The sequence below is a fragment of the Ursus americanus genome, chromosome X (assembly GCF_024610735.1).
Source record: "Ursus americanus isolate L20-20 chromosome X, mUrsAme1.1.p, whole genome shotgun sequence".
In the NCBI taxonomy this organism is placed as follows: domain Eukaryota; kingdom Metazoa; phylum Chordata; class Mammalia; order Carnivora; family Ursidae; genus Ursus; species Ursus americanus.
The window spans coordinates 44,658,189-44,729,150 of NC_142164.1; the positions used below are offsets into that span (position 1 = coordinate 44,658,189).

General features: G+C 44.3%; 3 protein-coding genes and 2 pseudogenes across 18 annotated transcripts; 3 read left to right on the forward strand and 2 right to left on the reverse strand.

Moving 5' to 3' along the window:
- The first annotated feature begins 6,283 nt into the window (after positions 1–6,283).
- ARMCX2 (armadillo repeat containing X-linked 2) lies at positions 6,284–10,814 on the forward strand. Of its 6 annotated transcripts, none has more exons than XM_045800290.2 (5): positions 6,284–6,363; positions 6,617–7,037; positions 7,582–7,645; positions 7,969–8,041; positions 8,408–10,814. In XM_045800290.2, exon 5 carries the CDS (start codon positions 8,537–8,539, stop codon positions 10,382–10,384), a length of 1,848 nt encoding a protein of 615 aa, XP_045656246.1. In that variant the 5' UTR covers positions 6,284–6,363; positions 6,617–7,037; positions 7,582–7,645; positions 7,969–8,041; positions 8,408–8,536; the 3' UTR covers positions 10,385–10,814. The 6 variants fall into 6 exon arrangements, with proteins under 6 accessions (XP_045656246.1, XP_045656247.1, XP_045656249.1 ...); XM_045800291.2 differs by having other exon boundaries at positions 6,780–7,037; XM_045800293.2 differs by having other exon boundaries at positions 6,978–7,037.
- Positions 10,815–31,938: 21,124 nt separating this feature from the next.
- On the reverse strand, positions 31,939–36,698 carry ARMCX3 (armadillo repeat containing X-linked 3). Of its 4 annotated transcripts, XM_045800296.2 has the most exons (6): positions 36,540–36,690; positions 36,388–36,437; positions 35,930–36,037; positions 35,574–35,634; positions 35,243–35,313; positions 31,939–34,965 (listed from the first exon to the last, which is right to left on the reverse strand). In XM_045800296.2, the coding sequence occupies exon 6, from the start codon at positions 34,817–34,819 to the stop codon at positions 33,680–33,682; it is 1,140 nt and encodes a 379-aa protein (XP_045656252.1). In that variant the 5' UTR covers positions 34,820–34,965; positions 35,243–35,313; positions 35,574–35,634; positions 35,930–36,037; positions 36,388–36,437; positions 36,540–36,690; the 3' UTR covers positions 31,939–33,679. The 4 variants fall into 4 exon arrangements, with proteins under 4 accessions (XP_045656252.1, XP_045656250.1, XP_045656251.1 ...); XM_045800294.2 differs by lacking the exon at positions 36,388–36,437 and having other exon boundaries at positions 36,540–36,698; XM_045800295.2 differs by lacking the exon at positions 36,388–36,437 and having other exon boundaries at positions 35,930–36,009; positions 36,540–36,696.
- Positions 36,699–41,646: 4,948 nt separating this feature from the next.
- On the forward strand, positions 41,647–44,545 carry ARMCX6 (armadillo repeat containing X-linked 6). Of its 8 annotated transcripts, XR_015723275.1 has the most exons (5): positions 41,658–41,768; positions 42,073–42,162; positions 42,483–42,598; positions 42,910–43,000; positions 43,912–44,545. XR_015723275.1 is itself a non-coding variant. In XM_045800299.2 (4 exons), exon 4 carries the CDS (start codon positions 43,052–43,054, stop codon positions 43,952–43,954), a length of 903 nt encoding a protein of 300 aa, XP_045656255.2. In that variant the 5' UTR covers positions 41,652–41,768; positions 41,908–42,162; positions 42,483–42,598; positions 42,910–43,051; the 3' UTR covers positions 43,955–44,545. The 8 variants fall into 8 exon arrangements, 7 of the variants coding, with proteins under 7 accessions (XP_045656260.2, XP_045656255.2, XP_045656258.2 ...); XM_045800299.2 differs by having other exon boundaries at positions 41,652–41,768; positions 41,908–42,162; positions 42,910–44,545; XM_045800302.2 differs by having other exon boundaries at positions 41,652–41,768; positions 41,908–42,150; positions 42,910–44,545.
- Positions 44,546–46,682: 2,137 nt separating this feature from the next.
- LOC123794080 (delayed-rectifier potassium channel regulatory subunit KCNS3-like) lies at positions 46,683–59,047 on the forward strand (annotated as a pseudogene).
- A 4,426-nt stretch (positions 59,048–63,473) lies between these two features.
- On the reverse strand, positions 63,474–64,604 carry LOC148106903 (protein ARMCX6 pseudogene; annotated as a pseudogene).
- Between the last annotated feature and the right edge of the window lie 6,358 nt (positions 64,605–70,962).

Genomic DNA, 70,962 nt, shown 5'->3' on the forward strand with positions numbered 1-70,962 from the left:
AATGCTCCGGTGGATGGGCTAACACCCGAATGTGGGTCCGAACCCCGACATTTCCCTGTTCCAGAGCCAGGCTGTCAGACCTGTCTCCCACCTCCCAGTTCCCCCATCTCTTTGCTCCCTGATAACCGCTTCCTCCCCTCTGCCTCTCCAGTCACCTAAGCCAACCATTTCTGCTGCTGGTACGGTCCTGCCTTTTACAAGGCACGAAAAAGAGGCTCGGTTCGGGTGTTCCCATGGGGAAACACAGAAGCAGTTGTGATTGCTACCCTCCACCCTCACTCCAGGAGTCTTCAATCAACACCCACCCGCACACCGACAGACAGGAATCAGGACCGGTTTCCTCCTCATCCCCCTTGTCCTCCGTCCTTGCCCACAATCACGCCACCTCCAAGGAAATAGGGAGCTGGTTACCTGAGCCGAACCTCTGTCTAGACCAAGACTTCAGTACATAGGCTCCTGGTCACGTGAGGCTACGTCACTGGTGAGTTCGGGTCCCAAATTTCCCCTCCTATTATAAGCAAAGAGGAGGACGACCCGCCCCTTCCCCACCACCACCGCGCCGCCCGGCCACTGTCGCTTTTTTTAAGTCTCTGCACAGCCAACAAATGTGTTGTCTTTCTGATTACTGGAAGGGGCAGCATCTTCTCCTGTAGCCCTGGCCGAGTGTATTGCTTCTCTGGAGGAATGGTCCCATCCTTTTCTCTGCTCCCTCCACCTTGTTTCTTTGGAATCCTTAAGGTTCCCGTCTGTAGTCCCGAAAATACCTGGAAATGGGGTTGGGGGAAGGGGTATCTGGAAAGGGAGCGGAAAGAAAAAATGAATTTTATTATTTTCTTGTTAGCCTTATTCTGTTTCTTATTTTAAACTCTAAGTATGCGTCCTTTTTATTATCAGAAAAAATGATAGAACTATGTTCATTAAAGGAAAAAAAGATTCACTTAAAAAATGACATGTATCATAAACAATCATACTGCATAATGAGTTTTGCACATGCCATTCAAATCAAACTTAATTTCTTCTACAACTTGTCACATGACAAGATCCTGATTTAGTGAATCAGTTATCTGAGGGTTTACAAATATACTAATATGGTAGAGCCAAGTAAGCTTTATTTCTGGAATGCAAGAGAGTTGTTCAGTGTTGGAAGGCCATTCATTCATTTATTCAACACATTTACTGAGCACTTACTACATGCCATGCATTGTTCTTGATGTTGTAGTTACAGCAGTGAATAAAAGAGACCTCGATCTCTAATCTCATGGCCCTTACATTGTAGTCAGAGAGACAAACAACAAACAAGATAAATAAAATATATAGCACATTGTTAGTGATACCTACTAAAAAGAAAAAAAAATAAAGGCAAGAAAGGAAGATATGAAAAGTTGAGATGGGTTGAACATTTAGATAGTGTAACCCGAGAAGGAATCACTAGGAAGGTAACCTTTGAGTAAAGACTTGAATTCAATGAGGAATCTAAGTATGGTGATATTTTGGATAAGAATGTCGTAGGGAGGAGAACAAGGAAATGAAAAGGCTCTGTGAAGCAACAAGCCCAGTATATTCCAAGAACATCAAGGAAACCAGTATGGCTTGAGCTAGAGAGAGAATAATAGAAGATGAAGCAGAGAGAGAATAAGATTGAAGAGAGTAGGGTCTTGTAAGTTATAGTAAGGACATTTGCATTTACTCTAAACATCAGGGGAAGTGTGGGGGGGAGGGCAGAGTTTGAACTTGAGGGATGTGTTGAGAATAGAGTATAGGGAGACTAGAGTGGCAGGGAACCTAGTCTATCTAAATCATTCATTGCAACAGCAAACCAAAAGAGAAAGGAAACCTTTCAATCAAAGTATTTGATAAACTTAGCCATTTCTGAATATTTAAAAATGTTAGTAAAATAGGAATAGGAGGAAACTTAGTTTATGCAGTAAAGAATTATACATAATTTAACAAATCATACTTGGTTATATTAAATCAGATATAAAACAAAATGTCCTTCTCCTGATAAAGAATATATCAGAAGATCTTCTTTTTTTATATAATAATATTTTTGATTATATTATGTTAGTCACCATACAGTACAACCCTGGTTTTTGATGTAAAGTTCGATGATTCATTAGTTGCGTATAACACCCAGTGCACCATGCAATACGTGCCCTCCTTACTACCCCATCACTGGTCTATCCCAGTCCCCCAGCCCCCTCCCCTCTGAAGCCTTCAGTTTGTTTCTCAGAGTCCATAGTCTCTCATGCTTCATTCCCCCTTCTGATTACCCCCCCCTTTCTTTATCCCTTTCTTCTCCTACCGATCTTCCTGCTTCTTATGTTCCATGGATGAGTGAAACCATATAATAATTGTCTTTCTCTGCTTGACTTATTTCACTTAGCATTATCTCCTCCAGTGCCGTCCATGTTGCAGCAAATGTTGAGAAATCGTTCTTCTTGGTAGCTGAGTAATATTCCATTGCATATATCAACCACATCTTCTTAATCTAGTCATCTGTTGAAGGGCATCTCGGCTCCTTCCACGATTTAGCTATTGTGGACAATGCTGCTATGAACATTAGGGTGCATATGGCCCTTCTCTTCACTACGTCTGTATCTTTGGGGTAAATACCCAGTAGTGCAATTGCTGGATCATAGGGTAGCTCTATTTTTAACTTTTTAAGGGACCTCCACACTGTTTTCCAGAGTGGCTGTAACAACTTGCATTCCCACCAACAACGTAGGAGGGATCCCCTTTCTCCACATCCTCTCCAACAATTGTTATTTCTTGCCTTGTCAATTTTTGCCATTCTAACTGGCGTAAGGTGGTATCTCAGTGTGGTTTTGATTTGAATTTCCCTGATGGCTAATGATTTTGAACATTTTTTCATGTGATCAGAAGATCTTCTGACGTGGCAGATTCCTCACTCCTTGTGGGCTACCAAGACCACAGAACTTATGACTTGGCTCCACTCACTGACATTATTTCTTTTCATTGTTTTGTTGTTGTTGTTGTTGTTGTTTCAGTACTGGTAAACGTAAGTGAAAATAACCTTGAAAAAAGGAGAGAATAACCCTGGTAAACACAACTCCTTATTGACAATGTATCCTATTTCCAGGCTTTCTAGTTATGTCCTTCTCTCCCTAGCCAGTATCACTTTTTGGGTATTGCCATTGAGAACCTTGTTGGGGGCACTTCAGGTAGTAAGGCCATAAGTAATTTGTCTTTACTAATCTATCTTTTTCTGCATTTTTACAGTGAGCAAGTATTTTCATAATCAGAAACTATCTGAAAATTGGAACTCAATGATGCAATTATTTAATGCGTGGAGAAAAAGGTTGGATATGAAGACATCAAAATGTGGCAATCTCTATATGGAAGTGTTATGGGGAATATTAATTTGTGTCTCTATTTTTTTGTATTTTTCAAATGTTCTATGAGGCTTTAGTAATTTAGTTTTATGGCAAAATTGTCAACCCGAAAAATTTTGTAAGACCTCTCGCCACTCATTAAAACATTTCTTCATACATGTTAAAAAAAGAAAAAGAAAAAAGGAGACAATATGTCAGAAAGAACAAAATTTACACTAAATAATAAAACAAAAGAGGCCTGCCCATTTTCTTCAAGAATAAGATCAGGAGGCTGTTAGCCACCACTATTACTCAACATAGTTCCTGAGGCTCTGACCAACATAGCACATGCAGAAAAGAAAAGAAAAAAGGTATAAATATTGGAAAGGAAGAAATGAAAAAAATCATCGTTTGCAGATGATCATGTATAAATACCTGGAAAAACCAAAGTATCACCTGAAAACTATTGGAATTAATAAGATAGATCACAAAAATTGGCAGATATAAAATAAATACACAATAGTAGAACATGTTCCTTAAGCAGAAAGTTCCCTATCAGAAATTATAACTGGAGAAAGAAGAGTATTTCAGCAACAAAGGCTACTAAATACCTAGGAAAAACCTAACAAGTAATAGGAATTATTTAGCTGAAGAAACTTATGGAATTTGATTAACAAACACAAAAATAGATCTGAACAAAATGGAGACATACCATATTCCTGGAGGGGAAGTCTCAATTTTAAGATGTTAGTGTTTTTCAATTTAATTTGCAGACTTACTACAATTACAATACAAATTCCAAATGCTTATTATGTGTTTACTGTTGCTTAATCTGGAACTTGATTAATAACCACAAATGCACCTACTAATATGTGCATAAAAAAGACAATGGGAATTTTTAGCAGTGGCTGAGAGTGGAAAAGATATCGCACGCAGAGCTCTTTCTCTGTATACTTTATATATTTCTTTATTATTCTGAATATTTTAACCATTAATATATGTTACTTTTTATCACCAGAAAAGAAAAAAAACAAGAGTTTCCTAATCTGGATTATTATATATAGCACTCTCTAGGCCATTGTATCAGTTCTTAATATTTAGGGGAGCAGTCACAGAGCCTTTCAGAAACTGATGAGGTCAGTGACCTCTATCCCCCTCCCCCCAAAAATGCACTTAACCACGCATCCACTCACAAACAAAACCTTGTGCACAGGTTCAGGTACCGCACAGAGGCGGCAGGTTGAGAAAGCCTACTCTAGGTTCATCAGTATGGTCAGTGGGGAGACTCCCTGGGCCCCTGGCATACATTTGGCTTAGGGGGCAGCAAAGCGGGTGTGGGCTGCAGGCAGCGACCCTGCAGCAAGGCTAGGTTCTCCCTGGGTGCCCCGTGGCAAGGAGGCCAGAGGTAAGAGGCCCAGCTGGCTGCACCGCCCAGGTCAGGTGGTAGCAGCAGCAGACAGCGTTGAGCAAGGTTAACTCAGGCGCCATGAATGAGGAATGAGGGCAGAGCGGGCCGACCTGGGCGCTTCCCCCGCCAGCAATCACTTTTTCTTCGCGGAAACCCACAGCTGCAGGGCTCTGTGGCAACAGCAGTCCCTTCTATGTATCCCTGAGTTACATCTGTGCGAATTCGGGGGAGGGAGGGAGAAAGCGAAGAAGCCAAAGACAGTTACTCAAGTTGGTCCCCTGAGTAAAGGTGGCATTTACCATCTTGCTCACCTGTCCTTGTGTACTTCTAGAGCGAGCGACAGAGTCAAGTGGCTGACTGCAGGGAGTAGCAGGCTCTGGAATCTGGGAGGAGGGAGAGGGTCAGCATCTACCCCACCCTTGACAAAACGGGGGAATTTGGCCACCTCTGCATCCCTCACTTTTGTCCTTTCCTCCTCCTAACAGCTCTTCCTTTTGCCCAGAGCTGAATCACGAAACTGGAACCTAATCCAGGGACAGGTGTTCAAAACTGTCATGGTTACAGCCATCAAATTACAGGAGGTTCACACAGCAGTCAGCAATGGTTTGGGAACATTAAATAAATGTGTTTCTCTAACAGAACAAGACAGGATCATTTATTTATCCAACTTAAAAGCTGTCCCAGAAGGAGAAAAAGTAGGATATTATTTGTCCAAAATAAATAAGATTGGACAACTGAACATCTCTCCATGGATCAATTTACAGATCACATGAAAACATGCTTATCTTGTTGAGGAAAATTCCATTTTTAGACGTTCAAATACCTTAGCATGTTTTGAAAACTATTTCCTATGGGGCCAATAGAATTCATTTTCTGTGTGGTAAAAATTAACCAAAATTAATGGTGCCTTCCAATATCAGTGGGAAATCTTCTCTATAAATCAGGCAGCTCTTTTTTGTTGCTGCTTCCCACACTGGTATTTTCTTACTGTAAAAATCAAGGATGGTGATCGCTTTAAAAACAAATCAGAGAAGTGTTACAAAAATACAGACCCCATTCCCACTCCTTGCCTCCTTTCTGACACTCTGCCTCTTACCTATACTGGAACGCAGGCCCAACTGCAAGGGAAACGGTGGGTACTAGGGAATGGGGGATTGAAGGTGGAGTGAGGAGAGAGTGTCCAGTTGCTCAGGAAAGAATGAAACAATTCCCCAACACACACACAAAAGTAAAACTTGCCAATAGCCCTCCAAGAAGATGCATCCCATCCCGGTATCTCGAAAAAGGCAAATCTAACACAGGGAGAAGGGGCTACTTCTGCCCTCTGGGACTACAAAGACAAAAAAAAAAAAAAATGAGTGACAGGACCTGATGTGGTGGGGTGAGGTGGTAGTGGGGCTAAAGGAGGGGGCTCGTGCTCTCGGTGGGAGTGGAAATTGGGGACCCACGCTTACTGGAGATGCAGCCCTCACGTGACCAGGAGCTGACGTGGGCAAAGGTACTTAAAGCCCTGACTGCCGTCCTCCGTCCTCCTCTGGGTACCAACTCTCTTGCGCTGCGCACTGCCGTGCGTTTAACCCAGGCGAGGAGGAGGAGGAGAAAATTCCCCCCAGATCCGGGCAGGTGGGTGTGAGGGTGGGCATAGCCTGGCACTCCTGAAAGGGGTAGCTCAGAGAAGCGGGAGTCTGAGGCCGCGGGTGCCTCTGCCTCGCCCGCCCCAGGCCGGCTTTCCAGATCCCCGCGCTCAGTCGCAGCTCATTTTGGTGGGCGGCAGGGAGAGGGGGAGGGGGGAGCCTAAAGACTCTGATATACTTGCGGAGAATCCGTTCACTTCCTCTCGCCGTCAGTGTTTTCTGGTTTTGTTTTTGACACTCAGGCCCCGCACCCCACATCCCGTCCTGTTTTGAGAGGAGGAGGGAAGAGAAATAAACGTGGCAGAGCATATAAGGCCAGCGGGGCGGTTGGGCAAGGGTGACCGGAGGGGACGCAGTTTGGAAACAAGCCGGCCCGGCCCGTTCACTCTCACCCTCTCTTTGCAGATACCTCCTCCGACCACCCGTCCACTTTCCTCTCCCTCCCCGGCCGGCCCCCTGTCCTTTGGGGGTGCTGGAAAATGGGTGTGCCAGCCTCTGTAGGGGAGATGGCGGGTTTGGCGCTGTCTGGGCTTCACAGGAGGGGGGGGACCCTGAGAGAATTTGGTATTAAACCGCTGTGCTAACTCCCAGACTGCTTTCCAGACACCTCCAACCCACACAGCCCTTCATCCCCGTTTATTCAGTCCTGGAAAAGGAGTTCTGGTACGCCGGAGGGAAGTCATGGCGGTTATTAGGGGATTTGGGTGGGGGGTGGGAGGCGGAGCCCAGAACGGAGAAACAGTGGAAAATCACGACCCTCAAACCGAAAGGTCAGACATCGGGGCCCCTGTTCTGCAGGCTTATGCTAGGTCTGGGGCCTGGGGGCTGAAGGACGGGTGGTCCTGGGAGGAAGACACTAGATTGTTTGGCAGTAATCCCTCATCCCGCGTCCCATCCAGTTTTTGCTGCACCCTCGCCCCGCCCCCTCCCGCTTCGGTGCAGGAGAAGGGGTGTGGCTGTGTGTCCCGGAGAAATGGCGGACGGGCGGGGCGGGGCAAAAGGAAGGAGGGGTTGAGCGCCTGGGGAGCCTGCGCAGCAGGGGGGGAGATTGGTGTGGGATGGGAGGGGTGAGAAGAGTAGAGGGAATTGAGAGGTTGTCATGCTGGTACGCAAATGCTAGAAGGCAGGTATGGGGACTTATGTACTGGGTCTCCATCCATCGGGCTCTCAGTCTCCAACGTCTGGTGTCTGTATTTCTACCCTTCAGTCTGTCCTTAGGATGAAGCTTTCACTGAGCTGAAGGAAGAGGAAACGGCCCCGAATCCTTGGAGGTCAGTGTGGGGGATGGAAACTGTCTGGGAACCCCCGGTGTGGGTATGGCAGAAACCAGAGCAGAGTCTGAGACCAGAGGCTCCTCTTCCCCCATCTTCTCCCTCTTCACAAGACTCCCTTGCCTTGGGCCTGTCCTTTTTGGTGCAGAGAAAGGGGTGTGGCATCCGCCTTCTTGATTAATGGTTTGAGGAGGAAGGGTTAAGGAGGGAAAGAGGATCCCTGAGAGGGGAAAACTTGGCCCGTAAGGATTCAAATCAGGAAAGGAAATGGAATCCATCTACCACAGACCCCCAACACAGCCCTTTCTGGACTCTCTCTTTAGGTCTGTCTGAATTGGGGGCCCTGCACAAGTACAAGCCTGGTGGAAAAAAGTAAACTGCTCCTGCTCCCAGCAGGTTGGTATGTGCATGACCACCATCTGGGAACTCTTGGGGGTGACTCTGGGGGGATCAGAGCAGCATCTGGGGGATCTCTACTGTTTTTCCTGTTCTCCACCAGCTTTCCTAAGGTCCATACTGCCTCTCATCCCCCATGTAGGTGCTGGGAAATTGTGTATTGGCATTGGGTAGGGCCAGCTAGGGATGAAGCTGTAGAAAACCTTCAATAACCTGGGTCCTGTATCCACAAACGCAGGCCTTGACACCTGTGCCTGGGTACTCCCCCACTCACCAAGCCTTTTGTTTCCAAGCTCTCCTCTCCATAGGCCTGGTTACCACAAAGTGAGCCGGAGCCTTAAGTTTCGTTTCTGTCTTTTCTCCCAGGTCCTGCTCGGCTTGCAGCCTGGGGGAAACCTGTGAGCCTGAGTGGAAGTGCCTCGCCCAGACGTGCACACATCCCGTTTAGGCAAGCCAGCTACACGCCCTGGATCAGAGAATTACTCCAGCCGCACCATGAGCCGAGTTCGAGATGCTGGCTGCGTCGCCGCCGGGATAGTGATTGGGGCTAGTGCCTGGTACTGTGTCTACAAATATGCCAGGGGAAGAAACCAGACAAAGAAGAGAATGGCCAAGCCCAAGACCAGGGCTGTGGCTGGGACTGGAGCCAGGGCTAGAGCCGGACTAAGGGCTGGATTCACAATCGACCTTGGGCCAGGATTCGGTCCTCCAACCCCAGTCCGTACTCGGGCAGAGGACAGGGCCCAGGATGAAGCCTCTGCTCTGGACGCAGCTGGAGCTGAGGCAGCGGCCCCCGCTGTATCCAGTGCTGAGGCTCAGAGTGGGGCAGGAAATCAGGTCCAGGAGGCCGAAGGGGCGGGGGTTGGGCCTCAGGCTGAACCAGCAGTTGGGGCCACAACAGCTTCCTCAGTGGCACCACCCCCCAGGGAGGCAGAGGCTTCGGTGGCTGCAGAAGCCCCCACAGTGGCAAGGGCTCCCAAATTGCCAGAGGCTCCTGGCACAGCAGAGGCTCCGGGGGCGCCAGCGGTGCTTCCCAGGGCACCAGCACCTACCGAGGCGGCAGCTCCTACAGAGGTTGCGGAGGCTCCTGTACCCGCAACGCCGCCTGCCGCGCCAGTGCCTTCTGGGGCTGCAATGCCTTCTGGGGCAACAGTGCCTACTGGGGCTGCAGAAGCTCCTGGGACTTCAGGATCCCCCAGAACAGCAGCTCCTTCCAAGAAAGCGACCCCTGGGGCTCATACCGGCGCTATACCTAAGACCGGGTCAGCGACTGGAGCTGTACCCAAAGGCGGAGCCAAGGGAACCAGGTCTCGAACTGGGGGCAAGGGCAAGGGCAAGAAAAACAAGGTGGAAGTAGATGAATTGGGGCTGGGCTTCCGCCCCGGGGATGGGGCTGCAGCAGCTGCTGCAGCCTCGGCGAATGGGGGCCAGGCTTTCCTGGCAGAGGTCCCCGATTCTGAAGAAGGGGAGTCCGGGTGGACTGACACGGAGTCGGAGTCAGACTCTGAGCCTGAAACCCAGCAGAGAGGGAGAGGGAGGAGACCTGTTCCCATGCAGAAGCGCCCCTTTCCTTATGAAATAGATGAGATTCTCGGTGTCCGAGACCTCAGGAAAGTCCTTGCTTTGCTTCAGAAATCGGATGATCCTTTCATCCAACAGGTAGCTTTGCTCACTCTGAGCAACAATGCCAATTATTCATGCAACCAAGACACAATTCGCAAGTTGGGAGGCCTCCCAATTATTGCAAACATGATCAACAAAACCGATCCCCACATTAAGGAAAAAGCCTTAATGGCCATGAATAACCTGAGTGAGAACTATGAAAATCAGGGCCGACTTCAGGTATACATGAATAAAGTGATGGATGATATCATGGCCTCTAACTTGAACTCAGCAGTACAGGTAGTTGGACTAAAATTTTTAACAAACATGACTATTACCAATGACTACCAGCACCTGCTTGTCAACTCCATTGCAAACTTTTTCCGTTTGTTATCTCAGGGAGGTGGAAAAATCAAAGTTGAGATTTTGAAAATACTTTCGAATTTTGCTGAAAATCCAGATATGTTAAAAAAACTGCTCAGCACCCAAGTGCCATCATCCTTTAGTTCCCTTTATAATTCTTACGTGGAATCAGAAATTCTTATTAATGCCCTTACTCTGTTTGAGATCATCTATGACAATCTCAGAGCAGAAGTATTCAACTACAGAGAATTCAATAAAGGTTCCCTTTTTTACTTATGCACTACATCTGGAGTGTGCGTTAAGAAAATTCGAGCCTTAGCCGATCACCATGACCTCTTGGTGAAAGTGAAAGTTATAAAACTAGTGGACAAATTCTGATTGGCTATGTGCTCTCAAAAGACTTGAAGAAATTTCTTGATTTTCCAGTCCGGAAGCAATGAAAATTGAAAGTTACTGCTTTTCCACTTGTTCATGTAGTAAAGGGACCCTTTCAGCTGCCAGTTTTGAATAATGTATCATCCAGAATGATGTTATCTGTGAGTCTCCAGCTTTAAGCTGAACCATTTTATGAATACCAAATAAATAGTCCTCTTGTACTGAAAATACATTTGTGACTTTAATCGTGCTGCTTGAATGGAAATATTTTTACTGGTTCCTGTATGTGAATTGACAGTGTACCTGTCCATCATAAATAGTCTACACTTCTGTCATTTGTTTTGACTTGAATTTATCCACCAAAGACTTCATTTGTGTATCATCAATAAAGTTGTATGTTTTGACTGACAAAAAAAAAGCATTCTCATGTTTTTAAATCTAGCTGGTGAGATAAGGTACATAAATACAAAAGGATTACTAATAGCACCTGGGCACATGTTCATTGTCAAATAAATGCTGTCTGGTTAAACAAAGAAGTTGCTAGAAAACTTTAAGCTGGGCTCTGAAGGGACAGCATGAGAAAACACAGAAGAGATTTCAGGTGGGGAAAATGGTTTGAAGATAGTCATGAGGTGGGAAATCTGTTCCTGTGATAAAAAGGTAACCAATTTGCCTGAAATGGAAGCTGTGGGAAGAGAAGTGATGAGACAAAAAGGTGGAAATCAAGGGTGAGGAAATTTGGGAGGAGATCCCGACTCTCCAGCTGAGATTGAAATACCCTGTCATATCCTGGGAGTTACTGGACATTTGTGACAAAAGGAAAAATAATCTGGTGGCCATGTGCAAAATGGATTGGAGCTGGGATGGGGTTAGGCATCAAGACTGAAAATGAGGGGCACCTGGGTGGCTCAGTCAGTTAAGCGTCTGCCTTTGGCTCGGGTCATGTTCCCAGGGTCCTGGAATCCAGTCCCCTCTCCTCCCTCACCCCATCCCCCCCACCCCCTCCCCTGCTCATGCTCGCTCTCTCTCTCTCTCATAAATAAATCACATCTTTTTAAAAAATACTGGAAATGAGAACTGTTATTAGGAAGTTAGGATAAACCAAAACAGACGGTAAAGGGTGAAATAAGGTGGTGACTATAAGAATTGTTAAGGAATGGTGGAAACAACAGATGCTTACCAAAAAAAAAAAAAAAAAAAGACCAAGATCTGCTGCCTGACTTGACTGTAGATTGACAAAGATGGAGAATTGTATGATCTGGTGCAGGTCCTGATAAAGAAAGCCCTCTTTCTTGGGCAGTTCTGGTGACCACGAAATGCCAAAATGAGTTATTTCTAATGAGACAAAGTATTGTGACAGAAAGAATGATTCAGTGTAAAGAGTGGTTTTTTTCCCTAGGGTTAGAGATCTAGGTCTGTCTTCTCTTAGAAGAGGGGGAGTGGTGAGGCCTTTATGGGAACCCCATCCCCACCCTTAAATTCATTTAAGAGCAGATGCATCTTCTTTGTTCTCCTCCTTGACCCACTGAAACGATGAAAGTAGAAAATGGGGAGGGTCCTAGAGATTTTTCAAACCCATCCTGCTTTCCTGACGCCTCTCACTGAACACTCATTTTTATGCAAGTGTATGGTAACATGAGACAAGGATAGAGATGGGCACTCCTGGGAGGGGGTCACATAGAAAAGGAACAGATGGGTATTATATATTGGTACAATTTATCTGGACGGCAATTTGGTAATCTGCATAAGAAGCTATAAAGATATTAGAGAGGAGAACACAGGCAGCAACCTCTCTGACCTTGGCCACAGCAACTTCTTACTAGACACATCTCGGGAGCCAAGGGAAACAAAAAAAAAATGAACTACAGGGACTTCGTCAAGATAAAAACTTCTGCACAGGGAAGGAAACAATCAACAAAACTAAAAGACAACCTACAGAATGAGAGAAGATATTTGCAAACGACATATCTGATAAAGGGTTAGTAAAGCTCCTATCAAACTTAACACCTCCAAAATAAATAATCCAGTTAAGAAATGGACAGAAGATATGAATAGACATTTTGTCAAAGAAGACATCCGGATGGCCGACAGATACATGAAAAGATGCTCAACATCATTTATCATGAGGGAAATACAAATCAAAAACCTCACACCTGTCAGAATGGTTAAAATTAACAACACAAGAAACAACAGATGTTGGCGAGGATGGGGAGAAAGGGGAACCCTCTTACACTGTTGGTGGAAAAGCAACCCGGTGCAGCCACTCTGGAAAACAGTATGGAGGTTCTTCACAAAGCTAAAAATAAAACTACCCTATGACCCAGCAATTGCACTACTAGGTACTTACCCAAAGAATACAAAAATACTGATTTGAAGGGTCACATGCACCCTGATGTTTGTAGCAGCATTATCTACAATAGAATAACTATGGAAAGAGCCCAAATGTCCATCAACTGATGAATAGATAAAGAAGTGGTATATACATATAGTGGAATATTACTCAGCCATCAAAAAGAATGAAATCTTGCCATTTGCAACAATGTGGATGGAGCTAGAGCATATTATGCAAAGCAAAATAAGTCTGTCAGAGAAAGACAAATACCATATGATTTCACTCATATGTGGAAGTTAACAAACAAAACAGATGAACACAGGGGATAAAAAGAGAGGCAAACCAGAAAACAGACTCTTAATAACAAACTGAAGGTTGATGGAGGAAGGTGGCAGGGGATGGGCTAAACAGGTGACACGTATGAAGGAGAGCACTTGTTGTGTTGAGCACTGGGTGTTACATGTAAGTGAGGAATCACTAAATCCTACACCTGAAACCAATTTTACCATATATGTTAACTAACTAGAATCTAAATAAAAACTTGAAATCAAACAGAAAAAGGAAAAAGAAGCTATAAAGATGTACCTACTTTCAGAAAACCATTCCACTTGTAGGATTTTTTCCCTAAGGAAATAATCAAATAATTTCACACAGAGAAATACATAAGGGATGTTCATTTCAGCACTGTTTCTAAGGGAGAAAAATTAAAAGCAACTTAAATGTCTAATGCTATGGAACTGGCTAAACAATAGGTGCTATGTCCACCCAGTAAAATATTATGCAACTATTAAAATCTGTGATGTGCTTCTATCTTATTGGCATGAAAAGACATTCACCATATATAAGAGTCTGCGGCATCAGTCTAAAAAGGCTCCTGCAACTGAACGGTAAATTCTTTCAGATGTTCCTGTAATCTCTGTGTATTTTTTACACAGAATCAATCATATTATACATCAGCGGTTCTCAGTGTATCCACAAACCATTGCAGATGCCTGGAACAGTAAGGTCAAAATTATTTCCAAAACAATTGAACATGGTACTTGTTATTTTTCACTAGGTTGACATTTACATTAATGCTGCAAAATCAATGGTGGGTAAAATTGCCAGAGCTTTAGCATAGCCAAACTATACTGGTAGTGATTGACTTTTTTTACAGCCGCACAGACAAAAAAATTTATAAATCTCGCTTCATTTTAAAATGTTATGAAGGGGCGCCTGGGCAGCTCAGTCGGGTGAGCGTCTGCCTTCGGCTCGGGTCATGATCCTGGGGTCCTGGGATCGAGTCCTGCATTGGGCTCCCTGCTCAGTGGGGAGCCTGCTTCTCCCTCTACCTGCTGCTCCCGCTGCTTGTGCTCTCTCTCTTTCTCTCTCTCAAATAAATAAAAAAAAAATTAAAAAAATAAAAAAATGTGAAAAGAGCACTTATTTATAATGAAAGTATTAATTTTATTAAATCTCCATTCTTGAGAGCATGCTTTTTCTAATATTCTGTGTGATAAAATGGGAAGTGTGCACAAAGCACTTCTGCTGTGTAGCTTGAAACAATGGTTGTCTCAAAAAATATATTTGCATGCTCGTTGGAGTTATGCCCTGAATGAGCTGCTTTTTTATATGGAGCACCATTTTTACTTCAAAGAATGACTAGCAGAAAATCTCCGTTTTTGGGGGCGCCTGGGTAGCGCAGTCGTTAAAGCGTCTGCCTTCGGCTCAGGGCGTGATCCCGGCGTTCCGGGATCGAGTCCCACATCGGGCTCCTCCTCTGGGAGCCTGCTTCTTCCTCTCACTCGCCTGCTGTGTTCCCTCTCTCGCTGGCTGTCTCTCTGTTACATAAATAAATAAAATTTAAAAAAAAAAAAAAAAAAAAGAAAATCTCCGTTTTTTTTCAGACTTGGATATGGGGCAGACATTTTCTTGAAAATGAATGTGTGAGGGGCACCTGGCATCTGACTCTTGATTTCGGCTCAGGTGATGATCTCAGGGTTGTGGGATCAAGGCCCACATGGGGTTCTGCATTCAGCAAGGAGTCTGCTTGAGATTCTCTCTCTCCCTCTCCCTCTTCTCCTGCCCCTGTTATCTCTCTGTCTCTCTCTCAGATAAATAAATAAATATTTTTTTTAAAAAAATGAACGTGCGAAACTTTAAGGAAAACAACTGACTGTTTTGTCACCAACAATAAATCTTGGGCCTTCAAGCAAAATCTGAATTTTCAAGGATTTTCTGAAGAAATCACTGGCTTTTTTTCTCCTTTTAGGAGAGAGATGATGGAGGACTCCAGGTTTTACTTGGTTGATCTTCCTTGGTTTTACTATGACCAGTGTAAAACATATGACATCACACCCATGGCCGTTTAATAAAGAATATCATTGCTGTACTAACAAGGTGACCCTAGGTGAGGTTAGACCCAAGATTGTTTGAACCCTTAGTAGGGAGAATCTGAAAAGATGTCAATCCTGGAACAGTCACGTCTTCTTCTTGGTGAAGCAGAGGTGGTGTCTGAGCTCATACACTGAAGATGGATGGATCAGCATCTCTTGGCTCGATCCCAGCTATTAGGGTAATCCACCCAGCTTCCTTTGCTCTGATTAACAGTGGAAACTTCCATCCACTTCAGATGAAACCTATTCCTGCCCAGAGACATGTAAATCTGGCCTTATGAATGAGCTAAGAATCACACAATAGGCAAATATTTCATTTCCTGAAGTCTGAGGTTTTGCATCTTAAATCACATTCCATGTGAGGGATCAACAGCACAGTCCAGGTGTGGCTGAGTCTGAAGAGTAGCTATTTGAAAAGATTTAACTTATAATAACATATAGTCACAAAATAATTATGGGTACCAGGAATTAAGCACCAGCTATATACTGTTCTATTATTCCTAAATGTGACTGGTGAAACATTCATTAGACATTCTGTACTGTAGTTTTTTGCTTTTTACATTGTGTGTCCAAGGCATGTGTGAAGTGGGACAATCCTCACAACCATGTTGGCACTGAATAGTCCTGTCTTCCTTGCTCTAATTAATTGGTCTGGGTAAACAATTGGATCATGAAGTGATCATGTTCTTTTTCTTTAATAATATGAACTGGCAAATTCAAGGACTGAGAATACATTGCTATTATTTTAGTGGTAAAGCACAAGGATGAAATGATACAAACTGCTGCTTTTGGAATCCCTAGAGCTGCACTTGTTTCCACCTTTTATCAGGTCAGGTTATTCAATTTTTCTACCACTTGTAAGATATATCACAGTATCTTTCCTTATATTCCTTTTGTGTGCTTAAGCAAGTGGCTACAGACTAAAAGTAAGCCAGAAATAGGGTAGTAAACAACAGAGTCTCAAGAAAACATGGGATACGTGGATTAAGATGGGAATAGTACAAATGAGACCTCCTTCCACAATCTGGGGTTGAAAACTAATAGCCTACAATTAACTGAGTGCTTTCCCTCTTACAATAGGTTCTTATATGACAAGGTAGTTGTTCCTATAGAATGACTTCATAGAGAGAAAGAATTAGTTGGGATCAGATATTTATTTCTAAGGATGCTGAGCAACTTCCAGTGAAAACAATGAGTAGACTACATTATGGAATACCTGATTCAATGTAAAAGACAAAATAGAGCCATTACAGAATTCTATTACAAGAATCTCCTTCCACTTAAAGCTGTCAGACCAAAACAACTTGAAGAATGAGTTTAGAAATTGGTCTATTACTTAAATGTAATTATCAGTTGAATTCACCACTTTACTACATTTCCTCAGTGAAACTGGGAACACCGGTAACCAAAATAGATGATCTGGAAAATCCTGAGCCTTCCTAGGCCTTTAAAATATAATTCCCACTAAGTCCTCCTTATAAGAAAATAAATGACAATATGTCTCATGTTTCTTATTGAGCCTCACACTTTGAAATATGAAAACACTTTAGGTCTGATGGTGACACTGCAATATCAGAACAAAGAGATAATTATAGATTTTGAGGGTGCCTAAGAACATAAGTTTATATCAGTCCATATTAATTGCAATTGGGGCAGTCGCCTATTATTTATATACTGATTAGCTCTAGACTTAAGTTAGATATGAATGATAAAATTTCAGAAGGGATCACTAAAATAATAGAGTATATAATGTCTAAGGCAGTAAAGAAAAAATGCACTAACAAAAAAATCCAAAAGAAGGTAAGAAATGAGAAAAATGGACTCTCAAAAAAGCAAGACAAATAGAAAGCGCAATAATTCACATGTATTAGTAATCATAATAAGTGAAAACGAGCTAAAGTCAGTAGTTAAAAGATACTGTCAGATTTTTTAAATCCAGCCACATGCTAAAGTATAAGTATACAGAAACTCATAAAGTAAAAGGATACAAAAATATACAATACGAGTACTAACCAAAAGGAAGTTGGCATAGCCAAATTAATATGAGACAAAATAGATTTTAAGACAAAGAACATTGTTAAAGATAAAAATAGGTGAATGGTTAAATAAACTGTACATCTATATCATGAAATACTATTTGGCAATAAAAAGGAATGAACTATTGATACACACAACAACTTGAATGAATCTCAAGGGCATTATACTGAGTGGGGAAAAAAAGCCAATCTCAAAAGGTCACATACCATATGGTTCCATTTATATAGCATTCTTGAAATGAAAAAATTATAGAGATGGAGAATAGGTTAGTGGTTGCTAGGCATTAAGGTCTGGTGGAGTGAAGAGTGTGTGCGACTAGAAAGAGGTAGCACAAAGAAAATCTTTGTGGTGATGGAATAATTCTATATCTTGATTGCAGTAGTGTGATAAAAATAGTGTAGAACTACACACACACATTGTACTAATGTCAGTTTCCTAATTTTGTTATCACACTACAGTTATGTAAGGTATAACCATTGAGACAAACTGTGTGAAAGGTATGGAAGACCTCTCTGTACTATCTTTACAACTCCCTGTAAATCTATTATTATTTCAAGATAAAAGATTTTTGAATGATGGTAAAAGGTTCATTTCACCAAAAAAAAATAATTCTAAATGTATGGGCATTTAATAAAGTAACCTCAAAATATATAAAGAAAAATCTTACAGAACTATAAAAAGAAATGAACAAACCAACAATCACATGAGAAAATTCAACGTACTTCTCTAAAGTTCTCAAAGGACAAGGAGAAAAAAATTGTAAAGATATAGAATAGTGAACAATGCAATCAACAAGCTGATTTAATGGACATACAGAATCCTGCACCCAATAATAGGAGAATACACTTTCTTTTTAAGCTACATAGAACATTTATAATAATTAATCATGTACTTGGCCATAAAGCAAGTCTCAACAAATTTCTAAGAATCTGTATCATAAAGACCATCTTATCTGACCAAACGCAATTAGGATAGAAATCAATAAGAACAAGATAACATTTAAAAAACCCATGTGTTTTGAAATTTTAAAACATGCTTCTAAATAATTCATGAGTTAAAAAAGGAAACATAATGGAAATGTTTAAATACTGAGAACTGAATAATAATTAAAATACCAGAGATCAGATTTGTGGAATTCAGTAAAAACAGTATAACAAGGGAAATTTATGGTCTTAAATTTTTATGTTCTATGATATGTTTAGCATAGGCAAATCTATAGAGACAGAAAGTAGAATTGTGGTTGATGAGGGCTGGAGGGGCAGTGGAGGAGAAATAGAGAGTGACAGCTAACAGGTACAGGGTTTTCTGGGGAGATGATAAAAACATTTTAAAATTTATCATGGTGACGGTTGCACAGCCCTGTGAAAACACCAAAAAATGTTGAATCATACATATTAGTGAATTGTTTTGTATATTAATTGTCTCTCAAAAGAGCTGTTATTATTTTAAAATCTTATGTTAGACACAAAAAAAGATTAAACATCAATAAGCTAAGTATCCAAACTAAGTTAGAAAAAGACTAAGAGAATTAGCCTAAAAACAGAAGAGTGAAAAAGACAAGAGCAACCGATAGATAAAATAGAAAGCAAAAATACATTAGGCAGTATTAACAGAGACAAAGGTTGTTCCTTTGTATGGTATAATAAAAAAGGCAAACCTTTGGTGAAACTAATCAAGAAAAAAGTATAAATAAGCGAAAATAATGCATAAGCAGAGATTTTGAAAGATAATACTATGACTAACTTTATGATAATAAATTTGAAAACATGGATGAAATCGATGCATTCCTTGAAAAAATAGAACTTATCAAAACTTACTCAAAAAGAAAAACCCAAGGTGTCCTATAACCACTGAGGAAATAAATAAGTAGTTTAAAAGTCCCTCTACCCCACAAAAAAAGCCCAGATGGAATAGATAATTCAAATTTTATACAAACTCTTCCAGAGAATAGAAAGAAGTGTTACTATCCAATGCATTTTACAAGACTAGTACTAACCTGTATATCAAAACCAGAAAAAGTCAGTTTGAAAAAGGAAAATTATAGGTGTCTCACTTATAAACATATGTGGAAATTTAGAACAAAATACCAGCAAGTAGAATTCAGCAATGTAGTAAAATATGTCACAATCAATATCGGAAAGCAAAATTGGCTTAGCATTCAAAAAAAATCTCCGGCCTAGCACCAAATATAAATCTGGACACCAGAGGATGAAAGACCTAAATATGAAAGTTAAAATTATGAAGTTGATAGAACATAATAGAGAATATCTTTGTGGCCTACAATTGAATAACAATGGCTTAAGCAAAACCTCAGAACTACAGACGATAAGGCAAAAAAGATTAATAGATTTGATTACATAAAAAACGAGAATTTCTATTCAATAAAGGACACCAGGAACAAAGTTAATGGATAACAGATAGAAAAACTGTATTTGCAATATGCTAAACTAACAAAGAATTAATATCTGGCATACATAAAGTAGTCCTGCAAATCCAAAAGGACAGGAACACACCACCCTAAATTTGCAAAATATATAGAAAGTATACTCAGAGAAGAGGAAAACCAAACTGCTTAGAATGCATGATGTTCAAACTTATTATTAGTCAGATAATTGCTAATTAAAATACAATACAAATATATTTACACCTATTTGGCCGGCAATTAGAAAGCTGGGACAAGCCAATTGTTAGTAAGGGTCCAGAGATAATAGGAACTACAGCGACCCGGGAGGGCTTGGGGCCCCCTCCCAGCCTGAGGGGGTCTGGTGGAAGCCCACCATAGGGTCTGGCTGGGCTCCCACCTTCTCCCTCCTTGGTCCCTGTCAAACCCCCGGCTGGGGTTGCTGTCCAGAATGAACCACGGGTGGGGTCGGCGCATCCTAGCAGGCAGCCCTTGGCGCCTGCAGCCTCAGGGATGTTCCAACCACCCTCGTTCTCCCCGCAGCGGCCCTGGCTCCCTGCCTCCCCTCAGCGTGCCGTGGGGCCCCATCAGCCTGCCCCCCCCCCCGCCCCGTGACGAACCCAAAGTCTTACTGTATATAACTCCAGGCGACGTTTCTGTATTTATAGCAGTGTTGAAACCCCACGTGTTTTGCACAGAGAAGCACCCTCTCCAACCCCCGACTTTTTCCCACCCCCAACAAAAGGTTTTCAGATTCCTCAAAGTTTCCGGGGCAGGTGGAAACAGGCTCAGGGATTGTGCCTCGGCTGCAGCAATGATTCCAAGGAGCAGCTATGGGGGTGGGGAGGGGAGGGAACCACAATATTTTTTTAAAGTCATCAAAAAAAAGATTTAAAAAATAATTATTTAGGATGTTTGTGATTTGCCGACCTTGCTATAGATGCCATCATGTTACCGATGATTTCCTGTGGTGGGGGCTTTCATTGTGTACTCATTTATTTACCAACTCCTGGCCTGGGTCAGACAGTGGGCACCAGCCCCCAGCCCCCAGCTCTGGATGGGCCCAGCATCTGTGTTCTGTGATGTGATTTGGAGGTGGGGGAGGGTCTGTTCCTTGCACATTTTACAGTTACCTCATTTTTCCCATGTATGTATTTGAGAAAATGCTAATATAAAGAGAAAAAATGGTTCTTAAAGCTTAGATGTGTAATTCTTTTCCATTCCATTGGATTCACATTGGCATGTAGCATTTAACATAACTAGTATGTTGTATTATATATATGTATACTGATTGAAATTTATAACAGATTTGTACTTTTTAATTTTTTTTTATTTTTTTTAAAGATTTTATTTATTTATTTGACAGAGAGAGACAGCCAGTGAGAGAGGGAACACAAGCAGGGGGAGTGGGAGAGGAAGAAGCAGGCTCCCAGTGGAAGAGCCTGACATGGGGCTCGATCCTAGAACGCCAGGATCACGCCCTGAGCCGAAGGCAGCCGCTTAACGACTGAGCCACCCAGGCGTCCCAGATTTGTACTTTTTTAGAAATGAAAGTTGCTAGTTCTGCTTGACCAAGTAGTGCAATGATTTTTTTAATATTGTTGCTGATTTTAGAGGGATATTTACTAATAAATGTATGGTGTATATCAAGTATTGCCCCCCAAAAAAATACACACAAATTCATGCATACAAAATATCATAAGTTTAAAAAGAACTCAAACAAAAATATATACATCAAATATATTAGAACAGTAGCCTCTGGGGAGGAGGATAGAAGTGAGGAATAGAGATGAGAAGAAACAAAGTAGTAAATGAATGAATAAAGAAAAGAGGGAAAGTTTTGATTAGACCAATGCAGATGGTATGAAATGAAGAAAGGAATATGGTTATAATCCTCATCATCTGAAGTCCAAAAAAAAAGGGGGGGAGGAAAGAAATCTATTGATGTTGTAGTAGCATAAAAAGCTAAGACTGTTGTAACAAAAGACTCAAAAATATTATGACTTTTTAAAAAATTATTTCCCACTCACAAAAGAGTCTCAGGTTAATGTTCCAGGTCAGCAGAGAAGTTCTGCTGCACATGGCCATTCAGGGCCCCATGCTCATTCCATGTTATTATACTCCACTCTCCACTAGGTGCTCAGAGTTCTCTGCATTCAACTGGTAGATAAGGAAAAAAAAGCACAGACCAGGCATGGAGTTTTATGAGGGAAAATCTGGAAATGATGTACATCACTCTTGCAATTCACTGGACTAAACTCAGTCTCATGGCCACACTCATTCATAAGGGACACTGATCATTGTCGACTAGCTGGGTGCCCAGGAGAACGCAGACAGCATGGATATTGGAGAGCACTAACAGCCTTTGCCACATTGTGCAAGAACTTTGTGAAAGGAATTATAAAATGTTATTAATCATTCAGGATGCTGGTCACAGTGCTTGCTTTTCCTGACTCTGGGTAACTGTTTTCAAATGTCTTCAGACTCACTGGTACCTTTCTCTGGGCTGGCCTGATCCCCAGGCCCCAGGCCCCTCCCTCCACCTTCAATCCCACAGGCAGTACTATCTTCCATTTCCCTAGCAACCATGTCCATCCACCAAAATGGGGGTGTGGGTGTGCAGGGATTGGGGATAGAGAGTGGGCAGGAGGTCAGCAATAGAGGCAGGGAGTGAACATGAGATTTTTACTTACTTCCTCATATTTTCCAGCAATATTTCAGTCTTTAAAAATAAGCATCAGCATGCAATCATTTTCACCATCAGAAAAAAGGCAATGAAATTATTTTCACTGAAAAATTAACAAGGAATCAATATGAGGAAAAATCTGTCACAAAAAATTTTTCCAACCTAAGATGGAGGCATCATTTCAAGTGCCTTAGTCCAATCAAGTTTTACAATTGTTTCATTTTTCTAGGGAAGAAGTGTTAATAAACATGCTAAGATATTTAATATGTTTTTAGACGGAATCCTTCTGAACAATGAGATTCAACTCTGGGCAAAGGGAAGAGCTGTGAGGCTGAGGCAGACTAGCGTGTGGAATGTGAGGGATGCAGAGATGGTGTGATCCTCCCTGTTCTGTCAAGAGTGAGGGAAGGTGCTGTCTCCTGACCCCCTTCCCATATTCCAGAGCCTCTCATTATTTGCATTCAGGCACCTGACTCTTTTGCTCACTCCAAGGATGTACATGGACAGGTGACCAAGGTGGTGACCTGAGTAAATGCATTTGGCCCAGTTTCCCACAGAGATAATTCAGTCCCAGCATAGATGGGAGCATTGTTCCTACCAACCGAAACCGGAATGAGATACATCCTAGACCTCTGCAGCTGAGGGTTTCCATGAAGCCCAGAGAAGTGATTGCTGTGGGGAGAGTCCCGCAGACCCATTTGTTCTATGTACTTACTCATGATGCCTGAGTAGAAGCTGCCCTGAATCATCTTTGCTGCCTCCCACCTGGCCTGAGGAGTGCAGCCTGGTGAGTCTCTCATCCCCAAACTCCAGAGAACCCAGGAGGAACCTAGCCTTGCTGCAAGGCAACCTTGTTGCCTGCCTGTCCACTGCCTCCCTCGTAGCCCCTCATCCAGGCTTAGGCCAATATCCAAGGAATTCTCACCCACTGACCATACTGATTAACCTAGACCAAGTGTTCTCCGGTTAAGTAAAAAATACATGGAAAATATATGCAAAGTTGTGTGTTGGGAGTGAAGGGAGGGTGTATGTGGATTTTTCAGGAGAGAGAGGATATAATTACCAACATATTCTTGATGGTAAGTATGACCCTCAAAGATATTAGGAATCAGACTAAATAGAAGGTCTGTTTATATATTTTTTCTAAATAGGATGACTTTTGTTTTCTTTTAATAATGAAATTTTACAGTCATTGTAAAAATATTCAAACAATGCAGAAATGTATTCAGCCATTCATTTAATAAGTCTTTATCAAGTGCCTATGCAAGTTACTGAGAATACAATGGTGAGAAAAACAGACTAGGTCTTTGCACTCATGAAGCTCACAGACTAGTGGAGGATATACATTCACCAAGAAATCACACAAGTGTATGTATAATTATAATTTCATATAAGTACAGAAAAGGACTAAAACACAGACATAGAAGAGTATATACCAGAAGATCAAGACACACTCTGAGGCAGTAGATAGGGGACAGGAAAATTTCCCTAAGGAAGTGAAATTTGAGCTGAAATAAGGAAAAGTATAGTTAGCTAGGCAAAAAAGACAATATAAATATCTTGTAATCTCACTGCTACAGAATGCCATAGCTAATGCACTGTGGCATATCCGGTTATTTTACTATCCATACACAAATCGGTATGTACATATATGTGTATATATTTTTAGGTAATTGGAATAAATATCAGTCCACAAATTCAAGTGTTTAAGACATCCAACTTTTATTTTCTATAGCAATACTCATAATTTCCATTTTGTAGTCTTACTACATGACGGTGACCAAAATGGTATGAGCTCAAGATCTACTATTTTCTCCTTGGTTGTGTCTAACTTCGAGGATGTGTATAGAGTGCCTCAGAGTGTTGGAAGGAAGGAGTCCATATGGTTCTGGTGTCATCTACAAAATTCACCATTCTCATTCCTTCCTTGTGGCCCTTTTAGACATGGTGGCTCTCTATTTGCTTCTGTGTCATCCTTGATTGATCAAGACTTTCTCCGCTGCTTCCTGCCATTGCTATGCTGGGACATAGAGAGTTTGATAAGACCCAACACTATCCTGGCTAGAAGTAATATAAAGCAGCCATCCCCCACCCCCAAATGTCTCTTAAGAGACATGACCATAAGTCACATACACAATCCAATCCAACAAACCTATCTGAGGAGCTCCCAGTCAGTGGCAGACTGAACTGACTTGGAAAGCTTTCCTCTTCTCACCTGAAACTCTCACAAAAATGATAGACTATGCACCCCCTCTAAAAGAAGTAATATAGTCAAGTTCATAATCATGAAATGGAAATCCCCAAAAACCAAAGAAGGAACTAACAACACTGAGCAGGAGATAAAGACAGATGGATATTGGTTTTAAGCGCTGGGGACCAGGGTTTTAATCCCACCTAGTGATAGAAGGCAATGCTTCTAGGCAGTGGAAGATGGGAAGCTGGTACTGAGCTCCTCTCTAAACCCAGACCCCACAGAAGCACAACCAGGACATAAAATGATGACTAGAAAACCTTTCCTCACAGCAAAAATACTGTTTTATCTTTTATGTAAGGATGTGGGTAAAGAGCCCTCTGGGAGCAATCAGAACCCAGGCCAACTCCACCCACAGATGCGCGGTTGAATTCACACTTCCTACATGTTTGATAACCCAAAGGATATGAATTAACATAAAAATAATCTGGAACTGGTGAAATGTGTATGGCCCTAGAGGAAGTAAACTCAAAAGCAAGGAGATAATTAAGACATTCAAATACAGGGGCGCCTGGGTGGCATAGCCCTTAAGCATCTGCCTTCGGCTCAGGGCGTGATCCCGGCGTTCTGGGATCGAGCCCCACATCAGGCTTCTCTGCTAGGAGCCTGCTTCTTCCTCTCCCACTCCCCCTGCTTGTGTTCCCTCTCTCGCTGGCTGTCTCTCTCTGTCAAATAAATAAAATAAAAATCTTAAAAAAAAAAGACATTCAAACATAGATCTCAAAAATTACCTAGAACGGAGCCCAAAAAGATGAAGTGGTGCAAAACGTAAATGAGAAGTTAGACTACATGGCAGAAAGAATGGAAAATATTAAAATATGCCTGGAAGCATTTCCATAAAGAGACTAGAGCAGATGAGGAAAAGGCAATACTTGAAGAGATTGCGGCACAACTGAAGGAAGACATGAATACTCATATTGAAACACGCTGAGTCTTCAGCAGGCTGAATACAAATAAAACTGTAACCAGATCCATCTTAGTGCAGAGCACCAACCAAGCCTAGTATGATATTTTCATATGTTTGGGGTGCCAAATCCCTTCCATAAGCCTTTCCTGAAGAAAGGAATGAGGAATATGGAAAAGTAAGAAATACTGTGGAAGAGAAAAACAAGGTCATAAATTTATATCTAAAACATAATATTCTATCATATATGCATACACGTCAATATGTATATATTTATAATCATCAGTACAATATTAAATCTCTACTTTGAGAACAAATAAGAAACAATCTTCAAGGGAAGGAGGAAATGGCACTGTCTTTCCAGGATTCCAGTAGGAAAGTACTTGGAAATGTTCAATTGTTTTCAATGTCTACCACCCCATCCCTTACTAAATAATTGTATGTTTTCTTCTTTCTCACTCTTCAGAGGTTTCCCTTGGAGATATCAGCAGGGTGAGCCCATCGGGAAATGCTATCAGCTGTTGGTCAAGCCACAGTCTCTACACAATTTATTTGCTTGCACTCTGCTTTCACCTAGACACTAAATTCTGAGCACAGCTCTTTTACTCTACAACTAAAGTAGTCAACACACGATACAATAGCTGGAACACTGTGCTAATTTGATACATAACAGATCTTCAAGGGGTTGGGGAGACAGAGTAAGAGAACAGATAAATTATGGGTAACAGTCTCAAGACACTTTCTGAAAAATCGTTAATGTAGGGGCACCTGGGTGGCTTGGTTGGGCATCTGTCTTCTGCTCAGGTCATGATCCCAGGGTCCCGGGATAGAGCCCCACATCAGTGGAGAGCCTGCTTCTCCTTCTCCCTCTGCCTGCCACTCTGCCTACTTGAGCTCTCTCTCTCTCAGTCAAATAAATAAATAAAATATTTTTAAAAAATCTTTAATGTAGTATTAGATAGGCATCACTAGGTACATCTAAGGAGCAGTGTTTGAAGAAAATGTGGATATGGTGAAGAATAAACACAGAAGCATAAAATTGATTTTGATCAAATTTCAGTCAAAGCCGAGTCCTGCCTCCAAGGGATAGCTCCCAGAAGACCTTCCTTGGGAGTTTGCTATTCTCCAAATTTCTCTAGTCCCTTGTATCACTTCCATAAGTGACTATTCATATCCATTGCCTGTGCAGTGCAAAATTTATATTATCTCCCACCGAAATAGAACTATTGAAGGAGTCAGATATAATCTTTAGCAAAATAAATAATGATAGCACTGAAAGGACTATAATTAAAGCAAGAAAAATAATTTTGGGGATTGAAAAACACAATTTTCAAATTTAAAAACTCAGATAAAATGAAGAAGGAAATATATTTTTAAAATTAGAGAATTTATAGGCACACCCTCTTATCTTAACAAAATTAGAAATAGAGAATAAAAGATCACCATAAAATGTAACTGCCTGATAATATAGTATTGTTCTCTAAAATAACCACTGGGTCAAAGAGAAAATTACAACTAAAGTTGCAAGCAATCTGGAAAGCAAAGAAAAAGAGAACACATCATATCAAAGCCTATGGGGCATGATTAAAGCTGTTCTCAGAGAAAAATAAGGTCTTAATTACCATTATTATTCAAGAAGACCATAAATAAAGGAAATAAGCACTCTTCTTGAAGAATTAGATAAAGATAAATACAACAGAACATATCCAAAAATAGAAGAAATTAGGAAAATTAAAGATAAAAATAATGACCAAGATAAACAATTGTAAAAGTGATAAATTAAAAGCTGCTTCTTTGAAAAGACCAATAAAACACTCTTCATGAGTACAACTAAGTGAAAACAGAGGAAAAGCAAAAGTATACAAATTATGAATAATAAAGGGTTTAACTACATAAATAGATGTGATTAAAAGAATTATAATTTTACATTCAAATCTATGACATCAAATTAAAAACTCTAGAGGTAATGGATGATTTCCTAATAGAAGCTACCAACATTAACTCAAGAAATAGAGGATTTGAGTAGACAAATTACTAGAGAAAGGATTGGAAATGTGATTATAGACCTATCACTAAAAAAGGAACCAGGATCAAATGATTTTGTAGGTCAGTTCTATCTAACCTTTAAATAAGCGATAACACTCATGTTACTCAAGCTCTACCAGAAAAGAATTGAAAAATTGGAAGTTCACTAATGAATTTTATAAAGCTAGCAATCCTAAAACCAAAACCTGTTAAAGATAATACATAAAAGAGAATTAGAGCAAATACTAACAATAAATGTGAAATCAAAATACTAACAAATTATAAAACATATAAACAAGTAGAACCCAGAAGCTGGCCAAGAAAAAGCTGGACCGTAACCTAATATTGCCTCAGTGTCAATGTCCCACTGATATTTATTTCATTTTTTTATTGCATTTTTTCTTATTTTGTACTCATGTATGTTTTATAAGTTTAAATCTCTATCTCTTCCAGTTTTTTTATAAGAATATTTATCTTGTTAGTGCCCACCAAAATGTCTTAATTCATAGTGCTCAAGTGCTTTAGATCTGACAGTTCATTCCATTTCAAAAAGATCAGTGTCTTATCTTTGGTTCCAAGGCACATATAACAATGTATAATAACTCTCCTGCTTGGAAGATTGAATTAGCTAGCAGATTTTCAAATTCTCAAATACACTGATTAGTTCATTCACCGTCATGCGTGCCAGGACAATGTTAAGATTGCTTAGAGTGAAGTGTTGTCATACTCATGAAGTCATCTGCTAGAGTGCCTTTTACAAATTGTGGCATTCTCATAGCCCAAAGTGTATTGTGTTTATACTTCTGGTGTTTTAAATGTCTTCGTAGACTCATAGCACAGTGAATTACTAATATCACAACCCAGTACCATTAATTTCACCCTTGATAAAAATGTTTCTGTGATAGAAGACTTCACCAAAAGTCCTCAGTGTACCATACCTCAAAGATAGCAAAAAGAGCAATAATGTTTCCATTTACAGAGAACAACATTTTGTAAATAACCTATGACTAATAATGTATGAAAAGTTCTGCCAAAAAGTGGAGGAAAGCATGGCATATTCAATGTATGGGGCTGGGAAAAAGAAGTAAAATTACTTCTCTACTTCATACCACTCACAAAAGTATATACCAGAAGGATTAAACACACACACACACACACACACACACACACATTTTTAAAAGCTTGAAGAAAATATTAAAAATTATTTTAAAATCCCAGGGTGGGAAAAGTCTGCCTCAGCATGAGCCCAATCCTAGAAGCCCTAAAGGGAAAGGTGAAGTGATATGACTACCTAAAAATGTAGATCATCTACAGAGAAAGACAACATGAACAAAGTTAAATGAGGTAAGAGATGCACAGAAAGATACACGTGATATATTTTAAGTGAAACAAAAGTTGCAAACAGAATAATGGACTGTGAGTTCATTTTCTGATAAAAATGTGAATACGTATATCATTTGTTTGTATACACATAGAACACATTAGACTGGTAATAGTACGTAACTGTAAAGATGGGTAAGAAGGGGGAAGTTTTGGGGCGCCTGGGTGGCTTAGACAATTAAGCATCTGCCTTTGGCTCAGGTCATGATCCCTATTGAATACAAGTATTTAATTTCAGCAACAAGTCAATCCCCAGAGCAGACATGGATGCACCAGGTTCTCCTGCTTTGACAGCACCAACATCTAGCTAAGTCAGCTTGCCCTGATTCCCTGAGCACTAAATAAATAATCTTCTGATGATAATTTGGTTTCTGATATAGATTGATGTTAGGGAGAGAACGTTCTGAGCAGCAAACACTAAGAATCTGGTCTACTCGGCAATTATTTTTCTCATAGTAACAGAAATTATCACTCTTTTTTTATCTTCAAGAAGAAATTCTGCCCCACTTGATAATATGTTCTCCCCCCCCCCCCGCAAACTTAGAATGTTCAATAAACAGGGGACTCTACGCCCAAACAAAGATCTTGTATTATTACGCCTACCCTTCCGATGGTCAGCAGGGCCAGAGAGTTGCACTAAGCCCAGTCTCAATGGTGGACTGAATTACATGTGCATGAAGCTGTAAGGATAAAGTTACCCCTCCGACAGGGCTTCCTGCTCTCCCCCCTCCCTTCTCCCCCAGGCCTATCCCCAAACACACACATTGTCCAAACCCTTAACACAAGGCCTCAGGGGGACCCAAGGGGCAGGGGCAGGTGTGGAAGTACAGCATTCTGAAATAGAAATATCTGTTATCCCGCTTAATACCACACCTCAGGACAGGGCAGACCAGGGGCCATTATCCTAGTTTTCTGCACCCCAAGATGGCAGCAAGATAGTTCTTGTTTAAAGGCAAGGAAGAGCCACAGTTCAAATACAGAAACCAGAAAAAACCTTCAGCCTGGGATGTGATGTAAAACGAATGTACAAAGATAACATTGAAAATAGTCATAATCATTCTTAGAAAAGCCATTTCCAAGGGAACTTAGCAGAGAAATTAACCAAAAAAGAGGTATAAACACAAAATTTGCTGAACCACATCAATTTGCTAAACCTACACTTGCGATGTTTATTGAGACAAAGCAAGTGAAACACGAATTTCAAAAAAGAAAGCCGATTTTCCGAGCCTTGAAATATTATGCTTTGGGTGACAATTTATAAAAGAATTAAACTCCATTTTTGTAAAATTACCTCTGAACACATTTGACTGGGGTAGACCCACTTAAAGTCCTAAAACCTTCAGATGAGAACAAAACCAAAATATCCTCCCAGTTTCTAATTTCCTCGGTTTCCCGGGAGCTGCCATCATCTCTAAAGAGAGCACACTGCCTCCTCCCCACCCCTATGGTCTGCCACAATCATGGCCACAATCCTAGAGCTGTACCCTTCCCAAAATGATCGAGAGTGTCAACCTCCAATGTGAAAACATCAGGACATCAGCAAGTGGCTTGGCCAGCCATGGGGCCTGCCTGCACCAGGCTGTCACACATCTGTCTCACACGGTACTTCCCAAAGTCCAGGCGATTTGGTTCCAAGTAATACCAGGCACGGGACATCCCAAGTACATGCGGTGCACCCAGGGCTGTGCCACGCTCAGACTAGTTCCCTCTCGGTCTCTGTTCAACAAGACTTCCAGAAAACGTCTGGCAGCCAGTCACGCCCTGGGTCGCCACATTACCATAGCAATGACAATTATTATTCTGTATTAAATGCCCACTGGTGCGTGACCTGGTGTCATGGGGATTAAATGGTCACAGAAGCACAAAGAGACCACAGCCAGTGATCCCCCAGAAGGAGGAAATAAAGATAGAAGTGGGAGGCAGGGAGAGGGCAAAAGCGTGGGGAGGAAGGAGAGGAGGAGAAATCTGCCAAGAGCAGATGGATGCTGGTCAGGCCTGGGCCCCTGCCACATGGTGGCTTTTTACTACTTAACCTCATTTTTACCCACGTTCAAAATGAGGTTAAGTAAAAAAAAGTCACTCAGCACCCCAAATTCAACATGGCTTGATGTGAATATTTTCTAAGGATTTTTAAAAATTCATTTGAGAGAGGGAGAGTGGGTGTGTACGAGCAGGGGGAGGGGCAGAGGGAGAGGGAGAAGCAGACTCCCCGCTGAGCAGGGAGCCCTACTGGGGCTGGATTCTAGGACCCTGGGATCATGACCTGAGCCGAAGGCAGATGCTTAAGGGACCGAGCCACCCAGGCGCCCTGTGAATATTTTTTTAGATGTCCAAGCTACACATCTGAGTTAGAAAACAAGTCTCATTGTCCCTATTTTCTCAAGTATCTCCAATGAATGTTTTTTAGGAGAAAATCAGAAAACTTTTAAATCAGCCTCCGAAAATCTAGTCACAGTATCATCTGATTTTACGTGTAGAATATATAGAAATACGGATAGGAAAAGTGTCTGAAAGGGTACACACTCAGTTTCAGTTCTGTGCTTCTCTCCCCAGCTGCCACAGTTCCTTACACTCTTACACTCCGTACCTCCTCTCCGGGAATCACATCCACTCCCATGTCCTCAATTACCATTCATCCTCTGGTGGCTCCCAAAGCTTTTTTTTTTCCCCCTCTGAGTACCAGCTGAATACATTCAAATGACAATAGGCTGTCCCCATCTGGATATCACATAGATTCCTCAAATTCAATTTATTTTAAGTAGATTAGCCTTCCCCTCCCCAATCTTTTTCTTCGACCTAATAATAGAGCAAGAAAAACGTTAGCTGCCTTTTCCCGCACCCACCTGTAAAACTAGTGTCAAATGAGTCTCCACTTGTATGTGATTCGACAGGGTCACCATATGCAACAACTTGAAGCCAACCGGTTCCTGACCCTCTTATCTAATATAGACAACATTAAGGCAAGTATATGGAAGCCTGGGGCTGGAAGCAGATGGTAACTGAACAGAGGATTTTACCCTTTCCTGATCTCGCTAGGAATATGTTGTGGAGGGTGGTGAGATCCTGTCTGAGGAAACACAGAGTCCTGGGAAATAAGAAAACCTTATTCCTCTGAGAAATTATTTTAACAGTTGTCTTGCAGGAATGACAGAACTCTACACACTAGTCACTTAATAAATGCTAACCTTTATTGGTGTTATTATTTATTAAATGACACTGACACATGGCAGAATGCCCCCAGCAAAACAAAGGTCAACCAAAAAAAAAAAAAAACTGTCAACCTTGCATTCTAGGGAATTAAGGGTGCTCATTTTTTTAAATTAACTGCTCTGCGCTAGAACATTCTGTTTTGCATGTATTATTTAATTTTACCTTCATGACAAGCCCCATCTTCATCACTCATCTAGCATTTCAAAGAGGGAACTTCAGCCTGTCTCATTTTTAATCTAAATTGTTTTCTACTCAGTACATGCTCCACCCACCTGCCTCATTCCCAACACTTCCTTTTTCAAAAATTTCCAAAAACCCAATATTCATTTTGTATAAATAAGAACATATAGATGAATACAAAGTAAAAAGGTAAAGATCACTCATTATCCTTCCACTCAAATATACCAGTTACTGTTTGGATAACTATAATTCCATAGTGGTTAGTGTCTACTTTAAAATATGTTTTACTACCTTCAAAACAGAAATGGAATCATTCTAGGAACACTGCTGTCTAACCTACCTTTCTCATTTAACAATGCAGAATGAATATCTTTTCCTGGCAATATGGATTTGAATCAACATAATTATCATATATACCGTGTGAACATTCCTTAATTTACTGAACCAATCAGGTGTGCCAGACACAGGTTGCTTCCAATTCTTACTATTTGGGACAGTGCTGGGATAAATAGCCTTGTACATACAGTCTTTAGCCAATTATTCAATTATTTCCTTAGGACAAAGGTTTTACATACTTTAAGGCTTACATGTATTACCAAATGGCCCTCCACAAACCTATACAAACTCAATGTAAACCCATTCTTCCACCAGGGTTTGGTAGGATCCATCTCTCCACAGCCCCATAGACTGGTGAGAGAGAGACCTATCTGAATTCCAATTATTCTTTCTAGTTAAAAATATTTAATGGCTCTTGGTGTTCAGTGGGGTAATATTCAAACAGCTCTCCACAAATTGCCTTCACTCAGCTTTCCAAATTTATTTACTTCCATTCCCCCCACTCTCCACTCTTAAGTAGACCAGTCTCTTCACTGTCATAGGAAGAGCATTCCTACCTCCATGCCTTTCTCAGCCTAGCGCCCGCTCACTCCCCCTCTTGGAAAGCCTACCTAACTACCCCATTCAGGACTCATTAGATGGTGGCTTCCTCCAGGAATCTGTAGCTGACTATATATCCCACAGAAGCCTATGCTGTCCTCTGGGAGCACACATTTGACAATGAGTATATGCTCCAGATATTGTTATCTTTTTGTTTGTATATTTCTTATCTCTCCAACTAGATTATAAACCAAAGGACAAGGATGGTCTCTTTCTTTTTCTTTCTTTTTTTTCAGCATTAACACACAACTTTATTGATGATACACAAAGTTAATGCAAATGACAGGAGGGAGCTTACTTACGACCAACTGGTTCACTGTCACCCAAAAGAAATAGTAAAAATATTTCAATCTAGGCAGTGAGATAAAAAGCAACAAACATGTTTTCAGAACAGGTAGTGATATTCATTCATCCAGCTTAGACCTGAAAACCAACTCAGATAAACATCAGCGTTGATGATGATACAATGATATTCATCACTCAAAATTGGCAGCTGAAAGGGTTCCTTTACCATATAAACAAGGTGGAGAAAAAGGAATAGTTTACAATGTGTGTTGCTTCTAAACTACAAAATCAAGAAGTTATTCCTGGCTCTTTGGGAACATACGCTCAGCCAGTTTGGCCATGAATTTCCCAACCTTGACTTTCACCAAAAAATCATGGTGACTTTCTATCCCCAGGATCTTGTCAGCACACACTTGAAATTCTTTTAAAAAGAAAAACAGTGAACCTTCGCTGAATTGATTCTGAGTAGGTTCATTTTCTTCCCATTTAAAATTGTCATTTATGTTCTCAAATATCACCAGAAGTTTAAGAATAACCTCTTTGTTCTCCTTCTTATTAAAGAGGGAACCCAGCGAAGATGGTACTTGGGCCCTGAGCAGTTCTCTAGCCATGGCTGGATTTTCAGCCAAATTCAAAAGGAGTTTCAAAACCTGGAATTTGGTTTCTTCGTTGCCCGCTGAGAATAAACGAAAAAAGTCTGAAATGGAATTAGCAAGCATGTGCTGATACTCATTAGTAACAGTCATATTTGTAAGCAATCTTAGTCCAGCCAGCTGCACCGATGAGTTCAAGCGAGAAGTGATTGTGTCATCACACACTTGATTCATGTATATCTTAAGCCTGCGCTGATTTTCAGCATTCACACTCAAGTTATTCAGGACAATTAAAGCCTTTTCCTTAACTATGGGATCCCGAGTATTGAGAATCTTTGCTACAATTGGGAGACCACCCAGATCACGAATAATATCTCTGTTAAATGCATAAGCGGCATTGTTACCCAGAGCAATTAAAGCTGCTTCAAGAATATAAGGCTTTTCAGACATCTCAACCAAGCAAAGAACTTTCTGCAGCTCTTGAGGGGACAAAATAGTATCATCTGAATTGGGGGAAGCCCGTTTCTGAACAGCCCGGCGAGCCCGGGTAGCCCTGGCCCTTGCTCTGGCCCTTGCTCTGGTTCCAGCCTCAGTCCCAATCCGGGCCCAAGGTGGGTACCACACTATACCCTTGTTCTCACTGCTCTCATCATCGTCATCAGACCAGTCATTGTACCGGGCCCCAGGGCAGTCCCCGACGTCATCCACATCCCCAGACCCACCCTCAGCCATCTTCTCCTTGTTCTGTTTTCTTCCCCGGGTCAGTCTATAAATGCAGTAGCAGGCTCCAGCCCCGATCACCAGTCCCGCAGTCACCCAGCCTACTTTCCTGGCGTAGCCCATGCAATCGTCCCTGACAATAGCAGGGACCAAGGAACAGAGTATTCACTCAGGCTGGGAGAGGAGGGCTATGGGCCTGGGGGCAGGCCTGTGGAAGGTGATAGTCTTCAGCCACTTCAAGGCCACAGTAGCTGATACTGGAGGTGCACCTGGGGGTGGAGGAAGGAAATGGGGTTTGAGTTTCTCTTTTGTGTTGCCCCAGGCACAGAGTTGCACAGAAGGGCAGGAGAGTCATAAATGAGTAGTTGGTAGGAAATGCAGATTGTTAACAAGCCCTCCATATCCTCCTCCTTTCACCCTCCCTCTACTCTCCGGAGCCCACCCTCTCCCCAAGCCTAGATAAAGGCAATGGAGCCCTTAGTCTCTGCTGGGGCCTCAGCCACCCCAAGCTCGGGTGTCCCCAGGGAGTGGCACTGTTGCACTAACCTCCTCCAGACAGGCAGTTTGTCCCTTCTTCCCTCCCCTGGAGGTGTGCCACGCCCAACAACCCTTGCAATCTGCAGAGAGACCAGAGCCAGTGAGAACCGAGGACTTGATGGATCGATTGTTCACATTCGTAGCCTTCCTGATTCACCATCCAGGCTGTCAGATTTTTTTTAACCTCTATGCCATCCAAAACATGCATAAGCCTGCCCCTTCCCTAACCTGAAACAGGAGGTATATTTAGGGAAATAAGGTAGGATTGGGTGAGCTTGTCCAACTGTGGCTGATTTCCAGCCCCTCCCCCATTTCAGGCAGCCCCCACGCCTACACCGACCTCTACTGATCCGAGGAAACTTCCTCTCTCGCTTCAAGTAGTGCCACCTGCTACAGCAGACCTGCAGGATGACAGATAGAAAACATGGGGACTAAGTGCTGTTGAGAGAGGAGGATTATGAACAAACTCTCTGATAGGTTTCCCTTCTGTCATTCTCCCCAACCCCCACTTCATACCCCCCCCGCGACACACACACACACACACACACACACACACACACACCCTGAACGCCATTTCACCACAGTCCCGAGAGTGCAAGAAACACACTCAGCCTCAGCCCTAACCTAGATTATTGCCATCTCTGGCTTCTCCCTACCCCCACCACCGCCCCTCTTAGGGTCCCCTGATCGTCTTACCCTCAAATCGACCTTCACCGATTGGGGTTAATTTCCTTCCTCTTCTCTTGCCTGGCGTAGTGCCGCAACCTACGGAAAGACTGGCAACCCAGGAGAGACTCGGACCCCCTAGACACAGAGCCATGGTCAGGAAGACAGAGCCACAGTCAGAAAGACGGGAAACGGCCGCTACTGAGCGCTTGGTGGACGACCAGTCCCCAGAACACGAAACTCTTTCCTAATTCAGAGGCCTGGTTGTCAAAGGTTTTCCACCCTATTAACCCCTCTCAAGGTTCTGCCGACATCACGTTGCACCTTCCCTCTCCCCAAATGTCCAGCCTTTCCCCGCCGGCGCTGTCCTGAAGGACTGGGGGGCCAACACCCAGGCCACAGCTCCCTTTCCGGATTACGTCCTCGGCTCCCAGCAGATTCCCAACTCCCCGTTCTCTGGGCTCCTCCCCAGACAGCCCCCAGCTCACCATTTCGCAGCATCGAAATGGGCTGCGGGCGGGACAGATGTCTTGGAAAGCTGGCGGCGAGTGGAAGAGACGGCGGAGGCGCCTCAGGACCCGCGACGGTCTCCGCCCTACGCCCTTGGCCCCCCCCCTTATGGAATCTCCCAGGCACTGACCTGCAAGAATCCGGGACAATTTCCTTCTTCTCCTCCTCCTTCCCTCTGCCGCAGGCCCGCTGGCCCTCAGGGCAATGGGGAGCTGGTACTCAGACGGGAACAAGGACCAGAACAAGAAGGACTTCTGCACACGTCAGCTCTTGGTCACGTGAGATCTACGTCATCCACCAACTCGGGTCCCTAATTTCCCCTCCCACCAGCAGTGCGGCAGAAGAGGGCCCGCCCCCCTCCATTCCCTCCCCCACACCAGGCCTTGTTACTCTTTCTTCTTTGCTAATCCCATCTCCCCGTAGTTGTGTTTGCCTTCCTCGGATTACCAGGAAGGGACAGCATCTTCCCCTGGGGCTACCGGCCACTTGGACTTTTTTGAAAAATTGCCTCTTCCTTCCCTAAGCTCCTGGGACAGCAACCTCTCCTTCAACCTCCCCTCCTCCCAGCTATTAATGTCTACCATTTCCTCTGAAATCTAGTCCCAGATCTGAAACGAAAAAGCCATCAGAAAAGGAGACCTGAAGTGAGAGTGTGTTTTTTTATTTTCTTAATACTTGTTTTGTTCTTTTTTGTCCTGCCCTCTCCCGCCCCCAGCTTGCATTCTTCTGTGAGAAAAAAAATTACTATAAAGCTATTTTCATGGGGGAGGGGAAGAGTGGGAGTTGGGAGAGTGATGTTGGGTGATGGCCTCCAAAAGCCCCACAGTTTCTCACTCGTGGGGAGTGTCACTCCAAACAATCTTAATGTCTTGAGGCCTAGCACATAACACAACCCTGAATGAGCTCATTAGAGTGTCTGAGATTGCATAAATCTTCTGACTAGGCCAGTGTTCTAAACAGGAGAGCGGCGGACTTTCACTTGCATCTGTGAGCAAGGAAGAGGTATGCAACCCTCAGAAGGCAGTTAACACAGAAAAGGTTGAGTAGAAGTCACAGTTACATAGTGGGTATCTGTCCAAAAAGGCATGCACACTGACAAAGTAAGCAGCATAAAAGAACATTATGCAAAATTCACTTGGATACAAATAGAGAATATCACCTTCAAATAAAATAAGTATTAGAGAAACACTGAGACCAGGAGAAAATTGGCTGAACTCGGCCTCTAGTAATTAGTGTGGAGCCATTTCGCTGACTGGTTTGGTGAGCTCAATGATTCACCTTGTCAGCAATGATTGAACCTTTTTTTTTATTGGGAAAAGTAATAAAAATAATGTCAGAACATTGGGATCTACAATGGGATAGTCCTTAATAGTTCAGATATAAGGTTATTATCTGAGTATAACTTTTACAATTCACAGACCACACAGGAGTGAATCAAGAGACTGGAGAGTTTGGGAATAGGCAGAACTCCAGAGAAGTTCTGTGTAACTTCTAGGCGGCAGTACTAGGATATGACTGAAATTTAGCAAACAGAAAACCAAAGCAACTGTGTGACTCTGTGTTCGGAGAAAGATCATGTGCAGCATGGGGCTTATTCAAGCATGGGAATGTATGAGAAGGAGAGTCAGAGGAAAGTGTTGGTAGTTCCCACCCAAGCGCTGTCTGGGGAGAGGGGGTCCTGGCTAAGATGAATGGAACATTCAGCTTTCCTTGGCAGAGCCATCCCCATAATGTGTAAGAGTACTTCGAGCTTCCTTAACTGAAAGCCACTTCTTAAGGTGAACCAATGCCCTTACTCTGATTGCAGTTTCACCAAGCAACTTCTGAGGTTGCGGCTTCCTAAGTAGTAGCTTGCTTACAGAGAGAATGGACTGGTAAAACTGACAGAAACCTCCAGTACCCTCTGACAGTTGTTTTTCTCAGGGTAAATTTTCAGTTGTCACTCCTGTTGGTACTTAGCTTCCCTTTTGGCCCACTTAAAGGGAGGGAATGCAGAGATGCACGGGTTCCGGCGTTCAGACCCAGATTTATTTATATAAGTCTCTATGAACGGCGGTCTTTTCTTGGTACAGACCTCTGCTTTCAGATAAACTCAGGGGTTGATCATGCAACAATGAGGGCAAGAGGCTGAACCATAAATAAAACCCTGTGGAATCCTGTCAGGAAAGCCGGGTAACTTTGGCTTAGAATACAATCCTGTGCATCACCATTTCTGAACCGTACCTCTCTGATGTTCAGTGAATGTGAAAATCACAGCTAAGACATTTTGTGGCACATAGGCCCCCAGCACCTCATTCGTAGCTGGACAATGGGTTCACATCCAAAGTCATTAAAAGGCTACAGCAAACCAACCACAGAGAAAAAAATTTATGTTTCTCTCTGCGAAAAGAAAAGAAGTACATTTTACATTTTACAGACCCCCTTCCTTCCGCCCAGCAAAAGGGTGGGCATTGTGCCCCAAAGAGACCAATTCAATCCTCTCTTACTAAAATTTAAATCTTGAATACAGATTTAAAAAAACAACTGAACGATGGCATCCTGAAGAGACTGTCTGTGAATTCCTCCCACCTATCCCCCTCAAAGCTGACCTTGGTCTGCAACACTCCCTCATTGTTTCAATTAAACCAGGTTTGGGTTCTGTTGCCTGCAACCAAACAAAATAAACTAAAACACAACACAAAAACAAATAACATAATACAAAAAGTAATATAGCTTTTTAAAATAAAAATCTTCTCTCTATATTTTTTCTCACTCTCTATAATCCTATTAGTGTTAGCGTCTGCCGGTCCTTTTTTGTTTGGGGGCACTCTCTAAGACACCCATCACCTGGGACCACACACCAATTGGAGCCAAAAGGTTCCTTTCAGCAGTGGCTTCACATAGCCTTCTGCAGGCTCAGGAACTTTTAACAGGCTTGTCTGAGGAATTGCTTAAGGATTTTCCTTTTTGGCTTTTGAAACAGTATGTCAGGCAAATAACATGGTGATGGGTGTATAATGGAGAGCAAACCAGATTTTAAATGCTAGTTTCTAGGTTCCCCGGTCAAAATTGTGGATCTAAATGACAAAGAAGAGAAATTGAAAAGGTTATCATTCCCCTGGAGTATAGGACATTTTAGAGAGGGAGTGGATTCAAACGGGAAAGGTCTGACAGGGAAAAAGTCTGACAGACTGGGAAAATGGTGGTCGGGGAGTTACACATTGGAATAACCGGAAAACATACCAAAGTGGGGGAGGGTGATATTTTATACTAGTAAGGAGAAGGAAGAGTGGCGCTTTTGTCCTTGAAGCTTAGTTAAGCTTTACATATTCCTTAGTTCTTTCTAATGTATATATTCAAAACAAACAAAAGCCACTTATATAATTACTTAGCAGCCAAAAATTGAATGATGGACAGTGAGATTTGTTAGTAAAGCTTCATAAACAGAATTCGCTTGTCTAGGAGAAGAAAGTAAAGGGAGACAAAAAGAACAGTAGAAAGAGATGATGCAGAACAAATGTGGTAAGCGTTTTTAGAGAAAAGGGGGGTAAACCTGCTGAAGGAGTTTGGACTATAGAACTTTGGAGGAAGACCAGAAAGTTGTGATGTGTTCTTGACTTCTGAATATTCACCAGCAACGCACTCTGGGCTCCCTGGCTCACCTCCTGAAAGGGCCTCCCCCACACAGGGGCCCCTCACAGGGGGAGCTTCCTGCTGGAGTGTCATATTTCACCGTTCTAAGAAAGAGGCTGCCTGAAGGGTCTATATTTAGAGTATGACTCCCCAGCAGGGACAGCTGAATGTCTGGGGACTAACTCCTGCATACTTTGTCCCTGAGTTCTGGGATTATTCTGAGGGGCTTGTATGGGTGCTGCAGTGAAATTGTAACACAAGGCAGGGAGTGAAAAGGCCTCTCTCAGCTGGTGCTGACTGCTTGGCATCCTGCAAACTACGCTTTCTGTGAGGGAAGAATGACACAGATTTCAGGGGTGGTGCAGTGATTCACAGTCACCCACAGACCCTCAGCGCTGTCGCCCCTGGAAGATGGTGAGCACTAGCTGCTGCTAGGGTGACAGACATACAGGACGTGAGCACAGATCCTGGAGACAGCCCCCCCCCCCCCCGTGGCACGATTAAATGAAAATTCCACCTGCTAAGCCTCATTTCCATGAGTGGGATAACAGGGACAACTCTAATTTATGGATTATTTCTGAGTTACACCATGAAACTTCAGAATAGATTTTAAATAAAGACTTTTGAATGAAAGACAGGCTAACATGAGAAGTTACTAAGTTCTAACATAAGAAGTTACTGAAGTTCACCTGAACGGTAAGATTCATCTGAATTTAGGGTCTGCATAAAGTCTGTCCTTTGAAGCCAGAGTGAAAGCCATCCAGCAATCTTTTATGAAGTTCTCACCCATCTGACACTTAATACTACGAGTTCAGCCAGGAATAAGAAAGGGATAGTGATTCACTTATCAAAAATGGCCACGATTAAAACACTGACCACCTCACCATAGATTCATTTTATCCACCAATTTATAAATCATCTGAAAGCACACTGGTTTTGTTTGTAAGGATATGTTTTTAAATTTTAATATGCTGTTTGAAAGCTGCTATTTCCTGTGTAGTCAGCAGAAAACATTTTCATCAGGGTACAAATTAATTTAACCAAATCAATGAGGCCTCTCTATTAACTGGGAAATCTTGTTTATGACATACATATATATATGTATGCACACAACATATGTACATAACTCGAATTCTTTTTTCTCCAAGTGAAATTGATTTATTATATTTTCTGGTTACAGAGTAGTCTGGCTTGAGTCAATAAAAAAGGAAGGATGAAATAGAACATAAATATATGAAAAATATTAATAAAAACCTCACTACTAATTGAGCTTCCTTTTATGCCACCTCCCAGCCCCAAGTTTGGTGCAGAGACTGGATGTGCGAAGGGGTAGAAATTAAGGAATGGGGGGGGGCAGGCGTTTCAGAGCCAAGGAAAGGATAAGAAATTTCCCCCAGAAGAAGTAGAAGTAACAGCAGACCCACGAAGAGATGCGGCCCCTTGGTCTACTTAGAGAAAGGCAAATTCAAACACAGAGAGCCACGGCCACTTCTGGCTTAATGGTATTGTTATAGAGGAAAAGAGTGACAGGGCCCAGTGCGAAGGGGGGAGGTACGGGGCAGGCTGGCGCCTGCCGCACTGCTTGTGGGAGTGGAAATTGGGGGCCAGAGCTCACTGGTGACGTGGTCGTCACGTGACCAAGAGCTGCCTAGAGCAGAAGTCCTGCTAGTCGCCTCCGTCTGGGTACCAGCCCCCTATTACTCTGCAGGCGTGCGAAGGAAGAAGGAAACTAGCCCCGGACCGCGAGGTCGGTACGAGCCTGGGCGCTGCTTAGAGGCGGGTGGGGACAGGAGAGGGCCAAGGGCGCCCCGGATCCAGGTTCGGGCTGATCCGGGCTGTGTCCCCTTCCCGCCTAATTTCTAAATACCGCCGCCCCCCCTCCCTAGTGCCCATTTAGTAGAGAGAACCGGCGGACTTCGGGCGCGGGTGAGGGGAGTGAATGGCGGTGGCCAGAGACTCCGAAGAAAGGTGCCACAGTCAGGGTACTCGTGTCCCGAGTCCTGCTCCGTCCACCAAGCACTCCGTCCCCTCGGTTCCCTGCCTGTTTGCAGGTTTGTAGGTCTGTTGGCCTATAGGTCGCCTCAAAAGTCGTGCCGAGGGAAGGAGCGAACTGCCTTGGGACCGTGCAGGTCCGTGTGAAGGTGGGATGAGCCCTGGACCCTGGCTGGGGGTGGCGCTGGGGGTGGCGGAGGAGGAAGGGCTGGGATCTGCGCGGGCCGGGTCCGAGTCGCCCTCTCCTGGCCCCTTCTTTCTCCACACCCCCTCCCATTTCGGCGCAGGGAAAGGGGTGTGGCGGCCTTTGCTGGGGAAATGGCGGACGATAACGAGGGAGGAGGGGGGAAACCCGCGTGTGGAAAGTCGGGAAGGTGGGAGAGATATTTTGAAGTCAAAGGCTGGAAATGCAGGAAAGCGGGTATTAGGACCCGTCTTCTCAGTGCTGATCCATCCACAACACTTTCAGTTCTCCAAAGCCAGCTATCTGTGTTTCCGACCTTCTGCCAGACTGTCCATCAATCTCCCTGGAAGGAGCACTGACAACAGAAGACGAGGGAAGAAGAAGAAATTTACCTGATTTTGGTAAATTGGTTTGGTGGGAGAAACCTGCCTGTGAAGCTTTGGGGGAGGGGTTGGTGGTGGAGGAAGCATGTTTGCTTTTCCTTGTCACCCTCCTGGCTATCATAGCACAGCCCCATCCCCTGCCCTTTTCTGTAGGGCCTGGAAGAGAAATGGTGGGTCCTGAGGATAGATAGAGGATGACAAAAAGGAACAAATAAATAGTTTCCTAATAATCCACCTCTCTCAACCAGAACTCAAACTCCACTCTGTTTGTGTAGTGAGGCACAAACTCAGACACAGCACAAGGCCCTGATACCATTTTGCACCCATAGATTCATCACAAGCTACAGGAGCCCAGGAGAGGCTGAAGAGGACTACGCCCCACCATTCCTCACCCTGGCCCTGAGAAGCCTCCTCAGTCAGGTGGAACAAGGCCCTCTCCTGTCCTGTCCCAAGGCTGGCACGGGCTTGAGCATGGGCCGGGCTCGGGAAGTAGGGTGGATGGCTGCAGGACTGATGATTGGGGCTGGTGCCTGCTACTGTGTTTACAAACTAACCATAGGAAGAGATGACAGTGACAAGTTGGAGGAGGAGGAAGAGGAATGGGACGATGACCAGGAGCTGGATGAGGAGGAACCTGAGTTTTGGTTTGATTTCACAACTATGGCTCGGCCCTGGAGTGAGGATGGGGACTGGACTGAACCTGGGGCCCCTGGTGGCACCGAGGACAGGCCCTCAGGTGGGGGCAAGGCCAACCGAACACACCCAGTAAAACAGCGCACATTCCCCTATGAACATAAAAATACTTGGAGCACTCAAAGCTTTAGAAATTTCAGGTGTGTACTTGACCTCTCTAAGTGTCCTTTCATTCAGGGGAAAATGTGGTTTGCTCAGCCCAAGGATGCTGGTTTTTCATTTAGCCATGATATCAATAGTCATTTGGCCAGCCTCTCCATTGTTAGAAACACGATCCCCACTCCCGGCCCTGCTATTAAGGAGATGGCTCTCTGTGCTCTGGATAACTTGAACGCAAGGGTTGAAAATCAGGGCCAGATTAAGATGTACATCAATGAAGTGTGTCGGGAGACTGTGTCACATTGCTGCAACTCGTTTCTGCAGCGGGCCGGATTAGATTTGTTAATAGGCATGACAGTTATTAATAACATGCTTGCCAAGTCCGTTTCAGACTTGAAGTTCCCTTTGCTATCCGAGGGAAGTGGATGTGCTGAGGTTCAGGTTTTGAAACTGTTGATGGGTTTGTCTGAAAAGCCGGTCTTGGCTGGGGAATTGCTGGGTGCCCCAATGCTGCTCTCACTCATGTCCCTCTCGATCAGGAACGGAAACGCACAGGTTCTGCCCGACACCCTGGCCTCTTAAATGGCCATCTCGAACGGAACAGAGCCGAATCCACCCAAACCCCTCTGGCGAACACACGCTCGTGTTCTCGTTCAAAGAATCTGCCGTGGGTGCTGCGGAAGATCCAGCCTTAGCCAGTCACCCCACCACGGGGTGGAAGTTACACTTGCTACATCGAGGACCACACTCTTCTGGGCCAGGCAGGGGTCCCCCCAGAGCTCTGAGTAACTTCTGGATTTTGCAGTCTGCGGGCAGCGTGCATTGTCAATCACTCCCTTGCGGCCTTCCTCCTGTGCTAAAGGGATCCTTTCAGCCGCCAGCTGTGGCTACAGAACTTCCTATGAGAGCATCGGGAGGGAGGCCTTGCCTGTGGTGGTCTCCCTGTCCGAGCTGGACCATTTTGTGGAGACCAGGCACGTGTCGGGGCTCGTGCTGAAAACGCATCCGTTGCCGCTTAGGTTGAATTCTTTCCCATCTACTCCTTCTGCTATGCGAGCTGGTGGCTGGTGAACCCATGCCTCCAAAGAGGACTCTCCCCTTCTCTGTGCTGTGCTGACTTAACCTCCATTTGTATGTATCATCAATAAAGTCGTGTGCTTTGATTGGCAAGAACGAGACATGGAACTCGTCCTTGCGTTGACAGTCCACATGCAGAGGAAGACAAAGACAGGCGACCAGGGCTAGGTGACTGGGGCCTTAGCTCCCTGACTGGGGCGCGCTCACCAGTGCTCGCAGGAGGCAGGGGTAGAGGTGGGCTGGAGGGCTCAGGATAAGCCTCCAGAAGGGGCTGGGGGCCAGGGAGCAGAGGGGGGCTCGTGGAATTAGGACTGCAGGACACGGCACGTGTGAAGCAAGTGGCACAGTGCCTGGCACCAGGAGCAGAGAAATCCCTCGATGAAGCTGTTTGCCCCTGACTGCCAGCCTGGGCACGAAGGTCAGTATCCTTGGGGTCTGTCTACACATCCTTGGGGACCACTTGGCAAGCCATCCCCGCGCATTTAATGCACAAGTGTGGCAACGGTGGGTGCCGCTCGCTGCGTGCCCACGTGGTGCAGAGCTCTCTCCTGCGACGTGGCCGGGAAACCTACTTCCAGGCCCACTCCCTTCCTTGGGACCCCAAGCCCAAAATCCTGGCAGAGAGAGAAGGCTTGGCCCCCTCTTCCTTTGGGGGAACCTCCTTTCTGCCCTCTCCCCGGTCCGTTCGGTGACATCCAAGAAGGGGCCAGTGGAGCCCTCCACGAACTCGCCGTCAGGGTGGCAGGGCAGACGCTGGGGTGGGTGCCTGGCAGGGCTATGGCCAGCCTGTCGGGAGAGACATGTCTGTCACCCCCCCATCGGAGCTGCCGGCACGCCCTGGAGGAAAGGGGGAACCCAGCCCTGTGCAGGGAACCACTCCGTGGATCTGGACGACTCATGCGGCCGCCCCTCTCCACACCGCCACAGCCCTCCCAGCAACCCTTGGCCCCTGCATCACCGAAGCCAGCTCCCCTGCGTGTTTTTGATGTGTCGGGCAATGGTCCTCTTCCCCTAAGGCCTGGCCCACAACACAGGCAACAGGAAGCTTCCCTTGGGCAGTGCCGCCTCTGTGCCTGGTGCCCTCTCCTGGTCTCCCTGGGGTGCTGCTCTGGGCCACCGTGCCCTGGGCATCAGCACTCTGTGCCTGCTCTGCCTTCTGGCTGCTCTCCTCCACACAGACCATCGTTTTACTTGTTCCTCCTTTCTCCCGGGGTTTGGGTGGCAGGTGGATTACATGTCTTCCGCTTGTACCCACCCCCCACCCTTCGGGCTGACTAGCAGGTATGGGTGCCCGCCAGGTCCGAGGACCATCTCTGGGGAATCTTCCAACCTGCAGTGGGGACACTGCCTCTCCGCAGGCACTGGCACCTTGGATGGCCAGCATGTGACTTGTGCTTGCTGTGACAACACACGCCCGGCAGGGCTCACTTTCACTCACACACACACACACACACACACACACACACACACACAGAGGGGCACGCCCTCCCCCGCACCCGCCCCCAACCCGGGCTTCCTCTGCTGGCTGCTGGGCCCTGTCAGGATTCCTAAGACTTGCTAATGTGACCAGCCCTTTCTCCCAAGCCAGCCTCAGGGGGGCTGGGCAATGTTTCCCGCGTAGGAGAGCCCTGCAGACAGCTCCCACACCCACTTGTCCCGACGGATCCTGCTTGGCCAATGCTGTCTTCAGCGACACCTCTTCACGCTCAGCCTCTCGAAGCTCAGCAAAAGGCAGAAGATCTTCTCCTTCCTCCTGGCTCGGGGTCCCAAACTAACAGGCACCTCCCCACTGCTCTGCGCTCTGCCAAACCCCCATTCGAGCGCTGCCACAGGCAGTTGTCCCCCGTCTCCAAGGCAGGCCCTTGGCCCTTTCAGGCCACAGCTGACTTCTGTCACAGGGAGGGTCTTGGAGACGTCCTGCTGGTCTCCTGAGCCGCTGTCTGTCACAGGGAAGCCTGTGGGCGTCCGAGGGTCTCCAGGGTGGGGTCCTGGCCCAAGGCAAGGGCCTCCTGTGCATCTGCCGGCACTGCTCTCCCCCAAACACCTCCCGAGTCTGGTAGCTCGGGCCCCTGGCCTGCCCTTCGTCCCCTGACTGGTGGCCGTGCCAGGGCAGGAGCCCTAGGGCCAGTGGAGGGGATTCGGGAGCATGCCTGCAGTCAGGGCCTGATGAAGACCTTCAGAGGCTGTCAGCGCCAGGAAGGCCATGGTGCGCCCCCCCCATACCTAATTCAGAATGGAGGAGCAGGGGACCACCAAGCACCAAGCTTGCCCACCTGCCAGCTACACGGAACAGATTCTTCCTGGGCTTCCCCGTGGTAAACATTTGACAAGGGCATCAGAGCTGCAGCTTGTCACGCTCTGTGGGGAAGTGCCCTGCCTTGATGGGCCCGCCCCAGCCGAGCCTGCCTCTTGGGTACATCTGGGGGACCGTCCCCACAGACCGCCTTCCAACCGCACAAAAGGCCTGGTCTTGCTTCTTAACCGTCTTCTGATGACGCCTACACTGGGGCCCTGTAGGTATGGGCTGCACACTAACTCCCAGCGCCCCCCCCCCCTCCGCTTGCTACCTCTCCTGGGGATCCTGGGATCTGACCTCCCTGCTCCCCGCCCCCTGAAGTGCACACACAGGAGGTGGCAGACATCAGGCTTCCCAGCCCATGCAGCCAGTCCCAGACTCTGCCTCCTCACCGGGACCCCACGTGCCAGGCTCCAAGCAGTCTCCTCCACCAACCCCTCACTTTGATGCGCCACCCACAGATAGGCAGGGCCCGCACCAGGTCAGTCTGTAAGGCGCCGCAGCTCCATTCAGCTTAGGGTTTGTCAGCTGTGGCCAGGGCTGGCCCCAGGCTCCCTTCTGCTGCCCCCCTCCCCCTAGATGGTCTAAGAGGCAGAGGGGTTTCTCACACATTCCGGCACAGGCCTGCAGAAGATTGGCCAATCCCTTGTCTGCTACACAGGCTGCAGGCATCACCTCACACTCTGCTACTTCCCTCCTCTCTTTGCTCCTGGCCTCCTGTTTGCCCTGAGGGCAGGCTCCTTTCCCCTTATTGCCTCTTGTTTTTGTGTGTGGCTTAGGATGTCCTCCCCCAGGCCGGATCACAGAAAGCATCTCCTGTATGGTTTGCTCATTTCCACTGAAAGGCTTGTCTCACAGGTCTACTTGGAGTTTACCTTTGTGCAAGGTGGGAGGTGGGATCCAACTTTGCTTCTTCCCCCCAGCGGATAACAGGTTACCCCAGCACCATTTGTCACTCCTTTCTGATGCTGCGGTGGGCACACCTGAGGTCCTCATGCTCCCAGCAGCAGAGCAGCCCCTCTGTGGCTCCCTGGTGTGAAGTCTCCCCTGAGGCACACCTTTCTCCCAGGAACCTCTAACTGACTCGGGGACCCTCAGCTCCCTGGGGGCCCTACGGCAGGAGGGCTGTGTGTGTCAGCAGGGAGGTGGGTGTTGGGGCTTGTGAGCAGGCCTCTGCCCCAGGTTCCTTCTCAGGACGTATTCTGGCCCACAGGAAACAGGAACCCCGTGCCCTGGCTTACTTTAACAACATGGGAAAGTGGGGACTGGCTTCTTCCCTCACCAAAATTAGTTGGTTTGTGTGAGAGAAAAACAAGTTGAATAAAGTGCACTGTGTGTATCTTCATAAACATCATCTGCGTTATTGCATCATTATACGATTTTACATTTTCTGAGATTGTATAAATTCTCTTTGTAAGAATACACACAGAATGGCACAGCAGTTTCTACCTCCTGACAGATATATTGGGCTTGCATGGGAAAAAGTCACTAAGAGGATCATTTTTTTTCTGTTTTCTTGTTTCTTTTGAATTTTGTACATATATGTATTTTCATTCTAAAATTTAATAAAGAACAATTACTGTTGATTTGTATAAAATTCCTGATGTAGCGTTGTCATTCTACAGTCATTTTTGTGAACTCTCTTATTAGTTTTCTTATTTTTCTTCTTTCTGACTTTTAAGTAGATATACATAGTTTACGAATTATGACAGTTTTATCTCTTCCTGTTCAATATTTTATAGCTCATTTCTTTTTATCTCATTGCACTGTCGAAGACCTCCCGAACAACAGTACTGATGATACAGTGCATACTTGTCTTGTTTCCCATTTTAATGGTCGATGTTTCAGCAGTAAGGTTGATGTTTGCTGCGTAGGTTTTTGAATAAGTAATCTATCCTATATTTTTATAAGAGAATTTATAAAGCAGTCAAAATGAGTGAGCTAGATCTCTATATATCAGTCTAAACAATTTTCAGAAACCTAATGTGTGAAATAAGCAATTTGTAGAAATATATGGGTAATGCCATTTATATAATTTTAAGCATATGAAACAATGCTATATATTATTTTGGATGGATATATTTCCAGAATAATTTAAAATGGGTACTGAAAGATGCACATCAATTTTACAATATCAATCACCTCTGGGAAGGGATGGAAGAAAGTGTGACTCTAACAGCATATGTAACTTACTTTGATCTGTTAATACAAAGATATTAAACAAATACAAGACAGTGTTAGTGTTTATAAATTATGGATGATATATACATATAATCTCATTTTTCTCTGTATCTCTTCTTTTAATTACAAAGAAAAGTGCATTATTTGCCCAATACAACCAATAAGAAAAGACCTTCACAGGGGTGCCTGGGTGGCTCATTCAGTTAAGTGTCTGCCTTTGGCTCAGGTCATGTTCCCAGGGTCCTGGGATCAAACCCCGTGTGGAACCCTGTGTCGGGCTCCCTGCTCAGCTGGGAGTCTGATTTTCCCTCTCCCTCTGCTCCCCCCTTTTCATGCTCTCTCTCTCAAATAAATAAATAAAATCTTTTTTAAAAAGACCCTTACCAAGGCACATCCTCAAGTAATTTTAGAATAATAAAGATTAAAAGGAGACCCTAAAATCTTTCAAGGGTAGGGGGAAAATCATCTAAAAATCATATTGGCATCAGACTTCTTATTCATAACACTGGATGATCAATGTCAATGAATAAATGCCTTTAAATCCTTAGAAAATATGCTTTTCTCTGTTATTCTATCTCTAAACACACTATCAAGTAGTTATGTGGAGACAATAAAGATGTTTTTAAGACTGAAAGTACTCAGGAAGTTTATCTCCTGTGGACCTTCTCTTAGGAGTTATTTGAACATGTCCTCCAACTAAACAAGGTAGTACTCAAGTCAAAGGGAAATACAGAGTCAAGGAAATGGTGAACCAAACTCGGGAAAGCAATAAAGGTTAGTTTTAAGATAACAGCTAAACAGCACACTTGGTTGACCAGACCAAAGTGGAACAAAATGGCAGAGGATTTGAGGTAGTGGGTGAACTCATGAACAAAAGGGGACTTGGTAAAATCAGTTGAGAGGTTAGAAAAATTAGAGGCAAATAAGAGAGGAAAAACAATGAGCAGAACTTCTAAGAAAATCTTATAGTAATGGTTCCCAATGAACCATGCCTTCTTGTATCCATACTATTGTGTAGTCCTTCCCACATTCACTCTGGACCTGGCCATGTGAATTTTTTTGGGCAGTTTGAACATAAGCAAACATGACCCATGAAGAGGTTTGAACAGTGCATTTTCCATGGGGCTTGCACTCTTCCTACTCTGAAACCACCATGTGTGGAAGCCCAAGCTAACCTGCTGGAGGAAAAAAACATGCAGAATAGACATGAACTGTTTCAAATGAGTACGCCTATGAAGATTTGCCAGATAAAAGAGAGGACTCCCAGTTAAATTTGAATTTCAGATGAGCTTAAAATATTTTTCAAAATAAGTGTGCCCCAAACATTTCATGGAACAAACTTATACTAAAACAATTATTAATTATTTGAAATTCAAATTTAACTGGGCATCTTCTAGTTTTATTCCTTTATCTAGCTACCTTAGCTACAGGAAAATCAGCCCCCAGCTTATCTGCCAGCTGGCTTCAGCCACATGAATAACCTCAGGCAAGACTGGCAGAAGAACCACTAGTTAAGCCCAGTGCAGATTCCTGATCCACAAAATAATGAGTGCGTAAGATGGCTGTTTTAAGCTACTGAGTTTTGAAGTGGTTTTTTTACATAGTAATAGACAATAGATATACAAAAGAAATATGTCTACTTGCTCCAAATATGCAACAAATTAAGATAGAGTTCAGCACTTGACGGTGTGTAAAGAAAAAGAATTTATTGAATCTCGAATCTAAGAACAGTATCCCTTAAGTGACTCAAGAGCCTTTACTTTGGATTCCAGAACATTTCTAAGAAACTATAGTGGGCTGTGTTAAATCAAAAGCTAATCCCAGATGTCTCTGGGATCTGACCATTCCAGATAAGATGGGCAGGTTTGAACTAGCTCCTAAGTTATTAAGTAAATATCCCCAGGGTAAGCTGCATTGGTACCATGATAAAACTTACACCTACTTCAACCACACCAGAAGACAGGAGATAAGTAGACCATGGCTGCGTGGCTCTCAGAACAGTCGGAAGTGACCAAATGGATATAGAAGCAACCCTCTAACATCCCACAAAAGATCTAGGTTTAACTTGTGAAAGCACCTGAGGGAGTCAGTTGGTGTCATCATCAAAGCGATGCCTTCATGGCGTCTTGAAAGCAAGAGGAGTTTGCTCTTCTAATGGAAGGAATGCTGCTCATATTTCTTCATTATATACCGTATGTCTATGTCTATTTATCTATCTATCATCTATCTATCTATCTATCTATCTATCTATCTAATCACCCATATCTACATAGTAAGTTCCAGTTTACTTTTACATTATGTTCTATAACAACTGAGTCTCCCAGTAAAGTTTTCTGCTTTCAACTCCAGAAGTTGAAAATCATGAACAGAATTTAGTTGGTTACAACTGTATAAAATGATGCTCGTTGCTGAGCCACATAGTGTCCTAATACTCAAATCTATTTTGTATAGTTTTAGAAAATGACTCACATATCACTTTGGGGATGCTATTTCAAGTAGGCAAAAGACTTAATACAATACAGTTGGCAGAACTCGGTTTGTAGAAGATGATAAAAGAAGAAAGGACAATAGAGCTGGCATCCTCATTCTATGAAGTGAGAAGTGAACAAATCCTGGTGGAAGTTTAAGAAAAAAATTAATGTTTATGAACATCATTTAAAGTTACATTTAGCTACTTTCTTTATTTTAATTTATTTCATGGCCTATTTCCTCCTTCAGAAAGCAAGCTTCATAACTGCTATCTCTGTCTTGCTTGCTACCAAACTCCGAATGCTTGGAATAGTGCCTGGCACACATGGTGCTCAATAAATAGTTGTTGACTGTATGATTAAACTAGGATTACTAACAATACTGTAAACATTAGGAATAAGAGAGGGGGAGAAAGAATTATGAAATAAATGAACTTCAGTGTCCTATTTTTGTAGGGAAGGTCATTAGAGGTACAAGTGTATTTTTGGCATTTTGAAGATAACCACAAGAATAGTTCTCAGTCTTGGCGCTACTAACATTTTGGGCTGGAGACTGTCCCGTGCATTGCAGGATCCCTGGCCTTTATCCACAAGATGTCAGTAGCGCCCTTGTCCTAAGTTGTGACAACCAAAAATGTCTCCAGACACTGACAAATTAGCCCTGGGGGGTACAAAATTACCCTGGTTGAAAACCACAGTGACAGAAGGAGCTAAAATCAGAAAAGTTAAAAAAGATTGCCCCTGGACTCTAGAGAGTGGTACTATGTCTAGGGAAGAACGGGAGGGGAAATTATTCATTTTCATCATAAATTCTGTACTAATTGTACTGTTATCATATGTAGGTATTGGTCTGAGAAATATTAATGTTTATAGAAAACCAATAATGAAGTGGAATCAATGAGACTTTGAGACAAGCTAGCAATACAGGATGAGGGAGAAGGAAGAAGTCAGGAATAACTAGGTTTTGGCAGGGGCAACTGGGTGGATTGTGGTTGTATCCGCGGAGACAGAGAAGACAAAAGGGGGAAATGTTTTCATATGCAACTGGAGAATGATGGCTCCAATTTCAAACATGTTGAACATGAAAAAGCTGCAGGATATGCAATCTGTAGGCATTAAATAAATTAATCATGAAACTCAGGACATATTGACTTATGAGTCATCAACATATAGGTGATAATTGAAGCCATAGCAGTGGATGAGTTTCCTGAAAAGAGAAGAGACCTGAGAGCAAGACCTCAAGATATGGAGTATGTTACATTCTGGGTTTTTTGATGCTTCTGCATTTTAAAAATTAATTAAGATCATATGGTAAATGTTTAATTCATTTTTAAAACAAATTTATCTTGGCAAACCTAATGCTTTTTTATTGAAAATATTTCAAAAATAAATAGATAAGCACAAGCTCCTGTCCAAAATCAGAATTGCAGCTTTAATGCTACACAATCAAATTGAGTAGGCACTGAGCACTAATTATGTGTGAGGCAGATGGAGATTCAATAGTAAACAAAACAGTCACCATTCTTGTGTTCATAGAGCTTACCATGTAGTGGGGAATACAGGCAAAGAGAACAAAAAATACAGTGGAGTGTGATGAATGCCAAGAAAATTAGTGATGAAAAGCCACTTCAACTAAAGATGCAATAGGATGTGATTTAAGCATCTTTTGTGTTACCCGTTTTTCTCTTAATAAGCATGAGCTCAGCTGCCAGGACAGGAAGAAACTGTGGTGTATGTTTCTTTGCCCCCTGTGCCGTGTAGTAAGAAAGCTCAGAAAGGCTGACAGAAAACATGGGGTTGTTCGCCTTTCTCGGCCTGACTAGAGACTTTGTCAAAACCAAGCCTGGGAGTATACTGAGCTCTAACTCCTTCACAGACAGCGTCTCCATTAATTTAAATTGGTTTTATGCTTGACAGTCTGTTCAGTTAATTTTCCAGGAAATCTCTAGTTGCGTTTCTACATTCTCAAGTCAGCCACTAGATAATACTGAATTTCAGAAAGGGGAGAGATGGTTTGTATATTTCTTTCTTTTTTTTATTGTAGTAAGAACACTTAATGTGAGAAATATCCTCTTAATAAATTTGTATATTTCTTAAAGTTTAAGAAGCATGCACAAATTGACAACAAGAGCCACCACGGAGCAGAAGAACCATAGTAAGAAGCACAGATAAATGGGCAAAATAAGAAATAACAGGGACAGGTTAATTTGCAAGAAGTAATCTGTCCCCAAGGTAGCATTGGAGATGAGTCTTCCCACAAGCAGCAAGGAAGAGGAGAGACTGAACATTCAACAGCCTCTTAGCTACCTCTGTCTAATGACTTGGGACATAAGGAAAATTCTTCATATCAAGGAAAACAACTCTGACGCTTGTCTTTGATGGGCTTTCTAAAAAAGAACTGGTTCAATAAAATCTGATATCCCTCCAAGATGGGGAATCAAAATGGAACGGCACAATAGGTAAAGACAGGTAAGAGAGGGAAAGAGAAAAAGTACCTGAAAAATTCATGGCAGATAAAGAAAACTCATCTGAAAAAAAGTAGATGAAAATTGTCACCAAATATTTCCCCACGAATTAGAAAGTTTTAATGAAGCAATTAAGCAGGAGCTCCAGAAAGGGATGGCAAGATAAGAATGAACTACAATATGAGCCGTCAGGCCTCAGGGAAAATGTAAGAGAATCACAAAGAGGAAAGCAAAAATGACAAACACAGGGAAGAAAGAAACAATAGCAAAACTCTAGCAATTAATGTCAAGTCTATGTAAATTTAGGACAAAGACCAAAGCAAATGTGGTGATTATGGTTATGGAACAAATGTAGTGGTGATAACCCAGATGAAAGAGAAATGATATAATTAACAGCAATTGGGAGAGGAAAGAAAAAGGTGTGAGGTAATGTAAATATGTTGATTTTTTTATCCTTAGTAGCTGCAGTCAAAAGATACCACTTAAAGCGGACAAACCCGGCAATAAGGGTCTAAGTATATTCAGTAACACAAAGGGAAACACTAAGAAATATAACTTAATCAACAAAAATTGGGTAGATAAAAAGAGGAAAAGGAGAAGGGAAGAAAAGGAAATATGTGTAAGCATTGAATCATTATTTGTAATATCAAGAAAAAATGGGGAATAAAACACTAAATATCCACATATAGGGGACTGACTACATAATTATGATATATTTATGTAACAAAATACTATTTGGCTATAAACTAAAAAAACATTTTTATGTAGTGATAGCAAATGATTGACAAGATTATTATATGTGTGTGAGTGTATATATATATATATATATATATATATATATATATATATATAATTCCCTAGAATTGTGCACAAGAAACTGGTAACATTGTCTGTGGTGGGGGAGCACTGGTAGTGGTGACAGAGAGGTGAGAAGATTTTTAACGTATGCCCTTTGTTATCTTTTGAACTTTGAACAATTAGGATGTAACTAATTTTTTAAAATAAATTAAATTTAAGACGAAAAGTAAAGAACTGGTTGACCCATCTTTGCTCAGCCGTGTGGATATCATGTTATGTGAGATGCCCGATATATGCTTTGTAGAGCTTCCTAACTCCACATACAGTGTTTCTTGTTCTAACCCCCAAGGACTGAGGCAAATCATATAGGGAGGGCAGTGTCCTGGTTGCCCACTTGGCCCCCTGCATCCCTCCCCATTCTTTTTTTTTTTAAGATTTTTTTATTTATTTATGTGGCAGAGAGACAGCCAGCAAAAGAGGGAACACAAGCAGGAGGGGTGGGGGAGGAAGAAGCGGGCTCCCAGGAGCCCGATGTGGGGCTCGATCCCAGAACGCCGGACCACGCCCTGAGCCCAAGCAGACGCTTAACCGCTGTGCCACCCAGGCGCCCCATCAGAGCTAATTTTTAAAACTCATAGCCATCTAATATTACTCAGCCATCGGAAAGGATGAATATTTACCATTTGCATCGATGTGGATGAAACTGGAGGGTATCATGCTGAGTGGAATAAGTCAATCAGAGAAAGACAATTATCATATGGTTTCACTCATATGTGGAATACAGGAAACAGCACAGAGGATCTTAGGGGAAGGGAGGGAAAACTGAATGGAAAGTCATCAGAGAGGGAGAAAAACCATGAGAGACTTTAAACTCTAGGTTGCTGGAAGGGAGGTGGGTGGGGGGATGGGGTAACTGGGTGATGGGCATTAAGGAGGGCACGTGATGTGATGAGCCCTGGGTGTTATATACGCAACTGATAATTGTTGAACACTACATCTGAGAGTTAAGATGTACTATATGTTGGCTAATTGAATTTAAATTTAAAAAAAGAAAAAAAAAGAAAAAGAACCTCATAGCCATCAATTTAGAGTTTTGCTAAATTCCAAAAGCTCTCATTATGTATCAGGAAGCAGGCCTGGAATACTCTGACTATAGATCTTTGCTAGATGCTATAGGTGGTGAGAACTTGGAACCTAAAGGAAGTGTCCATCAGAGAGGAATTTTGTGGAGGGAGAGAGAAGGAATCACAGCCAGGCATGTCTCCTGGCTCAAATCAATCCCTAGATCGGAACCTTAGAGGGGGTGGGTATGAGAAATGACCAGATCAGATATTGGAAAGTCTCAGGGCATTGGGGTTAGTTTCTCACTTCCACAGGCACAAGCTTCAAAAAGTGTGGGGTCTGGCATGGGGCAGCCCAAGTGACAGGGTAGAAGAGGCTGAGAGAGAAGGCTGGTGGGAACATACTTCCCACCCCCCACTGCTCCCCCCACCCCCTCCCAACCCCGCCCATCACTTCCCTTACCTCCACATGCCCCTGCTGCCCTGTTTAGAAAGTCACCAAATCTATCTACTAACCAATTAAAAAGTCTGGATAGTGAAAATACAGAACTCTAGATACATATTTACACATTGACAATTGGTCCTTGTGAGATACAAATATTTATTCAATGGGAGACACATGACATGGTTATTTAAAGTACTTATTTGTGGTCATAACTTGAGCCATCAAACTACCCTTCCTTCCTTCCCAATCATCCCGTATCCATAGATTCAAGAACAAAGAACAATAGAATACCAAGGGCTAAACTTAATGGAGACCTTGCCAGGGTTAAAAAAACATGATTGAATAAACCAGAAGAACCAGTTTGAACTACTCCACTGCCAGGGGAGAGGGAGCAAGAGAATACAAAAGTAAAATGAAAAAAAGGAAAGGGTCTTTAGGGAGAATTGGGGGAGGAGGGGGGAAGAGCACTTGTGGAACAATAGGACTTAATTCTTTTCCTTTTTCCTCCTCTTTAGGAGTGACTATGGTGAAGCACTTGATCATTCCCCTTTTTTATTGCTGTTCCCAAAGCAGCAGAAACCACAGTTATGTCTAATGTGTTGGCACATGGACTAGGAACGGTGGAATCGAAGTAGAATAGCATTGTAAGAGAAGGTATAAGGACCATACCTATTCACAAGCGAGCAAAACCAGACAAATACATGGGAATAAAACCCCAAAAGAAATGGGAAAGATCATTATAAAGAAAGGTTTACTAAATGAAAGAGGGATTGGGATAAACGTGCCTAGATGGGAAAATTATAAAGATGCCAATGCTTGTCAATTAACCCATAAACTCAGTGCGATTTCAGTGAAAACATTAAAAATTGGATTCTGCAGGGACGGACGGACGGACAGACCGGGGCGGGCCACCTGGCTCTCGCGCCGCCGCCACCGCAGGCGCGGGGCTGTGTGCCGAGGCCTGATCCCTGCAGCGCGGGCGAGCGGCATCGAGAGCTCCGCGAGCCTGAGTCGCCTGGACTCTAGCAGTTCGCCGCGGAGTGCATGCCACAATGCAGACGCGGGGAACAGCGGAAACTTAGGATTCTGCAGATGTTCTGCAGACGACAAAGGAGCCCGTCGGTGGAGGATCCTATCTCACCCAAATCTGTGAGAGTGATTTCCCAGCAATTGCTCTGGGTGATACAACCAAAGAACAGGATTCTTCTCTACTTTTTGGCCACTAAATGCCTAGGTGCACCGCACATTCCGCGAGGGAAGAAGGGCAGAGCTTCTTGGATGATGATGGACATTCCACCGGACAGAATGAGGGCAGAGAGTGTGAAATCTACACCACAAGGGTGCAGCGTGAACTTCCTCATCTCCCTTCCCGTCCAGCTCCCTGCCTTCTCTATCCACTGTGGTGTTTGGTGAGTTTTTCCATCGCCCTGGACAAGAGGAGGAACTTGGCAATTTACACGGGGGGGGGGGGAGTTGCTTTTAAGCAGTGCGTTGACTAAAGCACTCTCCTGCGGTTTCCTCACACCAGACTCAGAAAGCTGCTTACCTGCCACTCAGAAGAGGCCATTCTGGAGCCGTGCGATGACAACAGTGAGGCCAATTAAGAGTACTATTTTGATCGGAACACCTCCTTGTTCAGATATGTTCTGCATTTTTATTACACGGGGAAGCTGCAGTGTCATTAGAGGAACAAAGCGTGTTTTTGTTCTGGCAGGAGATGGAGTACTGGGGCACCGAGGAGCTCTTCATCAGTTTCTGCCGCAGTAAGCGCGCTACCAGGAACGCAAGGAAGAAAACCACAGAGAAGGACTGGGACCAGAAGAGCAATGACGAGAGTACCAGCTCCTCCTCTGAAGAGTCTTGTCTGAGAAGGAGCTGGAGAAGTTTGACAAGGGGTGATTTGGTCAGCTCCCGAAGAAGATCTGGATTCGAATGGGAAACCCAGCCTACTGCCTGCCTGTCTGCCAAGCTCATTGCCATCTCCTCCGTGAGCATGATGCTGGCCTCCATTGTGGCTATGTGTGTCCACAGTATATCAGAGTTCCCGAATGAGGACAGAGAAGTGCATGACCCCATGCTGGAAGGCTTGGAGACCGCGTGCATCACTTGGTTCACCTGCGAACTTTGCCATCCGGCTGGTTGCTGCTCCCTGCCAAAAGAAATTCTGGAAAAATCCTCTGAACATAAATGGACCTCGTCTTCATGATTCCCTTCTATGCCACTTTGGCTGTAGACACCAAGGAGGAAGAGAGTGAGGACATTGAGAACATGGGCAAGGTGGTTGAGATCCTCAGGCTTATGAGAATTTTCCAAATTCTCAAGCTTGCCTGGCACTACGTAGGACTTTGATCTCTAGGTGCCGCACTAAGACACAGCTACCATGAGGTTGGGCCGCTGCTTCTCTTTCTGTTTGTGGCCATTTCCATCTTTTCTGTGCTTATCTACTCTGCGGAGAAAGATGACCACATGTCCGGTCTCACCAGTATCCCCATCTGCTGGCGGTGGGCCACCAGCAGCTTGACTACTGTGGAGTATGGAGACGCCCACGCAGTCACCTTGGCCGGGAAGCTTATCAGCAGCACGTGCATGAGCTGTGGCATCTTGGTGACTGGGTGGGTGTCTCCACATTATCTTCAACAAGTCTCCCTTTTGCAGAAAGGACACTGATGTGGACCAGAGCAGTGAGGACCCACCAGGGACGTGTCATGAGCTATCTTGCTTTAACATTAGAGATATCTGTGCACAGCAGATGCACGGCTTCACTACTGGTCTGTCTTCTATGGGAACTGTGGTGAGCAATCCCAATTCCACAGATGCTTCCAGCACTGCAGACGCTGAGAATGTTTATAACACAGCATCTTGGGACAATTGCACTGGAAAATGAACAGGGACATGTGTACCTGTATCTTGTGGCCCTTCCTGATGTTAGGTTAACACAGCTTTATAAACCTCAATGGGTTCATTAAAATCATTTAATTCTCAGGGTGTACCTTTCAGCCATAGCTGGACATTCCTTGCTCCCAAATGATAGAATCTTCTTTATTTTCCTCATTAAAGTGAATTAAATGCCTTGTTCTGAAAATTATTTTTTTACAAGACAGAGAGTTGTGATAAGATTTTGGGGAAAAAGGTAGATGGTATTGGGTGGGATTTATTGCTATGGCTTATGTATCAGTCTGTGTTTGTCATTTACTCACATGAGGCTAAGTGTAAATTACTGATAAGTAGACTCAAAGGACCAGCGACTGAAGATTACAAGCATGTTGGATCCACAAAGTGAGACGACGCATATAAATCCATGTTCACGTTACAGACATGGAAATTAGGAAACTAATTATGGGGAAAAATTGGATTCTGTAATATGGCATTAGTATAACTAATTATACCTTTAGAGAAAATTAAGATACAAAGTCTACCTCAAAGCAAAAGTACACAAAAATGCACACATTACACATACACACCACCAATAGGTTAAAAAAGGAGCTAATTCTAAAAAGAAAACCGTATCGAAATCACAAGGCAGTACAGGCAAAAGGATACTGATAAACGTGGGATGTGAAGACAGCCCTAAATATATGATAATATAAAAGATCAAGAGAAAACATTGACAAAAACAGAAAACTTAAATTCCAGATTGATTGAATGTACCACACTAAAAAAAAAAAAAGGCAAGGAAATGATTGAGAGAAACCATTGCAACATGTCAGTTCAACATCTGACAACAGCCATATTTCAAGTGCAGCTAATGACTAACATGTGCAAAGCGCAGCAAGTCTATACATAGAAAATGAACTTGCTCTACTCTCACACAAACCAACTAATTTTGGTGAGGGAAGAAGCCAGTCCCCACTTTCCCATGTTGTTAAAGTAAGCCAGGGCACGGGGTTCCTGTTTCCTGTGGGCCAGAATACGTCCTGAGAAGGAACCTGGGGCAGAGGCCTGCTCACAAGCCCCAACACCCACCTCCCTGCTGACACACACAGCCCTCCTGCCGTAGGGCCCCCAGGGAGCTGAGGGTCCCCGAGTCAGTTAGAGGTTCCTGGGAGAAAGGTGTGCCTCAGGGGAGACTTCACACCAGGGAGCCACAGAGGGGCTGCTCTGCTGCTGGGAGCATGAGGACCTCAGGTGTGCCCACCGCAGCATCAGAAAGGAGTGACAAATGGTGCTGGGGTAACCTGTTATCCGCTGGGGGGAAGAAGCAAAGTTGGATCCCACCTCCCACCTTGCACAAAGGTAAACTCCAAGTAGACCTGTGAGACAAGCCTTTCAGTGGAAATGAGCAAACCATACAGGAGATGCTTTCTGTGATCCGGCCTGGGGGGGGACATCCTAAGCCACACACAAAAACAAGAGGCAATAAGGGGAAAGGAGCCTGCCCTCAGGGCAAACAGGAGGCCAGGAGCAAAGAGAGGAGGGAAGTAGCAGAGTGTGAGGTGATGCCTGCAGCCTGTGTAGCAGACAAGGGATTGGCCAATCTTCTGCAGGCCTGTGCCGGAATGTGTGAGAAACCCCTCTGCCTCTTAGACCATCTAGGGGGAGGGGGGCAGCAGAAGGGAGCCTGGGGCCAGCCCTGGCCACAGCTGACAAACCCTAAGCTGAATGGAGCTGCGGCGCCTTACAGACTGACCTGGTGCGGGCCCTGCCTATCTGTGGGTGGCGCATCAAAGTGAGGGGTTGGTGGAGGAGACTGCTTGGAGCCTGGCACGTGGGGTCCCGGTGAGGAGGCAGAGTCTGGGACTGGCTGCATGGGCTGGGAAGCCTGATGTCTGCCACCTCCTGTGTGTGCACTTCAGGGGGCGGGGAGCAGGGAGGTCAGATCCCAGGATCCCCAGGAGAGGTAGCAAGCGGAGGGGGGGGGGGCGCTGGGAGTTAGTGTGCAGCCCATACCTACAGGGCCCCAGTGTAGGCGTCATCAGAAGACGGTTAAGAAGCAAGACCAGGCCTTTTGTGCGGTTGGAAGGCGGTCTGTGGGGACGGTCCCCCAGATGTACCCAAGAGGCAGGCTCGGCTGGGGCGGGCCCATCAAGGCAGGGCACTTCCCCACAGAGCGTGACAAGCTGCAGCTCTGATGCCCTTGTCAAATGTTTACCACGGGGAAGCCCAGGAAGAATCTGTTCCGTGTAGCTGGCAGGTGGGCAAGCTTGGTGCTTGGTGGTCCCCTGCTCCTCCATTCTGAATTAGGTATGGGGGGGGCGCACCATGGCCTTCCTGGCGCTGACAGCCTCTGAAGGTCTTCATCAGGCCCTGACTGCAGGCATGCTCCCGAATCCCCTCCACTGGCCCTAGGGCTCCTGCCCTGGCACGGCCACCAGTCAGGGGACGAAGGGCAGGCCAGGGGCCCGAGCTACCAGACTCGGGAGGTGTTTGGGGGAGAGCAGTGCCGGCAGATGCACAGGAGGCCCTTGCCTTGGGCCAGGACCCCACCCTGGAGACCCTCGGACGCCCACAGGCTTCCCTGTGACAGACAGCGGCTCAGGAGACCAGCAGGACGTCTCCAAGACCCTCCCTGTGACAGAAGTCAGCTGTGGCCTGAAAGGGCCAAGGGCCTGCCTTGGAGACGGGGGACAACTGCCTGTGGCAGCGCTCGAATGGGGGTTTGGCAGAGCGCAGAGCAGTGGGGAGGTGCCTGTTAGTTTGGGACCCCGAGCCAGGAGGAAGGAGAAGATCTTCTGCCTTTTGCTGAGCTTCGAGAGGCTGAGCGTGAAGAGGTGTCGCTGAAGACAGCATTGGCCAAGCAGGATCCGTCGGGACAAGTGGGTGTGGGAGCTGTCTGCAGGGCTCTCCTACGCGGGAAACATTGCCCAGCCCCCCTGAGGCTGGCTTGGGAGAAAGGGCTGGTCACATTAGCAAGTCTTAGGAATCCTGACAGGGCCCAGCAGCCAGCAGAGGAAGCCCGGGTTGGGGGCGGGTGCGGGGGAGGGCGTGCCCCTCTGTGTGTGTGTGTGTGTGTGTGTGTGTGTGTGTGTGTGTGAGTGAAAGTGAGCCCTGCCGGGCGTGTGTTGTCACAGCAAGCACAAGTCACATGCTGGCCATCCAAGGTGCCAGTGCCTGCGGAGAGGCAGTGTCCCCACTGCAGGTTGGAAGATTCCCCAGAGATGGTCCTCGGACCTGGCGGGCACCCATACCTGCTAGTCAGCCCGAAGGGTGGGGGGTGGGTACAAGCGGAAGACATGTAATCCACCTGCCACCCAAACCCCGGGAGAAAGGAGGAACAAGTAAAACGATGGTCTGTGTGGAGGAGAGCAGCCAGAAGGCAGAGCAGGCACAGAGTGCTGATGCCCAGGGCACGGTGGCCCAGAGCAGCACCCCAGGGAGACCAGGAGAGGGCACCAGGCACAGAGGCGGCACTGCCCAAGGGAAGCTTCCTGTTGCCTGTGTTGTGGGCCAGGCCTTAGGGGAAGAGGACCATTGCCCGACACATCAAAAACACGCAGGGGAGCTGGCTTCGGTGATGCAGGGGCCAAGGGTTGCTGGGAGGGCTGTGGCGGTGTGGAGAGGGGCGGCCGCATGAGTCGTCCAGATCCACGGAGTGGTTCCCTGCACAGGGCTGGGTTCCCCCTTTCCTCCAGGGCGTGCCGGCAGCTCCGATGGGGGGGTGACAGACATGTCTCTCCCGACAGGCTGGCCATAGCCCTGCCAGGCACCCACCCCAGCGTCTGCCCTGCCACCCTGACGGCGAGTTCGTGGAGGGCTCCACTGGCCCCTTCTTGGATGTCACCGAACGGACCGGGGAGAGGGCAGAAAGGAGGTTCCCCCAAAGGAAGAGGGGGCCAAGCCTTCTCTCTCTGCCAGGATTTTGGGCTTGGGGTCCCAAGGAAGGGAGTGGGCCTGGAAGTAGGTTTCCCGGCCACGTCGCAGGAGAGAGCTCTGCACCACGTGGGCACGCAGCGAGCGGCACCCACCGTTGCCACACTTGTGCATTAAATGCGCGGGGATGGCTTGCCAAGTGGTCCCCAAGGATGTGTAGACAGACCCCAAGGATACTGACCTTCGTGCCCAGGCTGGCAGTCAGGGGCAAACAGCTTCATCGAGGGATTTCTCTGCTCCTGGTGCCAGGCACTGTGCCACTTGCTTCACACGTGCCGTGTCCTGCAGTCCTAATTCCACGAGCCCCCCTCTGCTCCCTGGCCCCCAGCCCCTTCTGGAGGCTTATCCTGAGCCCTCCAGCCCACCTCTACCCCTGCCTCCTGCGAGCACTGGTGAGCGCGCCCCAGTCAGGGAGCTAAGGCCCCAGTCACCTAGCCCTGGTCGCCTGTCTTTGTCTTCCTCTGCATGTGGACTGTCAACGCAAGGACGAGTTCCATGTCTCGTTCTTGCCAATCAAAGCACACGACTTTATTGATGATACATACAAATGGAGGTTAAGTCAGCACAGCACAGAGAAGGGGAGAGTCCTCTTTGGAGGCATGGGTTCACCAGCCACCAGCTCGCATAGCAGAAGGAGTAGATGGGAAAGAATTCAACCTAAGCGGCAACGGATGCGTTTTCAGCACGAGCCCCGACACGTGCCTGGTCTCCACAAAATGGTCCAGCTCGGACAGGGAGACCACCACAGGCAAGGCCTCCCTCCCGATGCTCTCATAGGAAGTTCTGTAGCCACAGCTGGCGGCTGAAAGGATCCCTTTAGCACAGGAGGAAGGCCGCAAGGGAGTGATTGACAATGCACGCTGCCCGCAGACTGCAAAATCCAGAAGTTACTCAGAGCTCTGGGGGGACCCCTGCCTGGCCCAGAAGAGTGTGGTCCTCGATGTAGCAAGTGTAACTTCCACCCCGTGGTGGGGTGACTGGCTAAGGCTGGATCTTCCGCAGCACCCACGGCAGATTCTTTGAACGAGAACACGAGCGTGTGTTCGCCAGAGGGGTTTGGGTGGATTCGGCTCTGTTCCGTTCGAGATGGCCATTTAAGAGGCCAGGGTGTCGGGCAGAACCTGTGCGTTTCCGTTCCTGATCGAGAGGGACATGAGTGAGAGCAGCATTGGGGCACCCAGCAATTCCCCAGCCAAGACCGGCTTTTCAGACAAACCCATCAACAGTTTCAAAACCTGAACCTCAGCACATCCACTTCCCTCGGATAGCAAAGGGAACTTCAAGTCTGAAACGGACTTGGCAAGCATGTTATTAATAACTGTCATGCCTATTAACAAATCTAATCCGGCCCGCTGCAGAAACGAGTTGCAGCAATGTGACACAGTCTCCCGACACACTTCATTGATGTACATCTTAATCTGGCCCTGATTTTCAACCCTTGCGTTCAAGTTATCCAGAGCACAGAGAGCCATCTCCTTAATAGCAGGGCCGGGAGTGGGGATCGTGTTTCTAACAATGGAGAGGCTGGCCAAATGACTATTGATATCATGGCTAAATGAAAAACCAGCATCCTTGGGCTGAGCAAACCACATTTTCCCCTGAATGAAAGGACACTTAGAGAGGTCAAGTACACACCTGAAAGTTGTAATACATTAAGCCTCGCAAAAATATGGTAATTTTAATTGGGGAAAGGGTGATTTTTCTTTTATTATTAGGACAGCGTTCTCTTTGGGAGTTCCTGTGTTCCTACTGCCCATGGTTCATTCAGCCTCATAGTATGGACTTTGCTTTTCCTAGATCTTTGTGTTTTTTGGGGGTTTATTTTCGGTTTTTTGGTTTTTTTAGGTCTTTGACTAAAGTTCAGAAGCCTTAACTGTCCTCACCTTGTCTGAAGCTTAATGTGATCACAATCTCTTCTGATTACTGGGTAAACACTGCAGTAAATTTTACCCCTGACCTCCAGAACTGTTTCTACTAAATCATCTATTTCAGTACATCCTACACTTACAAAAGTCACAGAAGGTTCACCCTCTTCTAAAAGCTATCTAGTTGTGATGATTGCTGGACAATCTTTTCCTGGACACAAATTGCACTATCTTCTAAAAGCCTTCTAGTTGTTGTGATTGCTGGACATTCTTTTTGGTACGCAAATTGCACTAACTGCCATTCAACCTGGGACTAGGGGCAATGCAAATACTAGATATTTTTCTTAAAGATTTTATGTATTTATTTGACAGAGATAAAGACAGCCAGCGAGAGAGGGAACACACGCGGGGGGAGTGGGAGAGGAAGAAGCAGGCTCACAGCGGAGGAGCCCGATGCGGGGTTCGATCCCACAACTCCGGGATCACGCCCTGAGCTGAAGGCAGACGCTTAACCGTGGTGCCACCGAGGCGCCCCGCAAATACTAGATATTTTATCTGAATTTCCTCAGATGGACACGTCAACACTCAGAACACAAGGGTATCAGTATCTTTCTTTCTTCATGGGGGTCTTGATTTTCAAATGTTCCTTCTCTGGCTTTTACGTCCTTTACACTCATCCCCCTGTTTCCTCAGAGGTGCAACATTTGACTTTTCTAGCACCAAAGTAAGAAGGGAGGAAATCAAAGGCTGGTTGAGGAAGAGTCTGAGCTGCCTCTGGACCCTGTATTCTGACTCCGACACCTCTATCCCCACCCCTTATCTCCAGGATATCACACTGTGTGGAGCAATTTCCTTCCTTCCTTGCCTAAATTTGTGTCTGCAGGGAAGCAAGAGAGATGGGGCTTGGTAGATGTGCTGGCACATAAATACCCTCTATCCAGAGTGACAAATCTAGTTTCCAAATGTGTCGCATTTAGGTCTCAGGCACACCCTTCACCCTGTGCTCCAAATACTTTTATCACCACCCCTCACCACCACCGAATGCTTACTTTTTCCATTTCCTTGCCCTCCAACCACTCTCTCGACCTCACTTTCTCCCCTCAAATGCCCACTTACCCCTCATTTCTGCCCCATTGATTTTGTCGCTGCTTCCCCCAGAGCCAAAAAGGATTGGGAATAAGTATTGCTTTTTTCCTTCTTTTTTGAAGACAGAATCGGAGTGTAAGAATGGGCTCTGGTTGCAAGTTTGCTTCTATCACCACCCTGTGGCCAGTTCAGGCCCCACATTTCCTTCATGAACCGCTTCAGTTTCTTTTAAATAGCGTACAATATGTTTTTTCTTCCTTTCCCTAGAGTTGTGCCGCCCCCTAGAGACAAACAAGGAAACCGAAAGATAGTGGTTGGTGAAGATTTAGGTCTGGGTGGTAAACCACAATTCTTACCTTTCACTGATTCAGGACTCTGTCAAATGATTCTCACCTTTCACTCCTGTATCCCAGCATCAACTCTTCCCCTGACCCCATTCATCATTTAGAGAACTAAAATGAGCTGGTGGGTAGCCTGGAGATGTAGGGAAATCTGACTCTACCCCTTCAGGTCTCTGCCCCAACCCTACCCTGACCCCAAGTCTCCCCAGGTAATGCTCACTCTCACACCAACCTGTACCCAACCAGAGAAGTTTCTTCCTTCTTCACTCAGCTACAATCACATCTCTCTAAGTTCAACAGGAAGCTGATGGCAAGACCCAAAAGACCACCTCTTCACAATTCTTGGTCACCTGAGATACACATCACCAATGAGCCATGGTCCCTAAGTTCCCCTTCCACCAGCAGTGATTCAAGACCTTGCCCACTTCTCTCCCTTCACCAAGCACACCAGACTTGTCACCCATTTTTTATTTGCCACTCTTAAAAGCCAAAAGAAAATTTGTTTCCATTTTGTTAAAATTTGTCTTTCTCTAATTTCCAGGGAAGGAATTTATCTTCTCATGGAGCAACTATTTCTCTTTATACTTTTTGTCTTCTTCTAGAATACAGGGGGCAATAGCCCGTCTTCACTCCCTCTCTGCTCAGCCACTAATATCCGTCATCTCTCTTGGATCCAGGAGAAAGCAGATTTCATGAAATAAGGCATGAAAGGGAAATTTTAAATATTTATTTATTGTCTCTGCTCCTGTGTCTTGGAAATACTAGATTAAAAAAATTGTACATGGTTTTATGTGTTTAGGGAGTTTTCTGGAGTGCCTTTTGCTAAAAATGTCACCATTGGTTATTTCTGAGGATAAGATTTTTTTAAAGATTTTTACTTATTTATTTGACGGAGAGAGAGAGAGCCAGTGAGAGAAGGAACACAAGCAGGGGGAGTGGGAGAGGAAGAAGCAGGCTCCCAGCAGAGCAGGGAGTCTGATGCGGGGCTCGATCCTAAGACCCGGGATAATGCCCTGAGCCAAAGCACAGACACTGAATGACTGAGACACCCAGGCGCCCCTGAGGATAAGATTTAAGACAAAACACATTCTAGCTGCAGTGCCAACTGTTAAGGTCAATGGGACGTGGAGATGAACAAATCTGTCTCTTGGGCAAGATCACCTGGCTTTCCAGACAGGCCCACACAAGGCGGCATTTACCTTGCTTAGTTTGCTACACTCCAGGCTCCAAATCTTAATTTTGTCTTCAGTCCAAAAATATGCACAACTGATGACCTTACACACAACAGAAATGCATGCATATGTTCACCAAAAGATACATATAAGGATGTTTATAGTAGCACTCTTCATAACAGCCCCAAACTGGGAACATTCCAAATATCCATCAACAGTAGAATGGATAATAAAATATAGTATATTCACAAATAGAGTTTATATTCATAAATGGCAATGAATAGCATGCATGCAACAATATGAATTAATCCCACAGACTACGTTAACAAAAAAAAGATACAAAAGAATATATACTATGTGACTGTATTTACATAAAGCTTAAAGAACACTCACAAAATTAATTTATGGTGTTAGAAATCTGAATAGCGGTTACCCTTGGGATGAGTTATAGACTAGATAGGGGGATGGAGGAACCTTCCACTAGGCTGTTGATGTTTTGTTTCTTGTTCATTTTATGAAAAATTTTTAAGATGAACACTTAGGATTTGTACACTTCATTGTATATATGGTATGCTTTAACAAAAAATTACCAAAAAGCCTCAATGATGAATTACAAAAATGGGAGATGATTGAATGAAACCAGTCCTTCTGCTGATCTGGGTAAACAGGACCAAACATACTTTTTAACTTCCCTGACGGCACTAGACGGCTAACAAGATAGTTAAGACTAACTGATTCAGAGTAGGACTGGGGGAAGGAAGTTTAGCTTAATGCTAGGGCCACTTTTCCCAATGGAGCATATACAGTTATCAAGGGGACTGTTGAGAGGCTATGCAGAATTTTGGACAGCCTCTGGAGGCTAGGAAGACAGATATTGTAATCAAAATGTTGCCAAGAGGTGTACCTGATGAACCCCAATGTCTTTCAGATTGTGATCCTAAAAAAGTTGCACCTCAGAGTCAGAATAACAAGAGGTAGACAAGCTGTCACAAGGATAGTTTAATTTTTAATAATCTCAATCACTGGAAAGTAGAATAAGGTAATCCCAGAGTGCTAATGCTCCTAGATGCCTAGCAGCACAAACATAAATTTTCTTTGGAGGCAAACGATGTCATCCTCAGATTATTTCTGAAGTTTTATAAAATACAGTATCTGACACACAAAAGAAAACAACCAAATACACAAGAAGACAAGACAAAATTAACAGAAATCATCAGAAATGATTGATAATAAAGAAAGACTCATTGGGGCCTCAGATATTAGAGTTATCAGACATGTATTTTAAATAAATATGTTTAAGGAGATAAAAGACAATATAGAGGATTTCTGCAGATAATTAGAAACTATAAAAAAGTATAAAACAGAAATTCTAGAAATGAAAAATTAAAATAATCTTAATTATGAACTGAACAGATGGGGGGGCACCTGGGTGGCTCAGTCAGTTAAGCGTCCAGCTCTTAATCTCAGCTCAGGTCTTAATCTCAGGGTCATGACTTCAAGCACCACATTGGGCTCCATGCCCAACGGGAAAAACAAATAGATGGATTTAACAGAAGAGTACATATAGATGAAGAGAAAAATATTGAACAGGAAAGTAGGTTGAAAGAAATGATCTAGAATAAATCCCAGAGTCATAAAGAATAAAAAAATTAAGAATGGATAAGAGAGAATACAGAGAGTAGGTTTAACATATGTGTACTTGAAATTTAGGAAGAGAGGAAAAAAGAAACTTAAGAAGACAGGAGAGAATGAATGAGACAGAAGTAATATCTGAGGAAATAATGGTTGAGAATTTTCTGAACTTCGCAAAACATGAAGCCACATATAAGAAGTCCTTCAAATCTGGAGCAAGATGAATTGTAGAAAATCACACCTATAGTGAAACTACTGAAAATCAAAGACAAGGAAAATATCTTAAAGTACCCAGCAATTGCACTACTACATATTTACGCCAAAGATACAGATGTAGTAAAAAGAAGGGGCATATGAACCCCAGTGTTCATAGCAGCGATGTCCACAATAGCTGAACTATGGAAGGAGTCGAGTTGCCCTTCAACAGATGAATGGATAAAGATGTGGTCCATATATAAAATGGAATATTACTTAGCCATCAGAAAGGATGATTACCCACTATTTGCATCGGCATGGCTGGAACTGGAGGGGATTATGCTAAGTGAAATAAGTCACGCAGAGAAAGACAACTATCATATGGTTTCACTCATATGTGGAACATAAGGAATGGAGCAGAGGACCACAGGCGAAGGGAGGGAAAACTGAATGGGAAGAAATCAGAGAAGGAGACAAACCAGAGAGACTCTGGACTCCAGGAAACAAACTGAGGGTTGCGGAGGGGAGGGGAGTGGGGGGATGGGGTAACTGGGTGGTGGGCATTAAGGAAGGCACATGTTGTGATAAGCACTGGGTGTTACACACAACTAATGAATCATTGAACACTACAGCAAAATTTGTGATGTACTATATGCTAGCTAACTGAACATAATAAAAATAAATAAATAAAGTAGCCATAAAACAAAAACCTTAGATTACCTTCAAAGGAGCAACAATTAAACTGATAGCTAACTTCTCAACAGGAAAAATAAAGCCAGACAATGGAGGAATATTATTAAAGTACTGAAAGGAAATTAATGCCAATTTAGATTTATATTCCTATAGACAATATCCTTTACCTGTATCAGTGAAATAAAGGCATTCTCAGACCAAAAAAAATATCAGTAGCAAATTCATGCTAGAAAAAATACTAAAAGTTGCTCTTCAGGCATAATGAAAACTTATCTTCCTACAAAGCAGGAAGAAAAGAAGCACAAAGGAAAGTGTAAATGTGTGAGTCTTGACTATATAAAACAATTACATAAGAATATGAATAAGAAATCTTAAAATTTTGAAATATAAAGAGAATTAGATTGAAAAAATATAGAAAGTTGGAATGCATGACAACAATGGCATATAAATTGAGTTGACGGTAAGTGGAGTTAGCATTTTAAATCCTGTGAGTTGTCTGGGAAAAGGGTAAAAGGGCCAATTCATACTAAACTTTAGAAAATCAACAATGTATTCTGTAATAATAGGGTAATTACTAAACAATAGTAAATTAGTGCTACTATCAAGTTAATAGAGGAAAAAGGAATAATTTTAAAAATTCAATAATTCCAAAAGAATATAAGAAAGAAATTGGGACATAGAGTAGGCAGGTCAAATAAAAATCACTGAATAAGATAAGAAATTAAACCTTAAATGTATCAGAAATTACATTAAATGAAAACAGACTAAATGCTTCCATTCAAACACAAATATTGCAATATTGGATAAAAATAACAAAACCCGGCTACACGCTGTTCGCAAAAGATACATCTAAAAACTTTAACATACAGAGGGATACCTGGGTGGCTCAGTCGGTTAAGCATCTGCCTTCGGCTCAGGTCATGATCCCAGGGTCCTGGGATTGAGTCCCACATTGGGCTCCTTGCTCAGCAGGGAGCCTGCTTCTCCATCTGCCTGCTGATCCCCCTG

Bases quoted from the DNA above. Each gene is read 5' to 3' on its own strand.
- ARMCX2 (XM_045800290.2), top strand. From the start codon at position 8,537: ATGAGCCGAGTTCGAGATGCTGGCTGCGTCGCCGCCGGGATAGTGATT.
- ARMCX3 (XM_045800294.2), bottom strand. From the start codon at position 34,819: ATGGGCTACGCCAGGAAAGTAGGCTGGGTGACTGCGGGACTGGTGATC.
- ARMCX6 (XM_045800304.2), top strand. From the start codon at position 43,052: ATGGGCCGGGCTCGGGAAGTAGGGTGGATGGCTGCAGGACTGATGATT.